Source organism: Coffea arabica, chromosome 9c (assembly GCF_036785885.1).
Source record: "Coffea arabica cultivar ET-39 chromosome 9c, Coffea Arabica ET-39 HiFi, whole genome shotgun sequence".
In the NCBI taxonomy this organism is placed as follows: domain Eukaryota; kingdom Viridiplantae; phylum Streptophyta; class Magnoliopsida; order Gentianales; family Rubiaceae; genus Coffea; species Coffea arabica.
In genome coordinates, this window is record NC_092326.1 from 39,070,015 (window position 1) to 39,131,011 (window position 60,997).

Here is a 60,997-nt window from a genome sequence, read left to right on the forward strand (position 1 = left end):
ATGAATGTGGACGGAGCAGCAAGTAAAAGGATGTGGAGAGCAGGGGCAGGAGGAGTTCTCAGGGATAACTGGGGTTGATGGGAGTCTGAATTTGTAATGAGGTGGGTTTTGCAGATAATATATCAGCAGAGTTATGGGGACTGCTTAAGGGATTGGAGCTGGCGTGGGTTTCGGGACGGGAAAAAATAATACTAGAGATGGATTCAAAAGCTGAAATTGAGCTTCTTAGAGCAGCGGGTAGGGAATCCCCTTATCACAACATGGTTTGCCAGATCGGAGTTATGTTAACAGGGACAAGAAATGTCATCTTTAGCATTCATGGAGAGAAGCCAATGGTTGTGCAAATTGGCTTGCAAAATGAAGCATTAATCAGGTGCCAGGATTGTTGCTCATAACGGACCCTCTTGGAGAATTTAGGGCATTGTTAGGAATGGATATTGTTGGGGTTGCGACCCCATGTCTAGTCTCGATTTAAGAGACTCGGCCTCTCCCCTTGTGAGCAAAAAAAAAAACTAAGAAAAAAGAAACTATTCAACCAAAAATGTCGACAGTGATACAATAAAAATAATAAAATATCTTACTATTTAGAAATAAAAATGAAATTGAAAAAAATTAAATAATAATCATTAAATTGCAAAATTTACTCCCAATACAAAATAGACAAGGAAAAAAGAAAGAGGCTTTGGTTTTTAACATAACACTCTAAGAGCCAAAAGGCGTTACTGTTCATTTTTTTTTGTCGTCATCACGTGCCATAAGCATGCCTTCAGTATTTTTTTTTTTCGCGCGACCCGCGGGTTGTCAGCTTAGGGTTAAACACACAAAATACTTCTTTCCTGACTTTCCAAAGCCTCGTCGCCGCCGCTTCTTCTTTCCTGCCTTTCCTTTCCAAGATTATAATGCCAAAATCTTCAATACGTTTAAGCCTCCTCGCTCTTTGCTTATTTTCTTGTAAGTTTGTAATTTTCTTACTCTTAGTTTCAATGCCAAAGGGGGAGAGAATAAAAAATTGAATGAAAAGAAGGAGATGGAGATTTTAGAAGCTGGTGCTAGATCCTCCAAAGCACGCCAACATCATTTCTAGCTCAAGGTTTGGGACTTTTCTTTGTTTTTCCCAAATTTATTCTCCTTCGTTATATATATTTTTTCTCAGAAAGCTCCTTCATTCTCCGTTCAAATCAGATTATTTTTTTATATTATTGTTCCTTATTTTTCTTACCCTTTTCAAATCAGGTGGCTTTTTTGACGTGGTTGCTCTTCATCTTTAAAAAAAAAAAAAATCTACAAGAAACTGTTTATCCTCCGTCAGTTCAGGTAACTTTTCTATAAGACCTCCCTTTGCCCTCTCTGTTTATTTTCTTATGTGCTTATATTTTCTTTTCCTTTTTAAAATGCATAGAAACCCTTTGAATTGGGATGTGCGAAGGTACTGATGCGTTTCTAAAGGGCTTTTGAATGATTTATTTCTATGCAGCAAACTGAACAATATGAGGCAAACAGAAATTTCTAATATAAAGTGTTTAATTTCTATGTTTTATTTTCTTTCTTCCTGTACTTCATCTTTTTTTTTTTAAATTTTCTTTTTGGTCAATGACATTTTTGGGTTTGATGGAAGCCTTTGAACATGATGGCGAGGCTTCTCCGAAATGCTTCTTCTCTCGAATGCCTCTGTTTTTGCAACCTCTCTCTCCGGTAATTCCCCACCAAATCAGATTTTGTTCTTATTTTCTTTGTATTTTTGGAGAACAATTTGGTTAGGATTAATGATAGGTAATGGCCTGTTGTAGAAATTTGAAGCATTTTTTAAAAAAAATTTCATCTTTTTCTCAAATATGTTTTTCATAGCTTTGTTGAGTTTCAATGTTTTTACGCTACGTTGTCTTGTTTGTACTATTCTTTTGAAGTTATAGGTGCAATATATAGTGTTTATACTTGTTATTAGCAGTTGGAAGCTGCAAATAAATGATTATAATATTATTTCCTATCAATTATGAAAGCCAAATGCTTTACTTTGCTAGCTTGCAGAAGTTGTTCCTTGTTTTTAAAATTATTGAACTTGCATACTGTATAAAGAAAAAATCTTTTAATTGTTTGATACGTTTTCTAACATCATTTTTCAGTTAGTACTGCTTTTCTTTTTTTTATTTTGTTTCTCATTTTCTTCACGTGTCATGACATGAATTTGTTGTTTGTTGATGCAGACTTTATAGGAAAGTCTTGTTAGGGGCATACACTCAACTCTCCTACTTTTCCTCCAAAAGGTACCCGAAGTTTATTTTCCTGTTGAACTGACTTGCATTTGGTTTTCATACCTTCTTAACTTGGTGATCACTTTGATTGGTTTCAAAAATAGATAAAGTAAAATAACTTTTGCATATAAAGTCGATCTTTTTAGGCTTTAGCCCAATTAAAACTAATACATATATTTGCTTAGTGTTTGAATACTTCAAACATCTTGTTTATTTAATGTGACAGTTGCATGTTTTTCCCCTATATTTTGGGGTTTTCTGTTGACTAAAAAATTATAAAGCACCAAAGTATGCAAGTGTATTACCATATTTTAGCCTTGTACCTCCCTCCTAGAGTATTCTAACATTAAATGCATCATTCTTAATGTAAAAATCACTTGACCCTTTTCCCCCATGTGATTCTTTGAATTAGATGAGTTCTTTTAAGTATAGCTCTTTTGCTGAAATTTGTAGAGTTTGATATTTTTTACATTTGGCTGGGATTGTGTTATTCCTGCTTGAGAGTACCTACATTTTGCTCTTTCTGCAATAGAAAAATATCAATTGTTTTTTTTTTTTTGCTTCATTGGTTCATTATGAATATAAGCCATTTTTTGTATGGAAGGTAGAAGAAAATCCAAGTCAGACATCAAAGAAAGATTTGGTGCTCAAGTCCTATCAGATCACTACATCATTTGGAAAAGGTTCTATCATATGGCTTGGCCGCTCTGCCCCTGTCAAACAAGTTCCAGTTGTATCCACAGCTTCATTTGCTTTGGATATTGCATTTGGGATTGGAGGACTTCCAAAGGTTGGACATCTTATGTGTTTCTTATGCTGCAATGCCAGATGTTGATTTTGAATTATTGTTTCAAGTGCACTAAACATCTGCAAATTTCTAAAGAATCATATTGACATTGTTTTAGAGTGCAAATATACTACTAAAAGGACTTCTCTCTATCTAATTGGGACTTCAACTAATAGTTGCTGTAATTATTCTTGGTTTGAATATTTCCATTCTGATTTATCAGTATTTGCAGTTTCCAAACTGTATAGCAAAAGAAAAGCTTTGTCTTGTTCTTGAAAACCTTCACTGAAATGGAAGCTTTTAAATTACTTTGTATCACTATTGGTTTCTGTTAACCTTATCATTTTGTATTACTATTGGATCTGTTTGATGTAATTGGAGTAGTGCATTTTGGCATCAGGCAATATTAGTAGTTCCATGTCCATGGGAGATGTTACCATCCCCAAGCAATTCACTCAGGCTGGCTTATGGGATTGGCTCATAACTTCCATTTCTTGCTTTTAACATGAATACATGAAGCTTCGTTATACCTCTATTTTCGCCTGATTTACATGAATCTTTTTCTTAGCAGAAACTTAATGCAACAATCCTGACAGGTGATTTTACTAAATTGGATTTTGAATCCTACAATGGGCCTTCCAGAGGATATAATCAATTGGGGAGCATTGGATACGGCACTGAGTAGTTCTTTTTGAAGTTAAGAAAGCAGCAGTTTCACGTAAGCAAGAATTGGCTTAGATAGCATACACTCATCTTGAGGTATAGGACTCGATACAGTTCCTTCTCTTCTGTGCTTTTCCTTTTCTTTCTCAATTGAAGATTAGAAATATAGGACTTCTTTATGATCAGTTGTATTTGTTCTGTGTTTCTGGAGTCTGAAAAACCTTAGCAATTATTAAGTGTCAAATATTAAGTTTCAATTATTATAGCATAGAAAATTTCCCTATAAAGGCTTCTATACAAACCTTGGTTTTGCCTTTATAGGTATAGAAATATCCCTTCATGATTTATAATTTCTTAATACTTCTTATCACATGCTAAATGAAGAATTGAGCTATCAAACCTTAAATTTTTCAGTCACAAAAGATTTTAAATTTTAGATCTAGAAAACACATTATTCTTAGATGAGAATATCTAGAGCTTCTCCAAGGATAAAAGCAACTATGCAATCTAACTTACATGTCAATGCCTCTAACTTTTGGAATGGAGTATTGTTTTAACATAACAAAAAGATGTTCTGTAACAGCCCCACTTTCCCCTAAGGCGAACCAAAGGGGTGAGCGGACTGCCTGCCCAACTCTCACTAGGACTAACGATGCAGACCAGAACTATCTATAGCGATCCGGAACTTACAAACGAGCGTAAACAAGTCAAAATGGTAAAATAACCCAAAATAAAAAAAATGAAATCCGGAGTCGGCCATGAATAGTAACCGACCCGTCAGAACCCAACCGAAATAGCTAACAAACATTCACATCTGAACTTTAGCGTTTACAAATCAAAATGACATACAAAAGTTTTCAAAAGTTAATATATACACATGGTTTGCCAAATCAAAAGAGAAAACGCCCCAAAAGTACACTTAGGGTTTTAATACATGAGCTATACAAAAGATATGTTCGACTAACTCAATTTGTCAGCCATTTGTCAAATCCAGACCAAAAGGGGTTTATTTTCCTGTAAGGAAAACAAAAGTAACAGAAAGGGGTGAGCTTGCGCTCAATGAGGTACCAAACATATAGCAGAAAAATCATGGCATTTCACATTTTACAAAATCAGATACACATGCTAGATGTAAAGCAAAGGAACCAAGGATTCAAATCAGAAGGATACGGGTGGCTCTCAGGAGCCAAATTTCCAGCGCCGTACTTGATCCAAATCGGTTGACTCTCCGTCAACGTATATAGAACCAATGCGTCCGTAGACCCCTCTTTACACCGAATTCCGTCCACCAAACACCCCTTTACCGGGCCCGCTCACCGTAACCGAACAGAAATGGTAATACTCGAATATACCTGGAATCAAGGGTCTCAATACCCAAAATCCCCAAACAGACTACCGTGGTTCGTTATCTAATCGTCCAGGCCCTTGCCGGCCCGACTCGAATAATTTAGCCACAGGATTGAGCTCATAGGTCATAGAAATCCGAACAGATGCAGACACAGATAACAGATTCAGATAGGCACTCAAAATTGGCATATGGACAGACAAGAGAACGAGTGTGATAAAGTACACCCTCGTCTCCAACAATTAAACAGATTGCAGAGCAAAAATCAAGTTAAACAGCAATGGAGGGGAGTGGTACACTCACCGGCTCAACTTCAAAAGTTTTCACTTCAGATTGGCCTTAATCGCCAAGAAACCCTAAAATAATCAAAATAAACCAATGCCAACCACAACCCCAATAAGGTTTCATATGCATATATAAGCATGATAGCAAACCAGAAATTAAGAAAAGGGCTTTAACTTAGACCTTGATAAGAAAACCGGTTTTGACGTCATAATGCGGTAATGGCACAACTCTCACTACAATTATCGGATGGGGGTGTAAGACCCACCGTTTCGAAGCTATGGAACAGGGCTACAACAATGTAGAAGGTCATTCAATCCAGTTCCTAGCCCAACTAGGTCAAAAATGCCAAACACTAAACCAGAATCACCAAAACAGGTTTGCAAAACACAGAAAACTGTAATCGGTATATCTCAGTCCATACAAGTCCAAATGCCGAAATTCCAAAGGCATAAGTTAGCTAAGACATCCAGCTACATTTCATCAGAAGACACCAACTTCAAAATCCAAACCAATTCCAGTCAAAAGGGCCAATTACTATCGCAGTTTTCGCATTCGGATCAAAACGGAACAGCTACAGTAAAAATGGCATAACTCATTCTACACTCATCCAAATGACCTGAAATTTTACAGGCACCTCAAACACATCAATACCTACAACTTTCATGTTTTGAGAAAAGTCTAATTCGGCCTCTAACCCAGTGATCTAAAACCGGACAGAATTGGGATTTTATGAACCCTAACTTTCCATTTTTCACACCAAATCCAAAATTGATTGCATTTAACCACAATTCACACTCACTAGAGTCATAACCCCTCATTATCAACCATCATAAACAACCACAACACCATGATCACATTAAACCAGAAAATTCCTCAAAAAAATAAAAACTTCACTAAATCAACTCAAACCAAGAAATAAATCACATAATCCACCACTTTGGCTCCCATTAGGCACAATTTAAACATCATTAAGTATAGGAGGAAGTGTAAGCTTCACTTACCTAGTAAACAAGAGAGAGGGAGATGTTGGACACCTTAGCTCTTCCAAAAACTTCACCAAACCAACCACTAACACCAACTAGAAAGATTTTATGGAGTGGAAACAACTTTAGTTGGTTGAGTTATGGAATTGGAGCAAGAGGAAATCAAGATTTGAAGAAGTTTTTTCTTCCTTTCTTGAGCTTGAGAGGGCCGGCCATAAGGAGGTAAGAAAGAGTGAATTTTGAGCAATTTTTTTGAGATATTTACTCAATTAGTCAAAAGGTCAAAATAGTGAATAGTAAATCATAAAGTCCAACCAATGTCATGGTGACACTTGTCACCCCCATAAATGCATCATTATCTTTCTTTTTCCTCTCACATCAATCACTTCACATCCTCTACTTATCTCTTAACACCCGATAAATTTCACACAGTATCCGGAATTTAACCTAATTGGCCGAATTTTTCCGAACTTTTTGCACTAGTGGGTCCCACGTCCAATATATATTCTTAATTTTCCAAAAACTCTCCAAGGCTAGAAAAATCATCTAAAAACTATAACTGCTCATAAAATCCACCAAGAAAATATTTCTAAACCAGAAAATGCAGAAAACATGCAATTAAGGGGGAAAACCCTAGGAAAAAAATATTAGGGAAATACGGGTTCTCACATGTTCTCCCTATAATGAATAAGTTTCCACTTTGTTTTTCCATTTCAGGATCATTCCATTGACTTTGTGTTCTGCCCCTTCATTGCTCCTCCTCCAAAAAATATAATAATATAGTTGCTATTTCAATTTTTCACTTTTATGACAACGGAATGAGTTTCATGTTTGGATACTTTGGAGTTAGAACTTGTCGGATTTATCTTTCGGATTAGAATCATTTGTTGCCAGTTAACCTATTTCCAATTTCTTCCTTTGGGTGACATACATGGATGGCCATATTGCAATAGATTGCATTCTGAATTCTTTTAAGTTCAATTTTTTGGAAATAGCAGAATAGCTAATTTATTTGCTTTGGTGGGATTATGAGTTACTAGGCAAGTTGCTCTAACCTGACAACTTATAGGATGCTTTATTTCTCATTTCTTTGATACTTAATAATGGACAGAATATATACATGCTTCTCTTAAGAGGGGAAAAGCTGGTTTAAGACTTTGTATGAATATTACAAGTTTTAAAGTTGTCGAGTTTATCTTGTTTGTTTTGGGATCAATCAATGTCTCCTGACCCATTTTCAGTTTCCATGCATTGGTGACGAGATCCATTGCTAACTTCAATGGAATATATACTAAGATTTTATCGTTATAATTTTATGATTAGGTTGTCGCGGGAGAACTTAGTAAATCTTGCCATGGGGACAGCAGAAACAAAATTGCTTTTGGATAGGGGAAAGATGCATTGTGTGTTTCAAGCTCTATGCCACATGCTTTCTTATTAGTTTATGTGATTAGTTTAGGACAATTCTTTATTGAATTTATTAGAATCTCTATGTTATAGGTTTTTTTTGGTTAATCTGTAACTAAATTCCATCAGACACAAACAATTCCATTAAATGGATCCATTTTGAATATGTACAAATCATTTTATTACACTGGGCATCTGCATTTTTTTTCCCCCACCATGCTAATACGTGATTTATGCATTAAACTAGGGAACTATGGTAAGTAGGGTCATGGGATCGAAAAGAAATCATGTATCTATGGCATTATACATTTCACATCTAATGTATAGTATTTCTGCAAATTTCAAATCCTCTTGTATCTGTAACGACATTTCCTTTTCCAAAACAAGAGAACAACTCGGTTGTCGGACGCAACGGATCCTCTGTACCACACCTTGTCTTACACCCTATCCCACCTCTTCTAAACTTGCCAAGTGTCCTTTTATTAACCCAATCCTGAAACAATCCAACTCGAACCATGTTTAATTAATTAACCGATTAATCAGGCTGAGAAACTTAATCTCTATAACCAAAATCAATTAAAATTAAAACCTAAAAAACAAAATTAAAGATTAAACAAGGCACAAAAAAAAATTCACAAGGCCACGAAATCAGTTTCCCATCAGATTTCACTCCTCCTCAAAAGCTTCATCGCAACGCATCCCTGCAGAAATTAACACTTTCGTGGTCTGGGAACTAAAGCCTTTGCTCCTAAACTAAAGCTAGTCTTCAATGGAGCAAGGTACGTAGGTGAATTTTTCTTCAAATAAGTACTATTCATATGCAACGAATTGCGTTATTCATGTAAACATCAGCACAAGCCTTTGAAGTCAACCTGAAGCCTCTGAACTTAAAGAATTTATGCAAAGGGATTGCTGGGTTCCTTCAAATACTTACTCTTTGATGATTTTCGTTAAGTTTCAGGATTTATTTTTTTGGGTCTCTGTTGATTGAAGATCTATTTGCTTAAGATGTTTTTGTTCACAAATTTTTGTGCTTTTTGTGTTTGTATTGTACCTGTTGATGCGTCTTTGAAAGGAGAAAATATCTATCCAGTCTTTTAACTATTACAAAAACAACGAAGAGTTTGGTTAATAAGAAGAATATTAAATATAGAATCACCAAAGTGGTATGAAAAGCAACATGGTAGGGAAAAGCAACACGCTGGGTTTGATATTGACTCCCTAGACCTCAGAGTTCTAAATGGTATTAGTTGCGAACTTGCTCCCTTTTTTAGCTGATATTACCACTATCAAAATTACTTTGACCGTGTAACATAGGATTAATACAAATGTCAGTATGTTCTGTACTGAAGTAAATTTGTCCAAAACTTTTTGGTTGAATATTGTGCTTCCAAAACTAATTCAATTGGTGTGTATCAACAGACCAATTTGAAGTTGAAAACTAGATCAAGTGCCTAAGCTTAGCAAATCACATCAAATTGGCCTGCGAAGAGTTTCGAAGGTTTCCCACCAAGGTTTTTAAGAAATAAGTTGTTTCTCACCTTTGGGAAGAGTTTCAAAGCTTCATCCGTGAATATTTCGTCAAAGCTGAATGGTGAAGATGATGAACTCGGACAGCCCTGCTGCGTTGCAATGAAGCTTTTGAGAAGGATACCAATCTGATGGGAAACCAGAATCGTAGCCTGCTGCGTTGAATTGCACTTTGTTGTCCTGCCCGAATTTTGTGGGTTTTTTTTGTGCCTTGTTTAATCTCTAATTTTGTTTTTTGGGTTTTTATTTTAATTGCATCTGGTTATAGAGATTAAGTTTCTCAACCCGATTAATCAGTTAATTAATTAAACATGATTCGAGTTGGGTTATTTCAGGATTGGGTTAATAAAAGGACACTTGGCAAGTTTAGGAGAGGTGGGATAGGGTGTGAGATAGGGTGTGATACAGAGGATCCGTTGCGATCTTCGACACTATTTTGTAGTCCACATTACAAAGAGATATTGGTCTCAAATGGGCCACTGTCTCAAGGTTTTTCACCTTTGGTATAAGAGAAATGAGTGTGATATTCACCCCTATTGGTAACTCCTTTTTACTGAAAACATCCTGGACCCATCGCACAAAAGAAGTTCCAACTTATAGCCAACATCTTTCGTAGAAGGCCACGCATACGCCATCTGGTCCTAGTGCTTTGCATCCCTTCATATGAAATAAGGTCATCTCTACTTCTTGTTCACTCACTGTATGCAATAAAACACTCTTCTGCCTATTAGAGATAATTTTAAAACTATTCACCCATCCAGTACACAATATAGGGTCACTCTCCTTACTATAAAGCTCCTTAAAATGATCCACCACAATGCTCTTTATCGTTTTGTCATGTGTCTTCCCTATCTTTCAAACTGAGTATTGTACCTTTATTCCTTTTAATAATAGCAGACAAGTGAAAAAATCTAGTATTCTTGTCCTTACACTTCAGCCAGGTAATGCGAGACTTTGATACCAAAATATTTCCTCCTGTTCTAGTATTTCGTTGTATTTCCTCACTAGTTCCTTCTCCAACTTCTCCAGATAAAATGACTCACTTCGCTCTAGTGCTCGTTGAATGCCGCCTAATCTCGCCAAACATCTCCTTTTCTGCTGAAAAATATTTCCGAATACTTTCTTATTCTATTTCTTGAGCCTTTCAGTAAATGTGTTCAGACTTTTCAATAAGTCCTCATTCTTCCTCTAGGTTTGTTCTACTTCCTTCATGAACCCTTCGTGGTTTATCCAGGCCAATTCAAATCGAAAAGGTTTATGCTCTTTTCTTCCCTTTCCCCTAACATCCAACTCTAGTAACAGAAGATGGTGATCCAAATGCACCCGGATAAGGTGTGTGACAGCTGTTTCTGGAAAAAGAGTTTTCCACGTGTCATTACATGTGCCTCTATCTAGTCTCTTCTTTACTCTTGCCCCTCCTCCCCTGAGGTTATTCCATGTCAAAGTTGAGCCACTGAACCCCAGGTCAATTAATTCCCAACTACGGATGCAATTTATGAAACTGTTTTCATGCTTTCTCTTGAACAGTCGTCCATCTCTTTTTTCCTATGTACTCACCACTTCATTCAGATCTCCAATAATGAGCCATGGAAATTTAATTCGAGACCCTATTAACTTAAAATATTTTCATAGTTTTTTACGTAGCTTTTTTCTTCTGGCGAGGCATACACTGTGGATAATAGCCACTCCTGTCCAGAGTTACACTTTACCACTACATGTATAAACTGTCAGTTGGTACTCAAAATCTCTATTTCTACTTCAGAGCTACTCCAAAACATCCATATGCCCCCAGAGAAACCCTCTGCTTCTACACAATTTTTCCTATCATAACTGAAACTGCTCAGTATCATTTCAACCTTCTCACTACGTGTTCTAGTTTCCATCAGAACTAAAATCTTAGGTCTATGCTAAAGATGCAAGTCTTTTAGATTCCTCCAAAACTGTCGATTTGCTGCTCCCCTGTAGTTTCAAGTCAAGATTTTTAAACTAACCATAACAATTATTAATTGACTTGGTATCCCTTCTCTCCGTCGGCTTGCTTAGCCTATCCCATCCCAGCATCTTCTGCCCCTGCTTCTTCGCTTTCACCACCCAAGTTTATTGCTTCTTCCAGTAATGATATGGAGGCGCTAACTCTTTCAAATGAATCCTACATCTCTTATTCTAAAGAACCTTTTGAAAGGTCTCCCAGATCTACATCCTCTACTCTTGTGTCTCTCTCTATTTCTCCCGATCAGTCAAGTATATCTTCGTACTCCATTGGATCCCTTAGTATTACACGCGGTTGAGAAGTTGATGGCTCTCTCAAAATGTCTCTTACTTTCGAACTCCCTTTGGTGGGTTCTTTTCCTTTCTTCAAAAATGCAGCCTTTTGGGGAGCAAGTGCTTTGCTAATTTTTGGGAGCCTAACCTTCATGGTAGCTTGCTAATCGCTATGCAGATTTTTACTAGAACAGTTAAGCTGGTTATCCTTTTCTTTCATTCCTCCAACATTCTTGTTGACACTCTTGAAAACTATTCCATGCGAAGGGCTTGGCACATTGATAAGCTTCTCCTTAAGTTGTTCCCTTGAATCCGTTCCATCTTGGTTGATGTCCTCCTCCACTATTTCGTTAAACACTCCAAATCTGGAACCTATATTCCTTTGCACATTTGCCCATGCCACTATATTTGGCCCCACGTCCTATGTTGGACTCTTTCCCTTCCTATTTAGGTCCCCGTTAAATTCATCCTGCGATTGTACGTCCTATTGATAGTTTGCACCTGGTATCGGCTGGGCTGTCCCCATCTTAAACCTGTTGTCAACTCTTGTTTGTTACCATCTATTGCTCGTAAGGCTTGCTTTCTGCTTCCTGCTCCTTCTTTTCTCTTTCCCTCCTCTTTTCCTCCGAGGTTTCACCAGAATCCTTCTTTTTCCTATGACAGTTAATTGCTACGTGTCCATATCTACTGCACTCAAAACAAATTGCTTCTAGCCTCTCATACTCCACTACCTGGAGCTCTCTGTCTACATAGACAAATGGCACTAGTGCCTGCTTCAAGTCTACTTCTACGCACAGCCACGCATATTTGCCTCTTGTAGTGGATATGGTCTGATAGTCCACCTTTATAGCTTTTTCAAGCGCATTACCTGTCCGTAATAAGAATGCCTCACCATAATACTTAACTAGTAAGCCAGGAAGTCTAACCCATACTAACGTGGCTTTGATGTCTGCATTCGTTGGTCGAAATTCCGGTCTCCATTTGTTAATAGTTATATAGTGCCCTTGTACTGTCCATGGTCTCTCTTGGTAATCGGCTTTGTTCCTGAAACGGGAAAGAAAGAATCCATTCTCCAGATCTAGTAATTCGAAATCTTCTTGGAACGCCCACACTTCCCTCAACCAGTTTTTTAACACTTTAAAGCCTACCCGTCGCCCTAAAACTTTAATTAGAAGACTCCTCCTCCATGGCCTCCAGAATTTTAGGATTTCTTCCTGCTTGGAATCAACTCTAGGAAATTTTGATTCCCTGATTTCATCGTCTTTCTTCAAATCAAGATCCGAAAATTGTGGATCCACATCAAAATCCACATCTTCTCCTTCCCATCATAGAACTCCCTTGATGACTTCTCTATTTTGAGTGTTTCCAAGAATGACTTCCCCTCCCTCCCAGTATCTTGTTCCTAGATTGAGGCTTTGCATATGACATCCATTTGGCATATGTATTGCAATTTGCCACTAGCTCCCCTGCAGATTGCCGTTTAAATTTCTTCTGCCCTCTACTTACTTCTTCTTGTTCAGAATTCAGATCTTTATTTTGAGTCATGTTTGCCGCAACTCTTCTTCAACAAGGCTGCTGAGCCCGAGGGAGCAACTTTTTTCTGTTGCACTTGGCTTTGCTATAAAGACTTTTTTTTCTTAATTGAAAACAACGTAAATGTAGCACTACTTAAACTAAATAGGTTCAAGAAGATTAGGTTTTCAAAAGGTATATATATATATATATATATATATAGATAACACTCATGAGTATCAATTCATATCGGACATGATATCAGTCTTTGGATAATTTTTTTTAGAAGTTTAAGTTATTGAATGATATGGCAAAGATTTATTGAATTTCAATTATGGGTATACTATTTTAACATGAATATCCACACTATTTCAGCAAGAATGTGTGAGACTATTTGCCAATATACATCTTCTCAACTTTTTCTAGGATGTAAAAGGTAGACGGCATATGAGAGTTCCATAGTTGCTATAGAAGATGATTGCCGTTTGAAGAGTTTTTGTAGAGCTACATTGATCTTATTCTATGAAATAGGAGAATTAAAAAGATGAAGGCCCGTTTGAGATTGCGGTAACTTATTGAAAAATATTTCTCTAAACACAGTTTTTAATAAAAGTACTTTTTAACTATTTAAGTGCTTTTAAATATATTATTTGGAGACATAATTCAATAAGTATTTATTATATTGGATAATGTGTAATTTGAAAATTTTTTAAATTGCTTGTCTTTTTATTTGGTTCATAATATAGGATAAGATAATTAAATTTGATGTCTTATTTTTAAAATCACAAAAGTTACTCTAAAATCACCAAATTTGAGTTTTTGCTAAAAGTACTTTTAATACCAAAAGCTCAACTCCTAATTTTGCGGGATGATATTCACCAAACACTTTAAAAGTACTTTTAGCACCTTAAAGTACTTTTTAACCAAAAGCGCAGCAAATGGGGCTGAAAAATTAGTGATTAGCCTTCTTCTTCTTTTTTTGGAGAAAACGAATAATTAGAAAATTTAAAAGAAATAACCTATTTAAGGCCCAAAAAAAAACTGCATTGATTGTTAAACCTCAGCCTAGTTTCAACAAGATTGCATAGCTGTGTCATTTCTAATTCCCAACATCATTCTCGGTTGAGACATCCCAAACGTCTTACAGCTCTTTGGCTCAGATGCCGGCCTTCGTGTGGAATTGTTTTCTGGGCTGTTAAAGATCCAACAGACAATCAAGACCCAATTGACCTTTTTTCAGGCCCATGATTACTATGATTTTTTCGTGTCAAAAATTAATGCTAGTATGACTCCTTTTTTTTTTTTTTCTTTCAAATAATCTCTTTTGTCAGAATAAGTTCATGCATAGTATATGAGATCCTATACAAAATAATAATAAAAATTTAAAACGAGCATGCTAATTCAATACATTTAATCCCATTAAGCACCTAAAACTATTTTCATACATATAATTATTGTCTTTTTAATTTAAACTAGCGAATTTGAGCACTCGAGATCATACTCAAGAATCTTTTTGTCAAGTCCACACAGCTAAAAGTAGTATATGATATCTCAAAAAAAAAACCCTTTTTTTGGGAGGAGGAGGGATACCTGCCAAAACGTGTATAGAATATCACCAGATATGAAAGCAGCAAATGCAAAATTCCTACTTTTTTCTTCATCCTTTACAATTTTTCAACAAAGCTGCTGCAAGCATACCCACGGTTTTTGTCTCCACAATCTTGGAGCATAAACTATAAAGTGGGAATTAATGAATAATGAGAAGCCAAATTTCAAGAGAGAATTGTATTTGGAAGCAATTCCTGGCCAAAAAACTACAGCATCCATTCTTTATTTAGGTGGCCAACCGGGCATTGAAAACTAGTTGAAACCCCCAAGAAAGGTTAGTAGCATCTTGTTAGGGAAAGGACCTCTCGGGACGAATAGGGTACTGCTTAGCTGCACTTGCTATCTTTAATAGGAAGGTTGTCTATATTCTGCTTTCAAATGTACATACAAACTCATGCCACCATTCTTTTCTGGAGCTACGTCCACACGCCAAAATTGTTTGCCGGTCGATATTCAGATTTCATAAGCACCATCTACACTCCTGCAACTGCATGAAGCTGCATTTTTCTTCCGATATGTGTAGTTTTCTGTCAAATGATTTCTTTGTTCAGTTGATGACCATTTCCATTTGGTTAGCATGACTTGTTAAAAAAGAAAGAAAAAAAAGTCAAATATTATTCAATTTGCATCATAAACGCAATTTTCAACCACCTTTTTTTATCTCACATACAACGCTCAGATGCTTAGTAGTTTAATTCCACTTAGTCACATACTTGAATGCTTGCAACGCCAAACTTGTAGTGTTTTTTGAATATTTACACCTTTTTCTGTCCTTGAAGTATATGAAAAATCTGGGTTTTCCCCCCCCCCCCTCTTTAGTTAAAAATTTCCGTATGGAAAATCTGGTTATATCAGATACAAGACAAATAAAATCCCTATTACGGGAGATATGAGCACCGTATTATACATTTAATCGTGTGATCAGATTAATTATCAAGTCGAATCTACCCACAGTAGTGGATGTCAATTTTGTGGTTATATAAATCAGTTGACTATGAGTATCTAATCTGGTTATATACATATATATGTATGTGGATGTCAATTTTCTGATGGTCATGAGAAGGTTCATATGTAGATGTCTAAGTGCCTATAGTGGCTCCGATAATGATTAAACCCTATCCATTGTTTCTCGTTTGCTGTTTTTGGGTTGGAAAGTTGTATCCTTGTGCCACGAGGAACAGCTAAATTTGTTCCACTTTCTAGTTAAAAAAAAAAAACATTTCATAGAAAAGGTATTTCCCCCAATGAAACATATAGCTATTTCCTTGAGATTGTAATTGAGCATCTATTAATCAACAATTTATGCTCTATCTACAATCAGTTTGAAGCAATTTCATCCTTTGATACACAAAAATTTTCCATATATATATATATGATCATGACTGAATAAGGCTTCAAGGGATTTCTTTAATATGTGGCATGATATAAAATTGCTATATATAACAAGTCTTTCCTAATTAAAGGTATTAGCTATAATGTGTAATTATTTTTCCTTTTGGCTAGGCATTGAGATCGTGAACACAATGATCACAAGAAGGCCGGGCATGTAATTCCAAAGGAATCCCTTTAATGCAGAAAAAGCAATATGCAAAAAAAAAAAGAAATAAATAAATAAAAGAGAGAACTCAGATAGGGAAAAAGGGGTACCACACCACATAAATGTACGTACGCCACAATTAATTGTTGATTGAAATTTGAACGTTAATAAATCAATGTGCACTAAGTTTAATCTTTTGGATGTTATTGGTCTTAATTGCTTTCCTCAGTCATCATTAAAGAACATATGTAGAGGGACTTTCATGCCCACTCAGGAATATTTGATAACCCGTGCAGTGATTAATCCAAACCCTCCTATTAACTTATAAGCTAGCTATTGCACTATGATGTATAAGAATATATATATATATATATATATATATATTTTTTTTTTTTTTTTTTTTTTTGTTATGCACAAATAATCAATTTTTATTTGCTATAGCTCTTAGACATGTCAAATCTTAAGATTCACTTTTAATTTAGACGACCCTACATGCAAAATAAATAAATTTTGTAGGGCTGAGTTTAATTTTATCACAACATCCACGAGCATCCTTTAGTTATAATTTCTGTACGTAATATTGGTCATTATTGGATAGTGTTCTTCTCATTGACAAAAGATTTTAGTTCCACAGGCACCATCATATATACTTAATTAGAACCCAATATATTCTTCCAGTACTGCTGATTGAAGATTAATAAATTTCGAGATAATTAATTCCATTGATATATAGGTGATCCAAATTTGTTTTGCTCGAGGGAAAAGTACAAAGTGGGACTAATTGGAAATTTCAATACAAACAAATTGTTTGGGTTAGCCACTATAACTAAAAGCTTTTCTAGCTCAAATGATTGTGCTTTCATCTAAATCTTTGCACTAATAATTATGTCTTTTAGTTTCTGGGACTTTCTTATTTGGCCGGCCGACCGCTCGTATTGAAAAGTTATTTAAAGCCTATGAGAAACAAAAAGTATGTATGATTTTTGGAGATGTGAGTTCTCACTTCAAAAAAGACATGTATGAAATCGACAAGGCAATCACTCCCCATAATCCATGTTACTGGCGGCTTAGCTCAACCATCATTTATTTGGGTGGAAGTTGATAGAAACCCTCCTATTGTAGAAAGGAAAAAAAAAAAAAAGGCCAAGACTTTTTTTTTTTTTTTTTTTAAATCCTCTTTCTAAACTTATGTTATTGTTTATTATTGTGGTGGAAAGTAGTACTACATTACATATGACTTTGTTTTGCATGCAGAAAGAGAAAGGAAAAGGATAAGCATTTCTACAAACATATACATCACAAGTGGTTTGTCTACAAAGACGGTAATATAGGTATTAGTATATTTCCTGTTGTTGGGTCTATTTCTCTTGTGTAGAAGAAAACATTTATGATGGCAATTTTTGTAGAAATTCCTTATAAAATGATTAGAGTGGTTAAAGTGGAATTAAGAATGGAACTGTTGGTCTTAAGTACCTATCATGCTGTCAAGTTTATCATAATTAGCACTGTTTAGATTGATAATTATTTGAGGAGTTTTCTTCTCCATTTTTCAAATTAACAAATCAACAAATGCCTAATCATATAAACTTTTTGCTCCTGACAAGATAAAGATCAGCTAAATAAGATTGACTTGTGCTCATAAATTATATATATATGCTGTGTTCAACCTTCACTCGTCTCTCTCTCTCTCTCTTTTCCTTCCTCGATGCTCAGAGAAACATAATTAGATTCTATGGCCTTGTTAATTTTGTCAATAATATCCAAGTTATTGTTAATTAAAATCATTGAAGCTAGCCGGAGAACTGTGTTCGTCTTTTTTTTTTTCCGACGAAATTAATAGATGTATAGATCTGTGGATTTATATATTTGTCATGAAAAGTTGAGGGAAAAATCACTTTATTTTTGTCTGTCGATTAGTGAGGCTTGTTATTAATTAAGTTTCAACTTTTTAGAGAGGGAACAACCAAATTCACATGTTAGATCCACGAAAATCACTAGCAGCTAATTAAGCCAATAAATGTCAAGTTTTACCAAACCCTTATGTCAGTCAATGCATGACTTGAATCATATTAAATAAAGCTCAAATTATCAGCCTAACTGTATATCATTTTCACTGTCCACCTTTTTTCAACTAAACTGACCAAAAAATGGTACAGTTATATCAATTCATTTTCTTTTCCCTTTGGACTAGAAAAAAGTTGGAAAGAAACATTTCTCAATAAAGACGGTCGGTCGAATCTTCATTCCTTTGACTTGTGGGATGTTTTGAACCGGCACAGAACAATTTTTGTTTTTGGGCTTTGCAATGTCGATTTGGGAGAGCATCATTTTGAACCTTTTTTCTTTTTCTTTTTATTTTTGTCCCTTTCTTTAGTTGGGGGCAGGTGAAGGTGGAAAAAGTTAATGCTAATTAAGTTATGGGAGGACGTACTCTTCACCTTAATTCTTGTTTTAGTGCTTGTTTACACACTTTATAATTATGCTAACTTCTTGAGATAAAAGGAAATTCAAATTAATGGCTTCTTTGTGCTGTGAAAGTCAAATTAAAATTAACTGCATAAGTATGATTGGTTTTACAATCGCGACTAGTGTAAATCTAAGCGTTACTCATGTGTTGACCCAAAAAGTACATTAGTGATGCATTTCCTATGCTGCTAACTACCAAGAATTGTTTCCAACAAAAAATTGTCTTCACTCTCACATGCAAACTAAAATTCATGGAGCCTAATGTACTTGGAACTAGACGTTAAAGTTTTCAAACCGAGTTGGCGAAAGCATAGTTTTGTAGGGTATAGTTTTTATAAACTGTCAGCGTACACAAATTTTTTTTAACACTAACAGGCTTAAATTATATTACACAATATGAATTCAAATTCGAAATTCAAGTCACGCACATATCTCATACATCCATAGCTACTAGTGTATCTCATACATCCATAGCTACTAATGTAAAAAAATCATTACACTGTATGTATGTATGTCGGTGCATAAAAAATTAATCTGATTTTTTTAACAGAGAGAAGTGGTTGTGCATTTGTGGAAGGTGATCTATGCAATCTCATAACACACTGACAAAAGTGAAAGCAAAGATAAAAGAAGACACATATAATTACGATTCAACAAATACAAGTTGCTTATTCCAATCAAGATGTGCTGGATTCAATAAATTAAAGGCATTAAAGAGCTCAGCGCTTTATTAAAGAAAGCTTTGCAAGATTTCCATTAGATCTATGCTCTACTAATAGCAAAATTGATCAAAAGTCCTCTCAGTATCTTCATAAACAAATGGATCAAAATTTTCGAGGATGCGTAGGTTCACACGCAAATGTACTATATCATTTGTGCCATTTTTTTTCCCTGTAAAAAAGTCAACTTCCCATTCCTATTATCACTAATTACAAAAACTTTGCATTTTATGCAAAACTGGCCTTTTAAATGGCAATTTTCTTCTTTCTTCTTCTTTGCGGTTGTGGGGTTCAATTCTTAAATCAGATGTACATAGACGTGTCACATAAGATGAATTGCATCAAAAGCTGTCCATGTAATGAACAAGCTGCCGAGATTCAACTGCAAATTTATGACATAGTCATTACAATCTTAGCTATAGATTAGATATTTAAAGTTATTTTTTCCCCCTTTAGAATGTTGAAGTTATCTTCAAATGATACACCAACAAACATTTGTACTTTTTTTTTTTTTTTTGGTCAACCCAGAGAGTATCCTAATTTTGCCAGACTAATCTCTCCGGATCTAGAGTACCCCGCCCCCCAAGAGCACCCAGATGATATGTGAAGTCAGACTCGAATCACGCCCCACGAAAAATACCCCTGAGGATTCACCGGCTAAGCTGACCCCGAGGGGCGGCTTTGTACTTGATTATCCTGCATTTTTTGTTTCTAAATACTTAGATAGTACAAGTACATTGAATTGAATTGTTATATATACATATGTCTACATGTGTGTAGTACTAATATTATTCAACAATTGCATATATCAGTTCAGTATGATGGAAAGAAAAGTACAGTTTATTATGCAGCCTTATTAAAGTTGCAATACTCGAAATCTCCAAGGTTGCAGTAAATGGTTCGAAATTAGAAGTTCGATTGAACATTTCTACTCATTCATTCTTTAAATTTCTTTGGAATGAAGAAGAACTAGTTCTGATCAAATGATGAAAAGATAAATAGCAATAATCTACTAATTGCAACATTTACTGATCAAAGGATAATAATTGTACCACGTCTCAAACTGCAAAGACTAGATACAATAGTTGTTCTTCTAGGCTTGAGTAATTAATGGTACTGTCATTTACCACTAACATTTTTCTCCATGATAATTACATGCACTTAAGTCTAGAGCCTTCAATACAACGCTGCCTAGCTACAAGAAAATCATTACTACTCATCATCCCATGATTCCCATCAGCCGCCCTGTGAAACAATCTCAGCCATCTCCAAGAACCCTTGATGATGATTATCATCATTATGATCATGATGATGACGATGATGATGATGACCACAAATCTTCTCATTCTCTCTCACCCTTTCCTTCTCTTCCTCCATCTTCATATACATCCCGTACACATAGGATGAAAACGCCCAAACACACAGCAATGTAGACACAGCTTTCATCCCACTAAACTGATCCCGGTACACCAAAACACCCCCCAAAACATTCATGGACAAAAGGGCCGTCATGCAAATCCCCCCTGTCAACGACGTTGTCAAGAACACCATCCCCGCCGTCCCCATGAAACACAACTGCCACGTTACAATGTTAAAAGACACCGTCAGCCAGTAAGCTCTCGGCCCCAGATCAAAAACCTTAAAACTCTCATTTTTCATTTCGGAAAATCCCCCATCAGCCGCCATCCCTATCGTTGCCAGAGCCGTCGCCGCGATTTCCATAATCATTTGCATTTCCATCACCATAGCGTAGCAGTAAACTTGTCGATAAATTTTCTCCATTACTGGTAAATAAAGAGCGAATAATAGCCCGGCCCCGATGGTTGAAAAGAACCCTATGAAATATTTTGCTTTGGTTAAACCTTGTGCTTTGTCATGCTTTGATCCGAGGGCTAACAGAACTGAACTCAGAGTTAAAAGGACGACGCAGTTAAGGTTACAGAAGGTGATCTTCTGTTTTACGATGATTACGGCGAGAATGAGAGTGAAGGCAAGCTGGGAGGAGAGAAGCAAGGAAGAGGTTGAGACGGGTAGATATGAATTTCCCCACGAGAAAAGTAAGTTGTTGATGCCCAACAGAAATCCAATGATTACGGACAGTGACAAAAGTTTCGGCGTGAACCGGGAAAAGGGCCGTCTGTCCGTGCATTTGAAGAGGTAATAGGGGAGGTAAATGGGGAGGAGGAGCAGCGGAAAGCCGGCGGACTGCACCCATGTGGAAACCCACCGGCTTCCGCCCTTGTGGTTGAAGTAGAATTTGGAGAGGAGTGCTGATGAAACGGAGCCAACAAAGAGACAGAAGTAGTTGATGGCTAGCAGCTGTATGTAACGTCTGTTGTTTGTGCTTTTGTGCATGAATTCGGTTTTGTCTTCTTGTGCTTCTTGATTCAGTGGGGTGGGGGTGGGGGTGATGGTGGTGGTGATGGTGATGGTTGGTTCTGGTAGTAGTGGTTGTGGTGGCGGTGGCTGCGGTGGTGATAGCTGTGGCTGTGATGATGGGAGTGAAAAGGCCATTTGGATTGAATGAAAAAGTGAGGTTGAAACGGCGGAGACGAATATGAGTTTTAATGCGGATGGATGATGTCGTCTTGAGGATATGATCTGATGCTTCTAGTTCTATTCTGATCTCTGGGGTTCACGCTATATAAAGTGGTGGACTTTAGAGACAACGGAGAAAGGAGAGAATAGTTGTGTCTTTATCAAGAATTCAAGATTTGATTATCTTTAGTAGGATGCGAGTATTACAAAGTGAAAAGCTTTCGGCTGGTAGCCAAGAGGCTAATTGAGGATTCAATGATTGTGAATCAGAGCCCCTCTGTGAGTGTGTGTGTGTGTGTGTATATATATATATATATATATAGCATTTACATCACATAGTACTTAATTGAGGATTGACATGGTCTCTAAATTGACTCGATTTATATCTTAGATAAGAACAGATACTACACTTGATTTATACATTAGATTGATTTAGTTGCAATTTAGTAGTACTAGCTACCATTTTTATGATAAAATGAACCGTAATAATTTAGACTGTGTTAGGATTGTAAATTATATGAGGTAATTTTGTGAAAAAATTACTGCATCACTTTTTTGATGTGATGTATATGAGATAAAAAAGTAATTAAAAAATATATTGACGATACAAACAAGTCAGTGTGCGTGTGAATAAAAGATAGATAAATAACGTGCATTCCAGGCATAATTCTTGATGAAACTAGTCATATTCAATTTGTGAAAAGCCTCGTTTCACTTTGGGGTTGGGGACATGATGTTTACTTAAAGATTAGATTATGTTGCATCTTTTCCTTAATGAAGCAGTGATACTTAATTGAGGATTTAGATGTATGTTGCATCTTTTCCTTAATGAAGCAGTAATACTTAGTTGAGGATTGTCACATCTAAATTGACAAGATTGATATCTTTCATTGATTGAGTCGTGATTTAGTAGCACTAGCTACCATTTTTGTATGACACGACAAGTGTTTAACATAATTCTTTTGATGAAAGGAGTCATATTTGATTTGTGGAGGTTTCATTTCATTTCATTTCACTCTGTGGGCATGATTGTTTAGTGAGGCGTTTCCAGATAGGCAGATGGCGTTTGGTAGGATTTGGAGTCAGAGAGTGAAAGGTACAGATAAAAATATGGAAGCGTTTCAGCAGATGATAAGTAAATTCGTAACGGCTGCATTGACTATTTCGTCTCCTTGTGCTGCTAATTTCACCTCTAGCGGCTAATTTCAGGAGTGTCATCTTGACATCTTTTATGACTCACCAACAAAATGAGAGACAGCTGGTTCAATTCCAAGTGTGAGAATTCAAGGTTGAGACTGTAGCTTTCGTGGTTTGTAGGATGCACAGTGGATTTCAACTTGTACAATTGTCAAGTCTTAAATGCACTGTACATTATAGGCACTATCACCATATCGTACCCATACACGTTTACGCTGACATAACAAATGTAGATATTAAAATAATAAAAAATATATATATTGCTCGTATTTTACCTTTTTTTTTAATCTCGTTTTCACTATTTGTTTTATCATATAGTTTAGTATATGATAATCACGTAATAAAATTATAGTAAAAATGTGATTAACAAAAAGTAAAGTATCAGTAACATTTCCCTGAATTTAAAAAAGACATGACGAAATTTATCATTATTTAAAAATTACATTATGAATCATGCCATACAATTGCCTTTTAATAATTACATAGTTGCTCAATCCATGTATAGTGGACTTTTGTCTACGTTGCTTCTCTTCATCTCTATGCAAGTCTTCATACTTCATACAAACAAAAGTGACTGATGTCAAAGTCTAAGGTAACCACAAGTTGACTTAATTGATAGCGGTCGGTCAAATCCTCACAAAATATCGTGTATTCGAATTTTATTATTAATATGAAAATTATATTGATTAGCAATTTGTAAGAATTCTTATCAATTGCCTATGATTCCCAAGATATGTCATAACCCGTGACGGTGATCAGAACTAAACCCACCCAAACTCTAAATTACCTGAAAAAAAAAAAAGAAAGAAAAGGAAAGAATGTCTCCATGTCTTTTGTACTACTTAGGGTTGTAGATAGAAAGGAGCCTATTAATTTCAAATCCTGCACCAGCAATATATTTGGACTCATCAAGATCATTTTCACTAATAGGATCCAACTTAATGCAGACGAACATATTAGGTGCTATTCGTACTGCCATGGATTAGGCTAAATAAGACGATGATTATGTGTGTCTCTATTCTTTGGTAACTTGTCCATTCACAAATAAATACAAAACAAACCATTATAGTATTAACTACAACTATGACAGCTTCTTTCATCTCGACCACATCAATAATGAAACAAATTACAACAAAATCTCCTCCATTTCGAAGTCACTGCTGGCTCATCGTATTTGATTGGATAGAGCAGCATAAAATTAAGTGGATCAAATTAGAGGAAAATCTGAATTATTTGTGAGACTGCTAAACTATTCATCAGCAGTAAAACTGACCACTAATGCTACCTGCATCATAGGAAAATGTCTTAGTCAGCATGTGTGGATAAAAAGAAGTCGACACTGCCACGCATGCTATCTTCCTAAAAAGACCAGTCAACGTCTAATTGATTAAATAGATAAGGAAAGCAGCAAAGTCAATCCTAGATAATAGATGCTGACAGGTAGGTAAATAAATAAGACCTATATAGATGGATAGACTGAAATTAATTTTCCAGCTGATTATTGCTGCTGTTTCCTCGAAAACGATGAAATACAGTTTGAACAAATTATTATAATTCATTTTTTATTTTTGGTATAATTCATAATAGAGGTACGATGTTCAGTTACTGTTCGTGTGAGTCTTGCTAATTGACTCTCTGTCATACAAATGATGCATAATAAGATACTACAACTTTTTTGTTTGGATTGTAAGTTATTTGAGATTATTTGAAATATTTTTACTATAACACTTTTTGTGATGTGATGTATGTGAGATAAAAAGGTAATTGAAAAGGTAAAAAAGTGTATTGAAAATTGTAATGATGATGTAAGCAAATAAAACTGGGTAAATAATGCTCAATCCAAACAAACCCGTTGTTCGAGCAGCAGTACAATTGTTGGAGCCTCGTTATCCTTCGTCTCAAATTGGTCGTCGCATCTCAAGATTTCAACGTTTTAAAAATAGTGATTTGACGGTGATGTTAGCGAATTTGTTTCCAAAATTACAAGTAAATTTGACTTTCATGAAATGGCAAATATTTTCTTATAGGGTAAAAAATTTTAGCGGTCATTAAACTATTGATCGGATCATATTTTTGCCATCAAACTATTTTTCATTAGTAATTGACCAAGCCATTAAACAATATGATCAGTAAACCTGTAACCATTTAGTCGATAATTACTTTTAATCTATGAAATTAGCAGTTAATCTATGAAATACGGTCACGTAGTTGTTGGATAAAATTGCCTTCGCACTTTACCACATGTACTGCTAATTTCACAGATTAAGAGCAATTATTTACTAAATGATTACGAATTTACTGATTAAATTGTTTAGTGGTCAATTATTAATGAAAAATAGTTTGATGGATAAAATATAATTTGATAAATAATTTAGTGGTCGCTGATATTTGTTATCTTTTGATATATTATCAAAACAAAAAATATGATACTTTGAATGAGATGGGGCGAAGGAAAGGAGCAGTATTTATTGTTTAGTCACATAACCTTCCAAAAGAGATGAACAGGGATATAAAGCTGCTGCTATGTTCTATAGCACAGCAAGTGGCGACCTCGCAGAGACATGCATCGCCAGCACAACCGTCCGTGCAGTAATTAAGCCTCGTCCTAATACTAATAGATTACAAATAATCTATATCTATCTATATAAATTACAGAAGCAGTTTTTGGTTAGAATCCATTATAGATCTTTAAACTCTTAATTCCTTTTTTTTTTTTTTGCAGATTTTCTGTTTATCTTAATTCTTAAAATGTAACGAGCTGATTTCAAAATTTGATTATAGGCTATATTCTTATCATTTCAAAATTTAAATTATTTCCAAACTCTAAATTCCTTTTTTTTAATAGATTTTCTATTTATTTTGATTCCTAAAATGTAATGAATTGATTTCAAAATCTTGCTGCTAAACTATATTCTCATCATTTCAAAATTTAAATTATTTCTAAACTCTCAATTCCTTTTTTTTTTTGTAGATTTTTCTATTTATTTTGATTCCCAAAATTTAATGAGTTGATTTCAAAAGCTTGATTGTAGTCTATATTCTCATCATACAAAACTTAAATTATTTCCAAACTCTCAGTTTCTTTTTTGTAGATTGTCTATTTATTTTAATTCCTAAAATGTAATGCATTGATTTCAAAGTATTGATTGTAAATATATTCTCATCATTTCAAAATTTAAATTCTTCCCAAGCTCTCAATTCCTTTTTTTTTATAGATTTTTTTATTTATTTTAATTCCTAAAATGTAATGAGTTAATTTCAAAATCTTGATTGTAGACTATATTCTCATCATTTCTAAATTTAAATTATTTCAAATCTTAACACCTTGATGATACGCATGACTTTAAATTTTGAGAGAAAAAAAGGAGTTTTTTGATCCACATATATTTTTGGCTATGTATTATATAATCTAAATTACTATTGTGAGTTCTTTTTTCTTTATCTCCAAGATATACTTTGGTTTCTCTATTTATTATTTGTGTTTTCCAATTATGAGATTATTTAGACAAATGTTGGATTTTACATATTACATTTCCATCTCTATACATTTTAAACTAATAGATATCTCAGGTTCGAACCTTCCACTCACACTAAGAGAAAAGTACGTGAAATAATAATAATTAAAAATGAAACAACATTTTTAAACTATTATGATTGAAAGTAACTTAACCAATTATTAGGTTAAAAATCACTAATAAATTTAGTAAATGAAATAAAAATTGTACAATTTTTTGATTTTGCAATTGGAAGGAACATATGCAATATCCATTCAAAATAAAAATGTAATGAACCAATGGTCTAAATTTGGTTGCACAAAAAATAGATTGTACCTTTTACCATTTTTATCTAAAAAGGTTATTTGTGATAGAGAATAGTAAAAAAAAAAAAAGAGTTTTTCACTAAAAGAAGAATGTAATTCTTATTTTGATGTCAAGTGAAATACCAATACAAGATTATAAATAGTATTTTTTCTTAAGATCTTTAAACTATTAATTCCTTTTTTTTTTTGTAGATTTTCTATTTATCTTAATTCTTAAAATGTAATGAGCTGATTTCAAATTTTGATTATAGGCTATATTCTTATCATTTCAAAATTTAAATTATTTCCAAACTCTAAATTCCTTTTTTTTTTTATAGATTTTCTATTTATTTTGATTCCTAAAATGTAATGAATTGATTTCAAAATCTTACTACTAGACTATACTCTCATCATTTCAAAATTTAAATTATTTCCAAACTCTCGATTCCTTTTTTGTAGATTTTCTATTTATTTTGCTTTCCAAAATTTAATGAGTTGATTTCAAAATCTTGATTGTAGTCTATATTCTCATCATTTCAAAACTTAAATTATTTCCAAACTCTCAGTTCCTTTTTTGTAGATTGTCTATTTATTTTAATTCCTAAATTGTAATGGATTGATTTCAAAGTCTTGATTGTAAACTATATTCTCATCATTTCAAAATTTAAATTCTTCCCAAGCTCTCAATTCCCTTTTTATAGATTTTTTCATTTATTTTAATTCCTAAAATGTAATGAGTTAATTTCAAAATCTTGATTGGAGACTATATTCTCATCATTTCTAAATTTAAATTATTTCAAATCTTAACACCTTGATGATACACATGACTTTAACATTTGAGAGAAAAAAAGGAGTTTTTTGATCCACATATATTTTTGGTTATGTATTATACTAATCTAAATTACTTTTGTGAGTTCTTTTTTCTTTATCTCGAAGATATACTTTGGTTTCTCTATTTATTATTTGTGTTTTCCAATATGAGATTATTTAGACAAATCTTGGATTTTACATATTACATTTCCATCTCTATACATTTTAAACTAATAGAGATCTCGGGTTCGAACCATCCACTCACACTAAGAGAAAAGTACGTGAAATAATAATAATTAAAAATGAAACAACATTTTAAACTATTATGATTGAAAATAACTTAACCAATTATTAGGTTAAAAATCACCAATAAATTTAGTAAATGAAATAAAAATTGTACAATTTTTTGATTTTGCAATTGGAAGAAACACATGCAATATCCATTCAAAATACGAATGTAAAAATGTAATGAACCAATGGCCTAAATTTGGTTGCACCAAAAATAGATTGAACCTTTTACTATTTTTATCTAAACAGGTTATTCGTGATAGAGAATAGTAAACAAAAAAAAAAAGAGTTTTTCACTAAAAGGAGAATGTAATTCTTATTCTTATGTCAAGTGAAATACCAATACAAGATTATAAATAGTATTTTTTCTTAAGAATTTGTGGCAATCTTGAAGTTTATCTATGTAATTAGTTTTGATAAATTTTAGGGATGGGAAGGGCATGGAAAGGGGGGGAGAGACTAAAAAAAAGTTGCAATAAATTTAATTTGTATACATTATAGTGCATTGATGACACATATATTTTTTATGAAAATTTAACTATAAACATACTTTTATCAATTTTGCTAGGTACTGTGCATGCTTCTATTTGTCATACTTTATACCTTGATTAAGAAGTTTACTCACCTCTATTCACCAAATGTTCTATTTCTTAAGTTGCTTATAATTAAAAGCATTACATTATTGGTTTACAAATATGAGGCCCGGTTGAAAATTTAAAAATCATGGACTATCAAATATTTTTAGGCTAAATAAACAAACAAAAATTTTGAAATTTTAAAATTAAAATTATATAAAATAGAACCTTGATAGTTATTTTTATTCCTCTTGAAAGAAATCTGATATTGTATGAATTTTATGCCAAATGTAATGGATATGATGATTAAGAAATGAATTTAACATTTTGGCAAATACTTTTTGAATTTTCTGAATGCTGGACATGATGGTTGAGAAGTGAATTGGCATTTAGCAAATATAATTTGGTTTTAGATCAATTACAATTTAATATGACATGTTTTATGTGTTATACCACTTTTTTTTTTTTTTTTGGTAATGCATGTTTATACTAGATAGACAGTAGCCAAAAATTATTTTTTGTTTTAAATTTTTTTCAGCAAGGAAAGTATGGGATTTATAAAGGCAGAATCAGGAAGGGGTAGCTAAAATTTGTTTGACATTTCATAGGTCAAACTATTGTTTATTAAATTTTTGTGTGTTATATATCCCCAAACTATAGCACGGGTTTTCAAACTAATACACAATAAGGTACAACTTTGTTTCAACCAACGTTACACCATTCAATACAATTGTTGGAGCTTCACTATCTTTCGTTTCAAATTATTTGTCTCATCTTGAGATTTCTACCTTTTAAAAATAGTGATTTGATGGTGATATCAATGAATTTATTTTCAATGTCATCTGTAATTTTGACTTTACTAAAATGATAATTATTTTAATACATTCTACACTGAAAAGTATGATACTTTCCACGAGACGGAAGGAAGGAAAATAGTAATTATTGTTTAGTCACATAACCATCCAAAGGAGATGAACAGGGAGATACAGCAGCTGCTGCTAAGTCCTAAGCTAATCTATGTTCTATAGCACAGCAAGTGGCAACCTTGCAGACTCATGCATTGCCAGCACAACCCTCCATGCAGCAATTAAACCTCATCCTAATAGTTATTGCAAATATCTGCCAAAGTTGAATACATAAAACAATTACTAGGGGATAAATCTTGAAGTTTTTATATATTTTATTTTTGAAAGGACTGGACTAAATTCACACATTTCGTAGAAGAACAACTTATACTATAATAAGTATTAAACTAGTTACAATACTTAAAAATTTTTACTAATAAAGGGTGTGAATTGAACGTCTGAATTTCTAAGTCCTTGAACTTATGTAGACGTATTAAATTTTGCCAAACACAAAAGAATGAAAGGTAAGTTGCACTAAAAACCTCCATTGGTATCCCTTTTCTCCATTCATCGTATATTTTGTGGATTGATTTTCCTGAGAAATTGATTGTAGCAAAACGTATGGTTGTAATATCATTGTCACACTCACCATCACAATGTAATTAAGAGCAAAATACAAGAAAATCGGTTACTTGAAAATCATGTCATTGTCGAATATCAAGAAGACAGTTTTACTTTTATAGTTTTATTTCGAAGACTAGTAAAAAGATTTTGGTATCTATATATGGAAGTAAATGTAACTTGTCATTGTCGAATATCAAGACAGTTTTACTTTTATAGTTTTATTTCGAAGACTAGTAAAAAGATTTTTGTATCTATACATGAAAGTAAATGTAAATATCACCCTTGTTTGGACAGCCATTTTTCGTGGGAAAATTACGTCGTTTTCCGTGATCACATTTCTCAATTATCTTTTTTCCTCACATACATCAAATCACTACAGTAATTTTTCTAAAAAAATCCTAGAAAATGCAATCTAAACAAAATTTTATGCTGCAAAATATGACTATGATTTGAAGCGACATCAGAAAATATGAACCATTTTTTGACGTTGAATCATGTGTAATTGCTATTTAGTCTTAAAGCAGGGTGCTACACAAATAATTTCTTGTGTTCATATGTGTGTGTGTATATATATATTAGCCAAGCAAAATCTCATAAATTCTATGACAGAGAAAAACACATTTTGTTAAAAAATTTTAAAATCCTGTAAGGCTATGTAAGAAATTCACAAGTAAGATATTCCTACACTTATTTCTCAGGAGGAGAGGATTGGATTGGGTTGTAAAATAGAATAGATTATAAGTAAGAAGTCTTGGATTTCAAGACCTCATATTTATCGGAAAAAAATTATTTCTCAAAAAAAAAAAAAACATTGATAATCAATAATGTCAATCTGAAAGCCCAAGTCCAACCTCTCTTCAGCCCATGGTATGCCCAAGATTATGACTAACGCCTGCCCCGCAGTCCACACTGATACAGTAATCAATTGGCGGGAAATCCCCACATTCCCTCCTCTTCTTCCCGCCAAAATCAACCGACAATTCCATTGATCCCTTCCCAGTTGCACACCAACCCGCCCCTCCTCGTCTTCCAAAAAGCCGGCCGAAACAGCCTCTCCTTGGGAAGCCGTCGCTGTCGACCCGGCATATACGAGATGGAAAGCTACGGCGGCGGTGGATACTTTGTGGACGAGAAAGCCGTCCGCGTCGAAAACATTTTCCTAGAATTTCTCAAGAGGTAAAGCTTCTTAGATTTTTCATATGTATTTCCCGGATTAGCATCAATTATTAATTTTTGTTCATTCTGATCTGACCTGATTTGTAATTATTTTTTCTTTTTTTTTTTTGGTATATTTCAGTTTTAGGGCAGAAGGAAATGCTCGGGAACCGTTCTACGAGGCGGAGATCGAAGCGATGAGGCCGAATGAGTCGAATACAATGTTTATTGACTTCTCTCACGTCATGCGCTTTAATGAAGTTCTTCAAAAGGCCATTTCTGATGAATTCTTAAGGTAATTTTGTTGCGTTTTCAGTGGCTAGTATTTGCACTAATTCTTGGATGGCAAAGGTACTACCTTTACAGCATGAGTACAACAAGCTTGAGAGATTTTACTAGAAGTGTCAGAACCTTAGTTCTTTGTTTTGTTTTTTTTTTTTTTTCTAATTTTAGTATGATAAGAGTTTTAAATATGATTAAATTATTTCTGTTTAGCTAATTGAGCTTAATACTTTAGAAGCATATCTTTATTGTGCTTAGATGTGGTACATGGATGCCAAGATGTTGTGCTATTTATAAGAGCGTCTTAATTTTGCTTCCATTTCACTTAACATATTAGTAGAATTTTGAAGAGCTATACAAATTGCATGAATAGTTGTACCTTTAGTTTTTGGCTGCCGGATGTTTGATGGTATATTAATCTTCTGGGAAATTCTAGGTTCGAGCCTTACTTGAAGAATGCATGCAAGAGATTTGTTATGGAACAGAAGCCCACCTTCATAACTGATGATAATCCTAACAAGGACATCAATGTGGCCTTCTATAATCTTCCCTTGGTTAAAAGGTACGGAATCAGAGTTGTGATTGAAGTTTTCACTGGCTTCAAGGTAGTTAATTTGATTATATCACTATTTTTGGTTGATTTTAATTCAACTTCCATGAATTGCAGATTGAGGGAATTGGCAACATCAGAAGTAGGGAAGCTGGTTTCAGTGACTGGAGTAGTGACGCGGACCAGTGAGGTCAGGCCAGAGCTTTTACAGGGCACTTTTAAGTGCTTAGATTGCGGAAATGTTGTCAAGAATGTTGAACAGCAATTTAAATATACTGAGGTTTGCAATTACACTTTAATGTAGAGACTCAAGCATATACAACAGATTAGGAGAAATATTGCTGCCTGCAATGGAATGCAGTCTCAGTAGCTTACAAAAAAAAGCAAATTATCTTCACATTTCCTGCAAGTTGTGATGGTTGTAATGCATTTTACTGCTTTATCTCCTTAAGGACCCATATGATTCCCGTAGCACCTGAATTATGTCAAATTCAATTCTATTTGGATTTCGCTTTCTGGTTAATAGCAATATGATTACTATGTACACGGTATCAGTTTTGCTGGTTGATGGTATAGTTGGCTACCAGAATTAGACCATTGGGAAATCACATCTACTAATAGGCTCAAATTCATGATAAAGTTTTCAATTTAAAACTCATATTTTGAGTCATTTTGAAGTTTCTCTATTTGTTTTGGATTCACAGCCTATTATCTGTGTGAATGCAACATGCCAAAACAGAACAAAGTGGGCATTGCTAAGGCAAGACAGCAAATTTGCGGATTGGCAGAGGGTCCGCATGCAGGAAACCTCTAAAGAGATACCTGCAGGTTCCCTTCCAAGATCTCTTGATATCATTTTACGTCATGATATTGTTGAACAAGCTAGGGCTGGTGACACGTAAGTAAATCCCCATAAGAAATCTCTGTATTAAACCAGAGTTAATCTGCTTGAAATCTTTGATATTCATTCTTTTTTCGTTGCAGGGTTGTTTTTACTGGCACTGTTGTTGTCATACCAGACGTACTTGCACTAGCCTCTCCAGGGGAGAGAGCTGAGTGCAGGAGAGAAGCACCTCAGCGCAAGGGTTTCACTGCTGGTCAGGAAGGCATTAGGGGTCTTCGTGCATTGGGTGTAAGAGACCTGTCCTATCGCCTTGCCTTCATAGCCAATTCTGTACAGGTTAGTCCCTCCTCCTGCCTTATTTAAGTTTTTAGTTGCATCCAAGTTCGAAGGTTTCCAATTTCTCATTTTCTTTTTCTTTTCACATTTATTTGATATTTCCTGCATTGTGGCTTAGATATGTGATGGAAGAAGGAACACAGACATCAGAAATAGGAGGGACAATGATGAAGATGATTATCAGCAGTTTACGGTACATCTATCTGTTCATGATTAGTACTTTTAGTTTTTGCATGGTAATGCTGGCTGAAATTGATCATGGTTGTAGGGATTTGGCTCAACAAACTCTCTTATCATTGGCAAACTGTAGAATTCTGTTTTCCTGAGACATTTAACTAAAATGATATACTGATATATCCTTGTGGGTCACCTATCTTTTATCTTACATTTAATATTCATTGATCTGCTTCAGCTCTTTCTGCTGGTAAAAGCAGTTGAAAGTAAACATGCATTCACCTCTATTATGCAATTGCAAAATGGATGATTGGAATGTCATTACCAAAATGAAGGGAAAATTCCACTTTTCGTCCGTAAACTTTGGGTTAGGAACACAATTCGTCCCCAAAATTTATGGACACATTTAGTATAAAAACGGCAAATCAATCAATTTAGACGGAAATAGTCATGTGACCAGCACACGGCCGTTAAGGGGAAAAAATCTCAAAAAAGAAACTATTGGCTTTTGTTAGCTTCATTAGAAAAATATTACAAAAATATTTTTTGTACATAATAAACTTATGTTACAAAATGTTACAAAAATTCTCTTTCATGCGCATGTTAAACAATATTAACAAATTTTTTTTTTTACCTCCATAAGGTGGAAAGTCATTTTTTTTTTAAGAAGTCATAAACAGCTGGTAGTTTATTGGAAATGAATCAAAAGAGCATGAAGCCTTGGTACCTCCTGATGGTCACTAACTGCTGTATTGCACCATCTTTTGTCTAATTGTATCATTCTCTGTGGAGATGAGCAGTCTGCTCTAATTTAGACTTTTGCACTAAATTATAGTTTTTTTTTTGTTGCAAAAAGGTTCTTTTTGAGTTTGCTTCTGTACATAACCATAATGCTGCTGTGCTTCAACTGATTTCCTGACAGACAGAAGAGCTAGATGAGATCCAAACAATGAGGAACACTCCTGACTTCTTTAATAAGCTTGTGGACAGCATTGCACCAACTGTTTTTGGTCACCAAGATATCAAACGAGCCATCCTCCTTATGCTTTTGGGTGGTGTACACAAGTTAACCCATGAAGGGATCAACCTCAGAGGAGACATCAATGTTTGTATAGTTGGGGATCCCAGCTGTGCAAAATCTCAGTTCCTCAAGTAATTGGTTTTCCACTTTTTGTTGTTCCTTCTTGTTTCTATTAAGCTTCAAGTCATCCTAATGTCCAAAAATCTACTAAACCTACCTGTTCTATTTGCTCTGAAGGTATACTTCAAGTCTAGTTCCAAGATCAGTCTATACATCTGGGAAATCCTCATCAGCTGCTGGATTGACTGCAACAGTGGCCAAAGAACCTGAGACTGGTGAATTTTGCATTGAGGTAATATACCATTTGGATCATTCTGTTAAGACTGCTGCGCATAATATAGAATATTATCAGTTTAGCATCTCTGCTGTTTAATGCATCCAGAGGATGATGTTCTTGCACATGTATGTACACAAACTCACAAATACCTTCATCTCTTTCCTTCTATTAAGCATACTTCTCCTTTTCTATTTCTAAAATCTGGTTAGATGCATGAAATGTCTTGTATAAAGAGAAACTTGTAATTAATACTATTTGTCTCCCCAGTTACTAATGATAAAAGGAGGGAGAACTTACCTTTTGGGAAAACAGAAGTTTCATTATGATTGCATCGTGGTTTGCTTGTTACTACTCATTCTGATTCTCTTAGTAAATATTTTTCATATTATTTCAGGCTGGTGCACTGATGCTGGCCGATAATGGCATCTGTTGCATTGATGAATTTGACAAGATGGATATAAGAGATCAGGTGATTATGGTTTAATACCATTTGTATTACTTTTCTCCATCTTTTCCCACCTTGGAGTTCATATGGTTTGCATCCTATAATACTGGTAAACTTGGAAATGTCAAGGTTGCCATCCATGAAGCAATGGAGCAACAGACTATAAGCATAACAAAAGCTGGGATACAAGCAACCTTGAATGCTCGAACGTCAATATTAGCTGCAGCCAACCCCAATGGTGGGCGCTATGACAAATCTAAACCTCTAAAGGTGAGCATCTAAGTCTTCTGAGTGCTAAAGTCACATGTTGAACTCAAACCCGCCCAAGTTATTTAATTATTGATGATTTAGCCTCCTGCTGCAGTGTGATGCTGCTCTTCCACCTGCTATTCTTTCAAGATATGATTTGGCATGTGTTATGATCAATGATCTAACCATTTATGGTTTTGCCTTCTGCTGCAGTATAATGTGGCTCTTCCTCCCGCTATTCTCTCAAGATTTGATCTGGTATATGTTATGATCGATGATCCAGACGATCAAACAGATTACCACATTGCCCATCATATTGTCAGAGTTCATCAAAAGCGGGAAGATGCCCTGTCTCCTGCATTTACAACTGCCCAACTGAAACGCTACATTGCATATGCCAAGACTCTGAAACCAAAGGTTGTGTAATGAGAATGTGATGTTTTAACTGGTATTATGGTTATCCATTGTTTGCTTAATGGCATTTGATACCATGCAGCTTAGTGCTGAAGCTAGGCAGCTTTTGGTGGAATCTTATGTTTCTCTGCGTAGAGGTGATACTGCTCCAGGAAGTAGAGTCGCTTATCGCATGACAGTGAGGCAGCTTGAAGCACTGATCAGGCTTTCCGAGGCAATTGCTAGGAGTCATTTGGACACTCAGGTGCCTCATTAGTTCTGTAATGATTTTTTTTTTCCAATTTCTTTCTTTAAGGCTTCTAACTTCTGCGGGACGTGGATGATGGTAATAGGTGCAACCGCGCTATGTACGTATCGCTGTGAGGCTGCTAAAAACATCAGTAATCAGGCAAGGAAATGTTGAAGTTTATCCAACAGGTCAGATGACATATAAGACAAACAGAGTTTATTGATTGATTAGCCTGCGTGTCGTGCAGTGTGGAGTCAAGTGAGATTGACCTGTCTGAGTTCCAAGAAGAAAATCGTGATGATGCTGATGGTGGAGATCATGGAGATGGTGGTACTGGCCAAGAAGAAGCCCATGCCGACGGTGCCTCAATTGAGCCACGTCAAGGTAACGCAGGTCAGTGAACGTTATGGTTTTATTATGATGTAAATTTCTTGTAAAGCTATTTTGGTACTTGTTTGTGATCTATAGATTTAATTTGATTATGACTTTGCAGAAAGTGGAGCAGGGGCAGGAAATAGGCAAGGAAAGAAACTCGTCATGACTGACGAGTATTTTCAAAGGGTTACTCGTGCCCTTATCGTTCGTCTCAGGCAGCATGAAGAGACTGTATTACAAGAAGGTAAATCCGTACTCTTATCTCATGAAGACATTCAGTGACCATGTGAAACTTTCCTGGACAAATTCAAGAAAGCTCCAAATTGGCGAACTAATGATAGGGTCAAATCCAACTTTCTGCATATTATGTCCTAAAAAAATTTGGTATCTGGAATGCTCAATCCTTGGTTATGGTTTCCAGGTGCTGGTTTGGCTGGAATGAGACAGAGGGATTTGATACAGTGGTATGTAGGACAGCAGAACGCGAAAAATAGTTACAGCTCTATGGAAGAGGCAGCTGCTGAAGTTACAAAACTCAAAGCAATTATAGAGGTACAAATTCAAATAGAGGATGCTTTGATCTGCATGAAGTTTTTACCCCGTGTTAATTTCGCATTATAGCTGAAGTAAAACCATGCCAAAGTTAACTAACTCCTTTTGGTACAGAGTCTGATTCGACGGGAAGGACATTTGATAGTGGTGGATGATGGTACACAAGCAGCAGGAGAGGGTGAAGGGCGGTCAGCACCAGTATCAAGAAACGACAGAATTTTGGCAGTGGCTCCTAATTATGTTATAGATTGATAGGAGGCATTTTGCCGGCGTGTAAAGTTGGACTAGTGCAACCCGGACCATTAACTCTCGAGCTGCCTGCGCCAAGATTGTGATTATGGGTATGACTCTCTCGCAAAGGATTTGACCTCCCAACCTCCTAGCCTCATTGAGGTGCTTGTAAACCATTAAAAAGGTTGGAAAAAGAGGATGGATCGGGATTGGTTAGGAGTTGTTAAAATTATTTTTTATTGTATGCCATTTTTATTAGTAGGCTGAGGCATTTTATTGTATGACATTTAATCAGAGTAAAGAGTTTGCAAGAAGCAGCAATGTCACTTTCTGTAGAAAATAAACTTCAAATTTTTTTTCTTTCTAGGTTCAGGAAGAAAAGTTTGTTTTTACATTAGGATACCCTTTGTTTTCTCTACATTTTTATTTTTATTGGATGATCATGTACTACTTCATGCTCAACTCTCCGATACTCTGCCTTTCAATCCAACTGTTCTGTTGATTACCCCGCAACTTCCTTTGAGCTAAGCTCGCTGTAATGTAACTTAAATTGTGAGAATCGAGTTTCTTTTTTTCTTTTTTTTTCTTTCTTTCTCCTTTGTCTAGTTCAAGAAAGGAAAGGGCAAAAAAAGGATCTGAATCTCAGAGCAACTGATCAGATCAAAATAGCATTATGGGAGCGTAGATCCTTTTGTTGTACGATGGCGAACTGAATTAAGAGTTCGGTTTGTAGAACTACTTTTACAGCAGATTTATTTTTCTTATTTTGACTGTAATAGTTGGGTATTACTGTGATAAGGCGTAACCGATTTTTTATTCCGTTTTTTATGTCACTCTCTGTTCCAATTTTTATTATATTGCTACGAGTTGGGTACATTTCCTTTCTTTTACACTAGACTATTAGTGGGTAAAAAGTTAATCGAAAACTTTATGTAATTAAAAAGAGAAAATTTATATTTTCCTCCACTCTAATTATTTATCAAACTCCAATTTAGTATTTATTCTCAACTTATCTTAATTCAGCAAACCGAAATAAATCGGATCTAAAGGATTCAATAATGACTTTGCGGTAGGATGGTTAGGTATGGGATGTCAAGAAATGGCCAGCCAGCTTGAGATAGGTTGAACTTCTTTTTGGGCTTTATTTTTTTTTAAGGAATTGAGGTGAAAGATTGAAAATCACTTTCATTTCCAAGAAGACAACAAAGGGGCCATCATCCATCAATTAGTAATCCTTTTCCCAGACAATTCCCCACTCTAAAGCCAAATACCTTTTTTTTTGGTTATTATCAATTGTTAGAGAAGGAAGATAGACGAGGACACCATGATACATGTATCTATAAATATGCGAGATAATTTCATCCCAACCAGTTGTTTAAGATGACTATGATTTTTTTGTGGGATACCCTCAGCCAATCCATCCTTGTCCATACATGGAGCTTATTGTTTAAGATGACTACTATTGATTTTTGTGGGATTCCCTCAACCAATCCATCCTTGTCCATACATGAAACCTATTGACAAGATAGCACAAAACTGATGACAATTTCTCCATCAAATAAACAGTTTGCCAAGCTTGAATGTTTAAGAGGAAATCAAGCTGCGTTTTATATTTGTGTCCAGGCATTTTAGTTTGATTTTATCAGCACAAGTCTCCTTTCACTTTCGATGTCATCCTAGCTTGGATACAGACCATCTTTAGCCCCTTGTCCATTTGTGTTACCAATAAAAATAAATAAATAAATTTCGCCTGAAAATTCTGGATGCAGACGAAGCAAAGATTAGTGCAATGAGATCTTGAAAAATGGTTTGGAGTTTAGTAAAGATCGCCTCTAATGGAACTTTGATCTTTTTGAAATCTTCATGATTTTAATCTTTAAGCTCTAGTGGCAAAGGTCTATCTATATACAGCGGGTCTTCTCAAAACAAAAAAGTTCCTTGACAACTCGGTGGGGCTGAGAGAGGATAATTAATCTAAAGGGTCTTTACACATATTCAAAACAACTAGGTCAAGGAAGAGAATTTTTTTTTTTCCAAACAAACAAAAACTCCAATTGACCAGCTCTATTCTAAAGCAGCTTTTCAATCCAATTATACACTCGATCGATTAAGTCATTGATGGGGTATTAGATAGGGACTTATACTGTTGAATTACTACCAGGGTTGATCTGATAGGGTTTGATAATAGCTGTATAATATTTTACACCCATATCCAGTTTTAATACACGATGTACATTTTGGTATGACGTATTTTTAAGCATTTGCATGGAGATGGAGGAGACAATTCTATAAAAATTTAAAAGTACATACATTTAAGGGATAATTTCAGAAACCTCCCCTGAGGTTTCTGACAATTTCACTGACCTCCCCTGAGGTTTCCGCAATTACACTAACCTCCCTTGAGGTTTCTGATTTTGTAACAAAATCAGCCCATGACCACAAAAGTAAACATAAAAAAGTGTTTTCAGGAAAGAGAGGAAATTTTGTTCCCATAAATGCCCTTAAGGTAGGTGTACAAGTTATATTAGTGAATTAATGAAAACTAATAAAAATCAGAAATAAATAAGAAAAAGTGAGGGGATGGGTATGGGAATCATAAAATTTTACTTATGGATATAAACAATTGGGTAACGCAACCGACCCAATTAACTCATTTACCACCACTCAGGTCATTTCACAAATACATTCATCAGACAAAGCTTTCCTCTTGTCACAAAAATTCAAAGCAATGTGGTACATGTTCACAAGCAAGCAGGTTAAAATCCCGCCTGCATAATAACGTTGAAACCCGCAAGCAGGATTCTGTGTTTTTTCTATTTCAAGGTTAGCTCGCATGCGGGTTAATGTTATATTTGAGCGCGAGAAGAAAAAATTGGTAATTAGGCTCTTTGGGCATTATAAGTAAATATTTAAATTAATGGCAGTTTTATTACACCAATATTATTGTATTATCATTATTATGATTATTGTATTATTTCTTATGCAAATATAACATTTAATTATTTAAATTTGATTTTATTTTTACAATTTATAAAAATTTTATCACTTATATAATATTTTTAAAACCCTAATACATCTAAATTTGATTTTATTTTTCAAATTTATAAGATTTTTATTTAAAAAAATGGGATACGGATAAGATATCCGCTTGGTTCGATTTGCATAGGTGCATATGAGAATATCCGAATACTCTTTAAACCCGCATGCGGGTTTAAGGAGATTATGGCAACTCTCTGACACACTAGTTACCCGTCCAACTTGTGTGTATTAAAATATATTTAAATATTATATTTCATATTTTTGTTATTTAGAGTTTAACAAAACATTAATATTGGGTAGATTTGAGGGATATGCATAATTTTGCATATTTGTAGGAATATTAGAAAATGGAAAATTTGGGTAAATTCCCAAATTTTGGAGATAAGGTGTAATCCAAGAACTAAAACAGTCATTTATAAAACCTTAACAGTAATAAGGTGCAAACCAAAACTGCAATCCAAGAGTAATATCATTACAAATTTCATAACCATACATTAAATAAATAGAAATGCAATCCAATACTATCCAAAACACCATCTGCCTTATCATATTTTAGTCCTATAATAACACAAAATGTCTTGGGTATAATAGTAATTTTGCATTACATGATGTCAGCAATTGGGTCCCAAGTTCTGCCAGGGGAGGTCAGTGAAATTGTCAGAAACCTCAGGGGAGGTTTCTGAAATTATCCCTACATTTAATGATAATCCTCTTGGTACCACTAAACATGTTAATGTCATCACTATTTAACCCAAAATAAAGAAGAAATTCACAATACAATACAGTATTATTATAGATGAAGCAGGGATGGCTTTAATGGGCAAACCCTAAACCCAAAATTTCTGATTAGATTTTTTTAAACTTTTAGCTACAATGTAACAAAGGTTTTGCCTGCTTCCCATTAAGGGTAGGCGCGGGTCGGGTACCCATCCATTCACCATTTGGTTGACTCGACCCGCACCTTACGGGTCAGCCATTTTCTGACCCTTACCCGCCCCGCATATCAGCGGGTACTCTATAACGGGTATCCATTGAGATAGGGTCGGATCAGCGAGTATCCGCCCCTCCCCGTTTATCATTTAATTTAAAAAAAATGATTTAAACCAATTTAATTTTATATTTTACACATTCATCTAAGATTTAATAATTTTTTTTTCTAAAAAAAGGTTTCCCACCAAAAAGCAAGCATATGAAGAGAATATAAGATAAAGGAAAAAAAAATAAAAGAATTCAAAATCAATAAAAGTTTGAAATAAGTAGCGCAATTTTTAATATATATGTTCCACATTAATTAAACTTTTTTCTATGAAATATAAGATCATGGCCTTTACAAATGAATCTTATAAATAAACTATAGTTTCTCATATTTGTAATGCAATTTGTTCAATAAAATTACTTATTTAGTTCTAACTTATTATTTTATAGTGTGTGTATAAAAATAAAAAATATATATATGCGGGGCGGATCGGGTACCCGCGAGTTTTTAATTATGTGACCCTAACCCGCCCCACATCTTAGCGGATACCCGACCCTCTTTTGACCAGATCAAATAATAAAAATTGGATATCCTAATTTTCGGATCGGATCGAATCGGATATGACGAGTTTTCGGGTCAGCGAATATTTTTGCCCACCCCTACTTCCCATAAGATATTATAGAACTGCAAAGCTACCCTCTAAAGTACACTTCTGTGAGCTCTCCCCGAATATGATTTTATTAATGCCTATATTAGCAAGTTTCTTTCTTTTGGTCGGAAGAGGAGCTGCATATAATGATATTAAACATGTGCAAAAGGTATTCTTTTTTTGGTCCCCATACAAGGATTTAAAAGGGAAAAAAAAAAAGAGAGTCCATGTTACTATTTCCTAAAAGGTATGAAACAGATGGAAAGTAAAACTATTTCAACCATAAAACAACTCGAGAAATTACCTTCTGCACATTATTGTAGCCAAACTTATTGAAGGAAAAATGAAAAGGTGGTATAGATTGTCATAAGAAACATATAAACCTTGCTAGTTAGGCTACACTAATCAGGCACATCGTTTGACTAAATTTCTTTGCATATCACCTAACTTTTTTTTTTTCCTTTTTTTTTTGGGGATAAACTTGATTGACTTTCGTTCCAATTTGACCTAATCATATTGTTCATTGAAAAGTGAAGTTTCTGTGCAAATTCCTTGTAAGGAAAATAATTCTTTCACAATAATATGAATTATAGTTGGTCAATATCTTGTTGATGCAATCTAATGTTTAACAAAGTTGGATTTAATAGGAGTTCTTGAGAAACTGGCAGACAGGCACTCTAATGTTTGGATTGTGATTTTTGGTAGAAAATTTTTTATGTTTTTCATGAACAAAATTTTCAATCACCTTTTTACCTCATATACATCAAATCGTTACAGTACATTTTTCCACCAAAACTCCTAAAAATTGCAATCCAAACGGGTGAATTTCATGCATTTCCTTGTTACTTTCTATTCTAGTAGCTGTCTTGATGATTATAGCTATATTTGTTGATTAAGCATCCTAATTCTAATGGCCAAAACTACTTGATGGATTCAAATGCAACTTTATATAAGCCAATTAGCACAAGAACTGGAATTTTGTGTACCAAACTATTGTACTTCACTTTTGATTGTCACCAATTCAATGAAACACATTTGGGATTTGACCTTTTCAGATAAGCAAGCAAAACTTGTCAGTAGTCACCAATCAAGTTTATCTAAGACTGTCATTTAATCTTGAAACTAAATTGAGAACAAGCAACGCCATATTTGAAGAATTAAATTCGAGTCATAGTTACTGTTTAGAGAAAAAAAAAAAGAGAATATAATGTCATAGTTTCCAACTTCAAGAAAATGTTTCCATCCATTTTAGTACTAATAGATAGAGAAGGCACATTCAAATATGACAAGTAATTAATTAGTGGACTGGCAGACCAAGAGTACTCTGCTCCATTCATGTGTCAATGAACAAAGCTCATTAATTTTTTTTTTTTTTGTTATTATTTGCAAATGTCTTTTCCTTGCTTGGACTAAAGCTGGCCTCAACAAAAAAATTACTATGCAAAACCTTTTTCTTTGAATCAATTAAACACATAAATCCAAGTTGTTGTCAACCACTAATCTGACAGAACAGAAAATCAAATATTCCCAGAGCCCTTTAAATTTGGGGTATCCTTGTACACACTGCTGCTTCCTCAACCCTAAACCCCACATATTAACAAATCCATGTTCCTTGTCTCCAACTCCTGTGTTTTGTCCAAACCAACACGTACTCAAAATTATTATCAGCCCATGTGACTTACACGCTATAACTCGAATGATTAACAAGATTCATCTTTTGAATATAAATGAAATCATATTTCATTAAGACTAATTTGTCTCATTATTCCCACTGTTGATTATGAAAAATGAATAATGAGATTTGCTGTACAATTTACAGTAGTGTTGGCTAATATGGAAAAACAAGTTTTCAATACCACCAAACAAGAATTACTTTACTTCCATCCAAAAGAAAAAAGAAAAATTTCAAAATCTTGATTGTAGTCTACAAATTTTGATGTATATAAATGCAAGGGAAGGGTGGATAAGATTAAATAAAAAAAGTATATAAATGTAAGGGAGAATAATAATTATATTGTATATATATATATATAGTAGGTAGGTGAATTTTACTTGTATTAATGAGCGTCCAACGGGTGTAGTAAGAAAAATCATATATATATATATATATATATATATATATATAGGATAATTGTTACAGATAGATCGCATAATTGTTACAATATTGTTACACGATAATTGTTACAGATAAATCGCATGGTGGAAAGATTGATTATTTCCAATCTGGGACGCCCATAAGATTCAAACATCCATTAATTATTTTTCGAATAATTTTTACATTCCATGATGATTTGCTTGAATGTATTATTAAATTGGTTGGTTAGAAATGTTTCCTTCTTATAGAAACTATTAAAACGAAAAACAATAATCCGGTAACCTTGCTCAATCTATATGATAAGAGAATGGCATTCTTGCAAATTGTCCCATTGATTGAGGGCATTTGAATAAGTGGAGTCCCCGACGGCGTGTTTGGAGATCCAGCGAAGCCACGTGAGAAGTCGTGTAGGCTGTAGCTCAAAGCGAGAAAGAAACGTTGGTTACAGATCACCATCAGGCTGTGATGGGTCCCACCTGTGAAATTGCCACCTTTGAGTGACTTATTTGCCAGCTGTCACTTCCCTTGTCGATTTACTTTTGTACCCCTACGGATGGCCATTTATTTACCAGCTCGACGCCCTAAAGATCATTTTGTCACCTGGCGGAGTCTGTTTCATTAATTCGAAGTACAGCTTAACTTGCGGTGTAAGTAGGATAGTATAATTATGCTAAAGGACGGATTTGCCCTCGCATGGTTTCCTGTGTCATTTGGCGGTTAAATTACCATGTACTAGGCTCGGAGTGCTGATTGAAGTATTAAATTAACCGATTTAGCATTATCGGTTTGTAATGTTTTGAAGGAAATACAAGAATATACCAATATTTTTCGTCTTTTCGGCTTCATGATTTTTTGGGATATTTCTAGTATGTTGTTATTTTGGATCGATGTTCATTTAGTTCAACTGTTTTGTCCCAATATAAATATTTGCGAGTTTTTCATTCGACACGATTGGAAGTTACATAAATGAAAAAAAATTACAAGAACAAAATAAGGAAACGGTTAAACATCTTTGGTCGCAGCTTTTGTTACATCCTTTCACGTAATATTTGATTTGTGCAAGTTTCAGTATCAACAAAATCAAATATTAAACCAATTCTGCTCAATTATCATTTCCTTTATAGTTCAGCCAATACAATTCGAGCCCAATAAGATGATTAATTTTCATAAACTTAATATTCGAGTTGTAGCAGAAGTTTAGTAAGAACAAAATTAATTGTTAAATCAATTGTATATACTCAAACATCAATTCTTTCGTGGTTTTAACCAATCGAATTCGAGTCTCACAAGATGACCAAAATTAAATGGTACCTAAATCAATTCTCCTCAATTATCATTTCTTGTATATATGGTTCAACCGCTCTAATTCGAGTATATCAAGTCCATGACCAAGTTTTGTAAACCGACATCAAGGGTACCAGAGTGTCATTGTTGGAGGAGTAGGACCAAGGAGGTTGGCTTGCCATGAGTGAAACCGTGGGCATGGTAAAAATACAATCCAACTAGAAAGGCCAATAGTTTTTTATCTTTCTTCAAGAAAACATAAATAAAATAAAATAAGGGTATATGTTGCTGACACGCATAAGGCTTCCAAAGCCTTATATTTGCCTTGATTTGGAAGCACGGTTGGGTACAAATTGCTGCTATTGAGGTGACTTGGATAAGCTTGATTAGGAGAGAGAAAAACCGCCACCACCAAGAAGCTCAACAAAGAGAGACACAGAGATTCATTCATGTAAGTGAATGAAAGACACAGATTCTTTCTTCTTTTTGGCTTAAATTCTTTTTGAATTCGTTCTGTTCTTTTTTCCTTGTAGTAGTATATGTTACTACTGTACATATTCTCGTGTGAATATTTGTTGATTGCTTTCTTCTTCTTCTTCATCTTCTTCTTCCTTTTTTTTTTGTACCTCTGATTGTGGAGAAAATATAATTTTATTTTTGGTGATGGCTTCGTGGGATTGATAAGTTACTACTAGTTTTCTTTTCTTTCATTTTTTTTTGTACCTAGGATTCTTTTGGTTTTTGTCTTCAGTCACCATCATGCATAGTTGCAAGTATGTAAAGAATTTGGCTTATTTGTTTATTTTGTACGTATACCTAATTTTCATGACGATTTTTTGTTTGTTGTGTAGATTTTTGGGTAGCTACTGAAGTTAGCTAGATATCATGGGGATCAGCTCCTGGAAAGAGAAGGTGCTACCAAAAATCAAGAAAGTTTTTGAGAAGAACGGCACTAAAAAGGCTGCTGCTGCTGAAGTTACCAAAGCTTTCGAGGAATCTAAGGTACGTTTTCAGTTTTTACCGCTTTCTAGTGTTGGTTGTACTTTTGTTTCTCAGTTTCCTTTCTCTGCCAGAGTCTGTTATCCTAGTAAGCTACTAAATTGTGCTTTTTGTCTCACGTATATATTAATTCAGGGGCAATACACTACTGAGTTTGAAGGGAAAAAAACTGAGCTCGAAGCTAAAGTTGTTGAGGTCTATGAAGCTTCACCATCTGAAGTCAAGGTCAGTGAAATTTCTGCCAAAATTTTATACAGATAATATTCCATCTATTTGTTTGATTAAAGCCCATCAAAAATCAATAACCAATAAATAAATACACAGGCTTTGATTAAAGAACCTAAGGAGGCTGGCCTGAAGAAGCACTCTGCTGCTGTTCAGAAGTTCTTGGATGAGCTTGTCAAGATTGGTATGCATGTTTTAATATTTTATATTAAAAAAAAAACAATTATTGTTATCTAATTTTTATCCAAGTTGAATTTTTTTTTTTTTTTTTTGGTGGGGTCAAAGAATTCCCTGGAGCAAAGACAGTTTCAGAGGGAGCAACAAAGGTCGGGCCATCATATTTATCAGGGCCAATAACCTTTTTGTTTGAGAAGGTATCCACATGTATCCCAGAGGAGGTGAAGAAAGAGGAGGAGGCACCAGCTGCGGCAGCAGAAACCACCGCAGAATCAAGTGAGGTTAAGGAGAAGGAGATAGTAGTTGAAGCTGAGAAGAAAGAGGAAGTGGTGACTGAGGCCGTAGTAGAGAAGGTTGAAGCACCAGCTGAGGCTCCTCCGGCCAAAGAAGCCAAGGTGGAAGAAGCAGCACCAGAACCAGCACCAGCACCTGCACCAGCAGCTGAGCCACCAAAGGCTTGATTGGAATTATATGATGATTGGTGATGGTGAATTCAAGTGGGGTAGTAGATGAATGAACTTAAAAAACTGAGAGAGAGTTTGGATTTTTAAGTTGGGGGTTTTTTTTTTTTTTTTTTTTTTAATTTATATGAACTGTGTAAAGAAGAAGACACAAAACTTTGATTTGTTATTCTTTATTTCTTCTTCCCCTGTCCTAGTCCTAGTCCTACCCTTTCTTTCTTCCCCTTTGTAATCTTAACCCAAAGCATTCTGTTCTTTTATGGGTTTTTCATCGTTGTATGACTCAGGGTTTTCATTTGCTGCATTGTTAGTTTTTACTGCTTCGCAATTATTTGCTAGTAGATGAAAAAAAATAAAATTCACCAGATTTTTTATGCAAAATGGTCATGTTTTGGAAGTAAACTGTTAGTCTACTGCATACTCCCTCCTCCCTCTCTGGCCTCTTCCCCACAACAATAATACTAATGAACAAAAACACATGGGAGCAGATAGCACAATGGCAGCAGTCCTAAGCAGTAAGCACACGATGGATATTCATATTTCAATCACATGATCTGGTTCTTGATTCAGAAGCCAGCCACATATGTTTACCCTACTTACTACAACGATAATATATAGCAGCGCAGTGTCAACATCCTGTTGTGATGGGGCATATAGCATATGGTGCAATTTTTTTTTAATCAAACGACAACAATTAGTCTAACTTACTCCTACTCGTAACGTATGATTAAATCACCGATTTGTAAAAGTATCTATATCAATTGTACTGGTGCATATAGTATATCATGATGAGATTAAAACCAACAATTGTGAAAACCCTAATTGCTTGGATGTTTGTATGAAAGAATGGATTGGTTTTCTTGCAAAATTATACAAATAAATTGGATGAATATTCATTGTCTAACCTGGTGGTGGATTATTATATTTGCCAATCTATCAACTATAGAAATTGTTTATAAATTTAGTTACTTTAAATGGTCAAAGAAAATATACAGATGAAGAGATAAAAGTTGTTAAAAGAGAGACAAAATAAATAAATAAAAGAATTTAACTTGATGAGAGGGAGTAATTAATTTTTGATCAATCAATGAACAAAAACATTTGAATACTAAAGGGACCAAAAATAAATAAGTATTAACCAATAAATTGGGTTTGTTTAACAAGTGACATTGGTCAACAAAAGCCTGAGGAAAATCGACGTTAAATTAAATGACAAAATATTGAAATGTAAATAAGGGCAATAAATATGATCATCTGCGTAGATCAAATATAATTCAAGTGTACCAATTAATATTCACAAGAAAATATTCAAAAATTCAAGTTTGAAAATTTATCAAACACAAATTACTGTTTAAATTTGGTTTAATTAGTTGGTGAACCAAATTCGAATGAACTCTTACTGAATCGAGCTCGGTTTGAGTATTGAGTAGTATGGTTCATATTTCAACCTATTTACTGAATCAAGCCTTATATTAACTCTTATATACATTAATGAATTGTTGATTATTATAAGTTTATAGCTTAGATACTACATTAAGTTATCATGAAAAACTACAAGAAATATTATTGGCACTTCACTTTTATAATCTATTAACATATAATCTATTAACTGAAAATCATATGATACAAATGAAAAGATTAAAAGAAAAGATTTTTTTTATAACTTTCGTGATTACATTTCACAATTACATTTTTTCTTTACATACATCAAATCATCACAATATATATATATATATTAATTATAAAAATTCCAGAAAATAACATTTGCCAAAACTAATTACTAGATATAAGAATAGGCAGGATATGCCAACCATATTCCCTAGACGTCTAATCATTTGAAAGCTTAAGAAGTATCTAATTCCACATTTTTTTTTTCTTAAAAGAAACGCACAAATATCAAATTGGAAAGGATTATGTCCCTCATAAATCCAGAAAGGATCCATTGTCCTTCTTGAAATGTAGAATCATAAATGCCAATGGACTGTGGTGGGGTTGCTTTGCATGAGAAGCACCCATTCAAACACCAAACGCGTTTTCTTGCAAGCAACACATGGAAGTGCTCATCAATTGAAGACCATACATACATAATAAATTACAGTACTTAGATTGTCAAGCTCAGTTTAAAGAAGAGCATGTTTTGTTGCAACAGGAGGCAGCAGTTGATCAGGATTAACCTTTACAAACTATGATTACAATTCATCTATATATCATCAGTACTAGTATTAATCATGTTGGTACTTGAGTTGAGATCATCATGATGATATGAACCAGGCTAATTTTCTTGAAAAGACCTAAAATTTTCTGATTCATCCTTTTAATTCCCTAGTCATATCTAATATATTAGTCACGATAGCTCTCACCTCATAGATGTCCAAAATTCCTGTATGTATACACGCAGCTCATTAAGATCATTGTCGCCAACACATGTTTGGCTCAACTTAGTTGGCAAGGAAGGCCATTCATTCTGTGTATATGTCGCGTCTGTGTTTCCGCTGTCGATGCAACGGTTGTATTGACGGACGATTTGCAAAAATCTTTGTAAGGAATCTATGGTTCTCGAAATATGTCTTAATTCGTAGTAGTGACCGAAGTCGAACTCACCCAAACTTTTTACTACAAAAAAAATAAATAAAGAAAATTCAGACCATTGGCCTTATTTTGTTTCTTATTTGTATTTTTTTTAAGGTTCAAGAAAGGTACGTTTCATTCTCAAATCGGTTAGAAACCTCGACCACACAATTCACATATAGTTTCTCTCTAATGCTGTTTAAACCAAAATTTCAGAATACAGCAAAAAGGATGTACAACTGATCTCTATTCATCATTACTCATTCATGATGCCACCATGGTTAGGAAATTTAGCAGGAGATTATAAGGGCTTCCCTTGCCATTAGTCAAACCCCACTTGCAGTCCTTGACAATCCATCTTAATTCAATCTTTCTAAAATGCTTTTTACAAACTTAATCCCTTATATATTAGGCATATGATCATACTTTTTTAGGACATGTACGAAGATAGAAGTAAGACCAACACTTGCACAAGGGACAATCTAAAAGCTGAAATGTGAGAGGCAAAACTTGAAAGTATGCAAAGCTTAAGGGACTAATAAGAAGACTGAATATGTTCAGAAAACTGGCAATCTCCTCATGCCAATTAACTTCACGAAGAACAGTGAAATCCTTGAGTTAGTAAGAATTTGGAATCACTTCAACAAAACAATTAACTCTTGCAAGAGAACTTTATTTGACTTCAGAAAATGTTAAGAGTCTAATATCTCAAGCTTAGAAATAATTCTCAAAGGAGAAAAGAAGACGAGTGAGGGGCTACAGCAGGTGGTTACAATTATTTCCTTTTTGTCCTTTTTCTGCTGATTTCAGACATTGAAGTTAATTCAACAGGATCACAAGGTAGCCCGTCAAAGAGAGAAGGAATTCAACAAAGACTACAAGCCAGACTTCTCATCCATTCAACATTTCTGAGCTGTAGTACATTCCAAATAAATTCAAACAACAAAAATCAACAAAGAACATTCATAGTGCTGTATGTCTCAACCATGCCCATCAATCATCAAGAACGCCAAAATACACAATAATGTTACTTGTAGTTTCTAATACCATCCAACTTCCAAATACACGAATTATACATGGAAAGAACATTACAACTATGCAGAGCCCATGCCAAATATCTGATGATCTATGATCTTCTACCCTGTAATTCATCTAAGTTCCTGAAGTTAAACTGGAATTCAGGAAATCTTGGGCTTTATCTTTGTTCTACAACACATGAACTATTTAAGGGTCAAGTGAACAACCAGTAGAGAACTCCTAGTACACATTCAGAAAACAATGCTGTCATATGAAGCTATTCCGACTAGTTACACTAAATTTATCTCTTTACAAGGTCTATGAGTATGCAGAAGGCTCATCTTTCAACAGGCTTTTATGATTCTCTCAATGCACCATTGCACTCAAATTAGCACCTTAAATTATTAATATCCTAAAACCAAAACCAAAAGATTTACCTCAGCCAGTCAGCATAAAAAAGTGCTTAGTTACAAGTCAAGAAGCAAACCATTTAACAAAGTAGCTGACATCTTTTATTAACAAGTACTTTTTATTAACAAGTAGGTGTAGAAGATGAGTAGATTTTGCCACTCAATTAAACCAAAATACTTAATCAGTGACATTCAAAGCACTTAAAAAAGTAAACAGGCAGCCTCAAAATGATTAAGCATCCTGTAGCTTATATTGAAATTTCCAACAGTTTTACACTGGCCTCAAGAGGACCCTCAGCTTGATCATTTGGATATGACTTTCAAAGCAAGGAATAAAGAAACCAGAATTAGATGATGTGGATAATAACTTTCCAACTTCAAGGTTTACTATTAGTTGTTTGTGCTATTTCTACTTTTCCAGAGTGATACTTGAGAAAATTGAGAAATAAATGATCCAATAGCAGTACCATGATTCAACACCTTCGCTTCGTTTGCCTCCAATTTGCTATTTGGATCTCGCCAAAATTTAATAACATGGAGACTCTCTTCTTCTGTTGATCTCTGCAACACGATACGAGCAGCATAACCTTTCTTTTTCATCTGAAGGCATATATCAGAAGGGTCATTCGCAGTGAGGGTAACCATATATAACCAACCCTTATCAGACAAAAGCCTGTCTGCAATGGGCAATATCTTATCAATAACACTCCGTCCATTTTCTCCTCCAGCCCATGCAGAAGTAATCCCATCACAACCCACTTCTTCTTCAGGTGTTGGCACATAAGGTGGGTTAACGACCATAACATCTACCAATCCCATCAATCGCCCCTCCAGACCTGCTGCAACATCGGTATTTACCAACTCAGCATGAACTCCATGTGCTTTCAATGTATCACTTGTCACATCCAAAGCATGAGGGTTAATGTCTGTTGCAATAAAGTAGGATCCACAGACATCACCCCCAAGCAAAAGAGCAAGGGAAGTAATCACATATCCACTACCACAACCGATTTCCAAGCAAAAAATTGGACGATGCTCAAGCAAGTTTGTTCGATCAGCTAGAAGTGCATCAACTAGTGCAAATGAGTCATCACAGGGATCATAGACTTCAGGATGTGAATTTACAAGACGTATTTGAGCAATTCTATAGGACATCATTCATCAATTCTGCAAAAATATATCAAATTTGTTTGGACTTCACAATAGAGTGGCTACCTTAACACAAAACCTGCGAACAAGTCAGGAATTTGGTACAGGAATAGGAGCAATAGAAAAAAGGAACGCATGATAAAAAAAGGAAAAGAAAAAGAAAAAGGAATAACAGCAAATACAATAAACTTCAGTTACAGAATCACATAGAAAAACAATTTATCTGACATAACAGCTTCAAAAAAATGAATGAATAAATAAAAGAAGAAGAAGAAGGGAACGACTCCAAATATAATAAACTTAAGTAACAGAATCACATAAAAATTCAATTTATCTGAAGGCAACTAAGACTTCCATTTCCATAATATTTTTTGTCACTCTAAACTTTTTGCAGTTAAGAAACAACAATTCAAGAAAAAATCATCATAATTCAAGAAAAAATCATCATACATAGATATGTATTGAAGCAATTACCTGACACCATTGTTATTACTTATTTGAAAAATTGACTATTGTAAACAACTATATTAAGCATACATATTCGTCTCTGTCTTGGGTGCTAATTCTAAAACCAAGCTATTCTTGAACAGCTCTGTAATTAGGCTGAAGAAAATCAAACAAAGCTGGTTTATATAACCAGCTGAGGTGGAGTTGGACATAGAAAGTTATTAATCTACTAAATGAAGCAGGAAAACCCTAGGTTCTTCCCCTTGCCATCCTCTCCAGTTGCTCCTAGCCACTATCGCCTCTTCAATCTACCATCTAGTTACAATTGCCTCTTTTGACTCGTCAGCCTCTCTTGGGGTTGCCTCTACTCTCTGTTTCACTGCTGTAATCAAGGTATTACCAATTTTTGTCTCCAGCTGAGCTGAATTTATTACTTACTTCTGCTTTTTGACTACAAGCCACTAGCAACGATTATTAAAGATCCGACATAAGAAAAAGTTATGCATAGCAGAGATGATAATGCCACAGCAGAGATTTTAATGTCCCAGCATATTTTGTCCAAATGACATATTTGTCCTCAGTAGTCAACGGGCATAATTTAGCAAGTTACATATAGGACCCACCAGAGATTTGGTTCTATTAGTCCTCTGGACTCTGACTATGCCTCTCTCCGTCCCAGGATCCCATCCGAAAGTCCACCAAATAACAAAAGGCACATGAAAAAGCAGTTGGAGCTTAAATCCGGTGCCGTTGATTTGGGCTGAAGAGCTTGCGAAGATGTTCAAATACTTTTACAAGATTCTGCATTTTTGAACACACAAGTTTTTTTTTTTTTTTGGTTTTTTTGTTTTTTTGTTGACGAGGGTTGGGATTTAAGAAGTGGGGAGGGGCAGGGAATTTGAACTCAAGACCTCTAATCCTTAAGGCCTCAACCTTAGCCACTAGAGAAGACTCAGTCTGGATGTCAACAAAGTAAAAATCGACTTAACCTGATTTTATTTTCTGTCCTTCTATTTTGTTTCATCATTTCTGTTCGGATTCTTGAGCTATTGCCTATTAGTCAAGGTTTAGAATTATACTTAAGTCTTTATGTTTAACTTTTAAATTATCTGAGGAAAAGAGAAAAAGCATTGACGTGTACTTGAATTCAGGCAGCCTCGGTATGCCACCAAGCAAACTTCGGCCTCTGTTACTTTTGATTGTCCGATCATGGCCTGACCATCAATATTTTTTTTTTCACAGAGGCAGATAATAGGGCATAGTTTTTGAAGAAATCTTTTACTGTGAAGGTGGATTCACTTACAATACATGAACTAAAGCTGTGAATGAGATATTGTAAGAAGATGTGCCTTTTGTGCTGGTGGTGATAGCATGATAATAAATCCTCACTACCATCTTTTTTGGGTGCCAAGAGAAATTAAGGGAAAACGGCAAATGAAGTTGAGGCCTCCAATCTCTGTTCCAACTTCCAGTCGCCAATCTTGTTCAGAGTCGAAGTTGAGTACAGGAGATATTAAGATTTGAGGGATGACTCAGAGGTGTTAAACATGTGTGGGTCCCATGCAAAACTTGTTAAATTCTGATATTGACACTCAAGGGCAAATTTGGTACTTAAACAAAATGTGCTGTGGCATTAAAATTAGAGCAGTGGCAATATCAGCTGTCATCCTGTATGCCTATGCAAAATTGTGATAATTGATAATATGCAGAAAACTACATGGTCTGCTTCAGTGGTAAAGCTATTTATACTCAGAAGTCAAATCCCATGGACATGCCAGATCTGACTAATCATCACATCAGCTAAGAGTAAAACAAAGCTGACAGCTTCTTTCATCACCAGATTCTCATAGAAGATATAATTTTCATAAGAAAATGAGGGATAAGGAACAGTCATCTTTATACTTGTGAATTTGGTTTTAGAACTTTCAAGGAAGATTGAAGTTTTGACTTTGACATTGTTCGATATTTATCTGACTCTCATATACTGCATCCTACAAGCAAACAATTTCTTAATAAATAACTATTCCTGAAGAATTTCTGCTTGACGTCATCTTACAGTTTTCTTAGTGTGTCTAAATTTGATTATCTAATTTGAACTTGATTTATCACTAAATCATTTAATGTGTTTGAACAATTAGACAAAAAAAGCTTGATAAATGACATATTTAGTTTCTATGTACATTGCTGATTCTTATAAAGGTATGTTTCTTCCATATATTCTTCCCAAAAAGTAACAGGGAAGACGTTGCATCAATGAGTTGGACCTTGAATTTTTCAAAATCGTCCCTTGAAACCAGATTGGGCAATGAACGAGTAAAATGGAAAAAAACTCCCTTTGGATACGATTTAGTTATTCAATTCAAGATTTATGAGGTGAGAATGGAAGAAGACAACAACATGCTTCATGTGGTAACATTTTTTTCTTTCCATTTGGCAGTTAAGGCAAGACAAATCCTCCGCTTTAGTGTAAAATATTCTGAAAGAATGTCAAATGACTTGTAGTGATTCGAAGCTTCTAATGGTTAAAAAATAAGTACTTGCGATACATTTTTAACTCGTATTACTAATTTGCTGTTTTTCTGCCAAAAGAAACGGGTGGTGATTCCACATGTTGATAATTACTAAATTGTAACAAACTTGAGTTCTAGGCTACCATCAAACTCAAGCTTGGCAAGAAGTTTTGATGATCCCAGCTGAGTTTGAGCTCCAATGACAGAAATCTTACTGCAAAGCAGGACTACCTAAATGAACCTTGAACTGTAGGCAAGTCAAGCTGGAACTTGACCCGGACATCATACAAGCTAAGCTTGATAGCAGAGTTCAGCATGGCTAACATGCAGCTCAATGAGTGCCGTTATATTGCAAGAGACTTTGACTATAAAAACCGACAATTTGAGGCTCATAAGCTTTGCAAGTTACTTATTAAGGAGCTCCAACTTGATCGAAGAACTGATCAGTAGCTCAAGCACAACTATAAGTTCACGTAAGCCTAATTAACCAGCCTGAGTAGCTGAAGCAACTCAACTCGTTCACCCTAATTTCTATTGAATGTTTCTTATATAAAAAATAACGAGAGAAAATATGGTATGCACATGTGATGCAACATAAGCTGATGATGTGACACTCAACTTTGCATGTAAGTAGGACTGCTATTGAATTGGGCCCCATCCATGTTTCATATCTCTTAATTAAGTTATACAATTTCAACTTTAAGGGAGTTCATAAAAGGCTTATGAGTTCAAATAAACACAGCCCATTCTATATTACATTATAAAACAAGCAAAGTTGTATGCCACATCATAAGCTAATGTCACTCCTAATATGCATATACTAAATTTTTTTCCTAGTGCCAAGGTATTGGGTATTAGGCCACATTGACACTAAAATATGGTACAACACTACCAATCACTCGTCACCAAGTAAGTAACGTGGGTCCTCCTTATCTAGTATCTAGTACCCACCAGACAAGGAGGACCACCTTACTTATTTGATATAGAGTGATCAATACTAGAGTACCAAATGGTACGACCGTGTGGCATACCTTAAGTGTTTGATACCTTTCCACCCAATGAAGATGCTAGAGGAGATGTCTTGTAGCAGTCTTTGCCCTACCTTCCAGCATGTGAATCACGTGGTATAAACAGGTCAAACTATATGGTTAGTGGAGTCAGTAAGATGGAGAACGGTACATGCAAGTCCACCAATTAAATGAGTTACAGATTTGCACTAATGTAACTCCACGAAAATGAAGGTTCACGTGATGCTAATTCTCAAATGGTAAAGAACAATTATATCTTCACATCGAACGGTTCTAACATCTTTCGAAGATTTTCACATCGATAAAAGACCATACCGCAGAACCATGCACAATCATAAGGAAATAACTATGTGATATACTCACAGAAGTAACCTCAATATTCAGGTCAATCTCCCACAACGTGCACATAGTAGTAGTGGTTTCAGGAAAAAAGCACAGCCATGAACCTGATTTTCAGCTAAATCACTGAATTGCAGAGAAAACCCAGATATGATTTCATAAGATTACACAAAAAGAGGGTTTACTACATATTCTTGTACATAAATTGGGAATGCAGAATATGGAAATAGAACAAAAACACAGTATTCATATATTGCTCGAAAGTCTAACTAGAAACCTAATTGCATAAACTAGCAATTCAAGCCCAAAGGACTAAAGACCGACTTGAGTCAATAATGAGAAGGAGAAAAAAATCACTTGAAGTTCAGAAAATGGTCACAAGAAATGTTCGAAAGAAGTGCCATCCCTGTAGACTACACCATAAAAGAGATCTCTAACTTCAGGACATAACTTTCAATCATTTTCAATCATTTACAAGCAACTTTCAATCTAGTACCAACCAAAGGAGTCTCTGAGGCCATCCCACAATATTAGATATGGTAGTCATTCATTGAAATTCAACATCAGCACTTTACATAGCCCTGCATGTCTATCTGCTTATGCTCCTAAAGAGTGTTAGAATGACAGCCACTATATCTTTCTAAACCTCATGTTAATAATCTATAGAATGAGCATTTCACTAGGGCTCACAAATGATGAACAAAATATAGCTACCTCACCCTTGGCTGCATTACTAACAACAAGTATATTGGACAACAATAACAGCATATAATCTACCTACTACGACAATCTTTTATCAGCAGAAAGTGTAACACTAGTACTACAAAACTCAAGGCAATACGTTGATAGTCAATATTGTGACCCTTGAGGAAGATATCAACTTGTGTAAGGAAAATGAGAAGAGATATATAGATGTGATGTCCCTTTTAATCGTTTTTAAGGCAAGAATGAACGAATGACAAACTCAGAATCGAAATACATTGGTGCAAGGAGAAGAAGTCAATTTTACCTGTAGATTGGCGAGTTTGCTCGTTCTATCGGCCTTGGGTTCCAGTCAAACGGAGAAGGAGAGGGGCTCGGCGGCTCAGCGGCGGAGGAGACTGAAAATGGGTGGAGCCAGGGAGGGAAGTGGTTGGCCGAGTTGGTCAGCAAGCAGCGGCGATGGGGTTGGAGTGGGTGACTTCGTTCAGTTCGCTTAAAATGGGGTTAATTACATTTATCCTCCCTGAGGTTTGACCAAATAACGAATCAGGCCCTCAAGTTTGGCCGAACTAAAAAAGATCCATCAGGCTCAAAATTTCATAACAAAATTATCTAGATAAATGTAATTGGATTGATTCATACATAAGCTCCTATGTTGGGAAAGTTATTTAAACATATTTTTGCTGAATCTAGATATGGTTTTGAAGAAAAGAAAAAGAGACAGCCCGTCTATGGAAGATGATGACCAACACTTTCCTTTCCTATTTTTGGTATAACAAATCAACGCTTTTTACTCTTTCTTTTTTAATTTTTTGTATCATTTTCCTTACACCCATTTTTTTTATAGTACTTGGTCTTGTTATTCTTTTTATCTCTTTCTTCAATGTTTTTTCATGTGTTTCACCATTTTTTTCTTTTTTTATCATCTTTCTGCTCCAATTTTCTGTGTCTTTGTCTTATGTTGGATAGTTTCTCACTGTTTCTCACTTTTTATTTGGTGATATGATGCATATGTAGTAAAAGAATAATTTAGAAATATGTAGAGAAAATATTCCAAAATTTTTGTGAAAACTCACAATTCAAATAAATACTTTTCTTTTTTTTTTCTGGCTAAAATATTCTTTTTATTGAATTTTAAATTTTATTATTTTAAATCTTTAGAACTAGGGCTCTTTCATCATTTCACAACATCTATTAACGGAGTCAAGGATCCATTACTAACAACGGCGTAAGAGTTTTTTAATCAAACTACAAGATTTATTTCATAATATGAACAAACCTTAGGGGAGGTTTAATTTGGTAGGTAAATATTGTAGGGAGGTAAAGGCTATTTGATTCCAAGGCAAGTTACGTATAAGCTACCAAGCCATGTTATTTGGAAGGTATACATTGTAGGAGGGAGGATTTTATATACAATTATACATAGCCTATTAAATGATAATGGCTGTAGAAGGACTCAAAATCCCACCACAACAAGCCTTACAAAAATGAGCAAATCCTTCTGGCTGAGTTTGGCTTCAATAAAACTTCAAGTATTTTTTTTTTCCCTACAAAATAGAGGATACATACATTATAAAATTCAAGTATTTTTTTTTCCTACAAAATAGAAGCCCGGTAACTATGTATGCAAGTACACATGTTCGTCTCTCAAAATCACATAAACAGCCAAAAGACTGTTTGCCATTTGTATATGATTTGTCCGCTACTAAGTTCAAAGCCCAAATTCCATATCCAATTCTAATGCTTTTTCTCAATGAAATAAAACATCAGTGATCAATACATGTAAAAAAATAATCATCCATGCCGAAGGAGCAATGAACCTTGGACTCATATTAAAGACTCCTTTACATAATAGCAGAACTAGGAAATGAAAGTGCATCACTATCCTTTGAGAAAAAAAAAAAGAACAGAAAAAGAGAATATTTTTAGAAAGCAAATTCTGTAACCTGACAAAGATTTGGATAGTAAGCTAGTAAAATAAGAAGATATGTTTAACAAACCCACCAAAAGGAAAGCTTTCGTGGTTTTTTCCCATTCTAGCATATTAAAATTACACTATGCTGTTAAGCTTTAGCTACACTGGCAACACCAGGATCGCCACAGCACTAAAGTGAGAAAATTTTGAACCCCAGATTCTGAAATATGGTCCACAGATCAATCTTCACCAAATCTTCTTAGAACATAAAAAAGCTAATCAATTTCTAAAGCTCAATAGTTAAATTAACACAACCCTGAGAGAAAAATCCCAACTTTAGCAGAGAAATACAACAGCATTACATGAAATGAATCCCCAGTAATCTAAGACGTACAAAATGGTTAATCCTCTCTTAATTAACCCCTAATGCCTCAGGTGGCCAAAATCTTTTGTGGCATTACGCGAATCACAACTATTACAGGAAACAAGAAAAGGAAATTAAAAAAAAAAAAACCCAACTTACCAAAAGATTAAAAGGGCCAGTATCACAGGCAAATGACAATTATAAATTAATTAAAAAAAAACTCAAAAAGAGAGAGAGAGAGAGAGAGAGAGATCAAATAAAAAGCCAGAGGAGTATAGCACCTTTGATTTTGAGGGAAATGGGGGAGCTCGGAAAATGTTTAGAGAGACGAGAGATGAGGAGGGTGGTGGTGGACGATGATGACGTTGGTTCAACACGCGTTGTCTGAAGAAAGGTTTTAAGGTGAAAAGGAATTAAGGGAGAGGCCCAACCAACGCAGGGTTCGTTGGTGGCATTACTTCTCCACTTCACTCTGTTCTGTGTATCGGATAATTTTTACGCTACTATATAATTGCTTTGATTAAAATAATGGTACGAAGGCTATTTCTTTTTGACCCCTAGAAGTTTGCTAATTTCTAAAAACTGTGTACTATTTCACTGTAATAATTTATTAAGCACATACAAATTATTGTGCTTGTGATACTTAACACGTTAAACTCCAATTCATAAGTTTTCCTCCCTCCATATCTAATTGATAGACCGTATTGCAAACTAATTCTCTTGATTTGGGTGAAATTTTGCATGATCAAGTGATCACATCTAGGGATGGCAATGGGGGCGGGTGCCCGCCCCGCGGGGGCTCTCGGGGCGGGGGTTGGGGCGGGGGGCGGGGGAGTATACCCCCGCCCCATCCCCCGCCCCGCCACCCGCAAAAAAAAAAAATATATATATATATATAATTATATATAATAAGTAAGTTAATTAGTTATAAACTTATGATAATGATATTATTAGTTAAATGTATTATATAATGTATATTAGTTTATGTAATATAATTGATATTATCAATTATATGAATAATTATACATGTCTACTAATAGAATTTATTAATTAGTTATACTAAATTTACTAATACATTTATACTAAATTTCTAATTACACTTAATAGAATAACACTTTTTTCTCAAAAAAAAAGCACAAACACAATAATGAATTAGTGATTGCATTTGTACTAAAAGTGAAAACTTGACTATTTTAGTTATATTTATTTCATCATATTGGATTGTATTCAAATAACTTCTGTTTGATTATTTTTATGAGTTTTAATTGTAAAATTACAATGAATAATAATTTGGTGATGTGTTGATATTTTAATACTTGATTATTTATTAAAATTTAATTATAATAATATTATATAATAAAATTTTAGTAACCCCGCGGGTGCCCCCGCGGGAGAAGCGGGGCAAGGCGAGGCGGGGGCG

General features: G+C 34.7%; 4 protein-coding genes, 1 long non-coding RNA gene and 1 pseudogene across 6 annotated transcripts; 3 read left to right on the plus strand and 3 right to left on the minus strand.

Annotated features, from left to right (window-relative positions):
- The first annotated feature begins 1,270 nt into the window (after positions 1-1,270).
- Positions 1,271-3,162, plus strand: LOC113708610 (uncharacterized). The gene is made up of 3 exons (XR_003452449.2): positions 1,271-1,314; positions 2,202-2,261; positions 2,854-3,162. It is a non-coding gene; the product is annotated as an uncharacterized lncRNA (long non-coding RNA).
- An 8,909-nt stretch (positions 3,163-12,071) lies between these two features.
- Positions 12,072-13,056, minus strand: LOC140014237 (uncharacterized). Its single transcript, XM_072064671.1, has 2 exons — positions 12,888-13,056; positions 12,072-12,829 (listed from the first exon to the last, which is right to left on the minus strand). The coding sequence occupies exons 1-2, from the start codon at positions 13,054-13,056 to the stop codon at positions 12,072-12,074; spliced, it is 927 nt and encodes a 308-aa protein (XP_071920772.1).
- A 7,296-nt stretch (positions 13,057-20,352) lies between these two features.
- Positions 20,353-22,170, minus strand: LOC113708508 (probable purine permease 4). Its single transcript, XM_027230966.2, has one exon. The coding sequence runs from the start codon at positions 21,865-21,867 to the stop codon at positions 20,590-20,592; it is 1,278 nt and encodes a 425-aa protein (XP_027086767.1). The 5' UTR covers positions 21,868-22,170; the 3' UTR covers positions 20,353-20,589.
- An 8,777-nt stretch (positions 22,171-30,947) lies between these two features.
- On the plus strand, positions 30,948-37,685 carry LOC113707630 (DNA replication licensing factor MCM6-like). The gene is made up of 18 exons (XM_027229894.2): positions 30,948-31,205; positions 31,327-31,479; positions 31,903-32,028; positions 32,134-32,296; positions 32,721-32,914; positions 33,001-33,196; positions 33,315-33,389; positions 34,293-34,522; positions 34,629-34,743; positions 35,123-35,197; positions 35,303-35,443; positions 35,636-35,839; positions 35,919-36,080; positions 36,169-36,224; positions 36,313-36,458; positions 36,559-36,684; positions 36,862-36,992; positions 37,107-37,685. The coding sequence occupies exons 1-18, from the start codon at positions 31,123-31,125 to the stop codon at positions 37,242-37,244; spliced, it is 2,514 nt and encodes an 837-aa protein (XP_027085695.1). The 5' UTR covers positions 30,948-31,122; the 3' UTR covers positions 37,245-37,685.
- Positions 37,686-45,563: 7,878 nt separating this feature from the next.
- Positions 45,564-47,432, plus strand: LOC113708805 (plasma membrane-associated cation-binding protein 1-like). 2 transcript variants are annotated; one of them, XM_027231405.2, is made up of 5 exons: positions 45,564-45,717; positions 46,118-46,268; positions 46,401-46,490; positions 46,590-46,674; positions 46,776-47,432. In XM_027231405.2, the coding sequence occupies exons 2-5, from the start codon at positions 46,152-46,154 to the stop codon at positions 47,126-47,128; spliced, it is 645 nt and encodes a 214-aa protein (XP_027087206.1). In that variant the 5' UTR covers positions 45,564-45,717; positions 46,118-46,151; the 3' UTR covers positions 47,129-47,432. The 2 variants fall into 2 exon arrangements, with proteins under 2 accessions (XP_027087206.1, XP_027087207.1); XM_027231406.2 differs by lacking the exon at positions 45,564-45,717 and adding an exon at positions 45,733-45,950.
- A 3,920-nt stretch (positions 47,433-51,352) lies between these two features.
- Positions 51,353-60,071, minus strand: LOC113708825 (uncharacterized; annotated as a pseudogene).
- Between the last annotated feature and the right edge of the window lie 926 nt (positions 60,072-60,997).

Coding starts and splice junctions, on each gene's coding strand:
- LOC140014237 (XM_072064671.1), bottom strand. CDS start 13,056: ATGACTCAAAATAAAGATCTGAATTCTGAACAAGAAGAAGTAAGTAGA. Junction 12,830..12,887: donor GATACTGGGAGGGAGGGGAA/GTCATTCTTGGA, acceptor TATGATGGGAAG/GAGAAGATGTGGATTTTGAT.
- LOC113708508 (XM_027230966.2), bottom strand. CDS start 21,867: ATGGCCTTTTCACTCCCATCATCACAGCCACAGCTATCACCACCGCAG.
- LOC113707630 (XM_027229894.2), top strand. CDS start 31,123: ATGGAAAGCTACGGCGGCGGTGGATACTTTGTGGACGAGAAAGCCGTC. Junction 31,480..31,902: donor ATTTCTGATGAATTCTTAAG/GTAATTTTGTTG, acceptor GGGAAATTCTAG/GTTCGAGCCTTACTTGAAGA. Junction 35,840..35,918: donor CCAAGACTCTGAAACCAAAG/GTTGTGTAATGA, acceptor GATACCATGCAG/CTTAGTGCTGAAGCTAGGCA.
- LOC113708805 (XM_027231405.2), top strand. CDS start 46,152: ATGGGGATCAGCTCCTGGAAAGAGAAGGTGCTACCAAAAATCAAGAAA. Junction 46,491..46,589: donor CTTCACCATCTGAAGTCAAG/GTCAGTGAAATT, acceptor ATAAATACACAG/GCTTTGATTAAAGAACCTAA. Junction 46,675..46,775: donor GGATGAGCTTGTCAAGATTG/GTATGCATGTTT, acceptor GTGGGGTCAAAG/AATTCCCTGGAGCAAAGACA.